This window comes from Astatotilapia calliptera, chromosome 22 (genome assembly GCF_900246225.1).
Source record: "Astatotilapia calliptera chromosome 22, fAstCal1.2, whole genome shotgun sequence".
Taxonomy (NCBI): domain Eukaryota; kingdom Metazoa; phylum Chordata; class Actinopteri; order Cichliformes; family Cichlidae; genus Astatotilapia; species Astatotilapia calliptera.
In genome coordinates this window covers 26,304,475-26,367,440 of record NC_039322.1, presented here as the reverse complement: position 1 = coordinate 26,367,440, position 62,966 = coordinate 26,304,475, and the positions used below count along the sequence as shown (strand labels likewise).

Genomic DNA, 62,966 nt, shown 5'->3' with positions numbered 1-62,966 from the left:
GGACCAGTCAGTGCACAATGACCAATTCATCAGCTGCATAACAGCAGCTGGAGCCTCACAGCTGGAGCGCACTGTACTGAGTGAAACATTTTCACATTTCGGCGGCTCCGCTCTTTGTGTTTGTCTTTTTTGCGCTAGATTCTGAAGCTGCAGGTTTGATCTATCTTCAAACAACATTGACTGAACCAGCAGCAAAAGAAGATCCAAACTAGCTTCATGTTTCGCTTCATATAAACATTAAATAAACACCTTAAATTCCCTCTTACTTTTGCTGTTTGAACTCCACCACGATAAAAACTTTTTGATCAAAATAAAACACATTTATAATTAAAATGAACTTAACTGTCGGCATAAATAGTATTTATGTTGGTCAAATATGATATTTTGGTTACAGTGTAGTCATTTTTGGTCCCACAGGAGATTCTATAAGGCCATTTACCTGTTTCCCAGCAGGCTAATTTGCTCCAAAATACAACCTTGATCATTTGGCTGTGTCTTATAACCATGACTACCGCGTAGGCAGGCTCATGCATGGTGGTGCCTGCCCACAAAGAAGTCAAGGTTCTAAGACCTTAGAAACTTGTCGATCACTTTTTTTCCCAAACGAACGTCAACCTTAACATGGGCTGTGTGTGCGCTTGTGTCATGACCTTCAGAAAAAAGAAATGGATGTTGTGTGTATTTGTTTGAATGCGGCAGATGTGATGCCAAATACCTGGACATCAGCTAAGGGACTCGTACCTGGTGCTCAGAAAGAATAGAAATTCAGACAGATGTATTCAAATGAGTTAGACCCATTTAATTACAATAACAAACATCACAATTCTTTAACGTGCGTGCGAAGTGCAAGATTTGTGGGCTTCAGTTTCCTAGAACACAAATTGCCCGCTGAAACTTAAGGAACTGTTTATTGAAATTGTAATACAACCTACTACTTGAATCCTCTTTTTTTTTACTTTAACATGTGACAGTGAATCAAAACAAAAGATGACAGGCTGCTATACATTAAATGCATTAATTTAAACATAAAATGAGCAAGCTTCTTTCATTCAACTTTGTCAGCACTCTTACAAAGTATTCTTGATTCTCTTCCATATTTGACTTTTCACCCTCAAGATTAAGGCCAGCTAAAGAGGGCATTACACAAACTTTAAAACACACCAATACCCTCAGAACACAGGTCATGGGAGAAATTAAACGCATTCCTTAAAAATGTGCAAATAACAGCATTTAAGACACGGCAAAACATTAACTCAGAAGACTTAAGAACAGCGCTTTAAAATTTAGTAAAAACACAATGAAGTAGTGCCAGAAATGCAAGAATAAGGTTTTTGTGAAACTCACTCACGAATGGTCTATCAAGTCTGCTCTAGAAAATACCAAACTTAAGATTCATTACTTTAGAGCTGGCTTTTTGTCCATCAAGCTCGGTATAGCTTTTGAAATACCTCAAAGGTAAATTTCAGCTGCTTGGGATAGGTAAGGTTCAGAGCGTAGATTACTCCCATCATCAAAGCACAGGATCTGGCAACATCAATCCTCTCCAGGATCGGATCCCTCAACGATGATGGTTGGAGGCCCATCACCAATGATAGCAATCTTCATGATTTGCATTGCAAGGTCTGCGTTGAGCTCCTCCTCATCCTTGTAGAAGAAATTAAATGTTAGGATGTATAAAATACATAGCTCAAGCACTTCAGGATGACGTGCATAAGGGAATGAACTACTACAGGTAGGAAAATAAGCCAAAACAGGTTGTCTTTTGTGTTTTTCAGTGATTTTACTTTGTCATTCTGTAATTTTTAAAAGCTAAATTAAACCATAATCCAACGTTTAAAATAAAAAATGTCTTGTTTTCACAGTTTTGTTTTTCCACTTTGAAAAGAAAATCTAATAAATCATTTTTAAGGGTTATTCCACTTCTAAGTGAAATTTTATCTATTGCCATATTGCCACAGTTAGAAAGTGAGAAACAAGCCTTTTGTAAACAGCACACTAATTCTCCTGATCCGGAAGCAATCCATTTGCTTTAGCAGAGCACAAACAATGTGTTACGTTTCGGTGTTGTCGGTGTGTTGTTTTTGGCGTGACTGTTATGTGTTTCCTGTTTACTTTGAAAGTCTGTGTTATCTTAGTGTTTTCAGTTTACGTTTCCCTGTCTCGTCAGTTCTAATTTGCCCCAGCTGTGTTTCCCTCCTGTTGTCCATTATCCTGATTGCTCCCTCTATGTATTTAAACCCTGTGTTTCAGTGTGTCATGGTCGCGATCTCCCCCGTGTTGTAAATAGTTTTGGTGTTTTGTTGTAAATAAATAGTTTGTTGTAAATAGATTTGTCGATACTTTCGTTTTGGGATTTTGGTGGTGAGCTTTAGTGGGGTTTTTTTGTGTGGTTTTTTTTTCTTTATTTTTACTTTTTTTTCGTGTTGCACTCCGGTTGCCTAGGCCGGGGTGTAACAAATGGAAGTGAATAGCAGGTGCTAGCATGTTGTGTGCAAAAGTGAAAAAATAAATAAAAAAATGACTAACAAAAATGAAAACAGTAATGAAAACAAATATTTCTTGGGAGCTCAGTAATCATGTTCACGGCAAATGAAAAGTGCAAAAGTAACACGGAAGATTTGCAGAAGCTGATTTAGACTTGAGACTACATTGCAGTTACGACAAACACCGCTGTAAACATCCACTGCATGGTGCATGGATATAACGCAACAGTTGGAAAAGCCTCCAGCTTCCATAAACAAACACACACAGCCACTACTATACAAGCATGGTAAGCTGCAGTAACAATGGATGGGTCTTTGATTTGTTGAAGAAATATTGCACAAATAGCATGTTGGTTTATAGACACTGGTCGGCAGTGGCTTCAACTGCTGTGTTATAACCATGTGGAGGCTTACAGCAGTGCTTTGTCGTAATGTAGTCCAAAGTCTAAATCGGCTCCTGAAAATCCTTCATGTCAATTCATACTTTTCATTTGCAGTCAGCATGATTGTTGAGCTCCCCAGGAATACTTGGTATCATTATTGAGTGATTTTAATCACTTTTGCACACAAAATGCTAGTACCTGCCATTCACATCCATTGTTTATGCTCTGCTAAAGCTGCTGCCAGATCAGGAAAATGACTGCGCTGGCTACAAAATTTTTTATCCTGTGTGTTTATGTTGCACCTTATCACGGAAACAGCTTTCTATTCAGCAAATTATGTTCAATGACAATGGCAATAAACATCTTCGGATTGTAATTCTGAAATGCTTTTTTCTCACTTATACATGGCAATAGACATATCTTCACTTAGGTTGGAATGTCCCTTAACTCATTCAGTGCCAGCCACTCTCAGATTTCATACCCCCCTCAGTTCCAGAGATATTTAGCTTTTCACTGATTTTGAAGGCTCACAGATATTTTGTTCTATGACTATGTGAATTCTGAAACCACCATGACAAAAATGAGTCTCTCTTCTTTCAGCAGCAAAAAAAAATGTTTCTACCTCTGTTATTTAGAAATCTGCAGTAGAAAAGAGAAAACTTTCATGACAAAAACACCTGTTTCTGGATCAAAAAGCGCTTTGTGTAAATAGGTTTTTCTAGCAGATCAGTGACTTTGATGTAAATATTTCGTGTTTCAATGATTCATGCAACATCTCAACTAAGTTTTACTACTATGAAGTAAAAAAAATCACCTGTAAAAATGTACTTTTGGCAGATTATTTTTTGTATAAAAATAGTTGTTTATAGACAATTTCAACATTTGAAAAAATATATAAGAAAAAGCGACTGATTTATGATTCAGAGAGTCTGTGTGTGTGTGTTACTCCCGCATGTGCACAAGTGAGTGCGCGACTTAGTCTGTTCGTCTATCAACCAATTTCTGTGCGTTTTATGCAGCAAATCGTTCATTATTCTGGTCCCTGCTGCCTTCAGAAGTTTCTAACAGGAGATACTGGTCAGATAAATCCGGTTCATGTTCACTGGAATCGCTAGAAAAACCATGACGTCAGGCTGCAGACACCTCAAAGCTCGAAATGACGAGCTGGATCAAAAATCGCGCCACAATACTCGTTCTCAGTAGAGCCGACTGTCACGCTGGTGGGATTTTATCCCATGTAATCAACTCCACCACCTTCTCAATTCAATAAAAAGCTCAAGAGGCGTCTATGGCACTGAGCGTTCGGATTCATTTTGACGTCTAAAGACGTCTATGGCACTGAATGACTTAAATACTCAACCCTGAACAGAAAATCCAATGAACAAACACAAAGACCCAACAGGGACATGCATTCAAAACTAAACAAAAATTTAAAACCAACTCAAGTACTTACGCTGTATTGTTTGAAAAGATCCTCCTCCTTCTCTCCAAGATAGACTATGAGCAGCGAACAGCAATTTCTCTGCGCTTTTCAACTGTGTTGTCCTGAATGATAGAAAAAAATAGAAGGTGTTCAAAATACTCTTTTCAGTGAAAAATGTGCCCACATTACAGAACTGGCAACAGAAACTGAGTATTTCAGAGGTTCTCATTGTTGAGTGAGTTGAGTGTTTCCTTGATATGTGTGATTTTAGGCTACCCCATGACTTAAATGAACAAAAACAATCTAGGTAAGGACATGGCAGAGGCTGTACACTGGGGATATGGCGTAACCTATAATGTTTCATCAGCTCTTCCTTAGTGGAGGTTGCAAATTTACAGATTTGCAAGGCCAATCCATACTTCATGATTCTGAATTACTCAATTCAAGCTTACTTGTTAAAGCTTACTTCAGAAGGTCCCTTGGTATTCGATACCAGGAGAAGATGATGGTTTGAGCCTTTGTCCTGGCAAGAAACACAGCAAAGTAACTGAATATTTCGGTGAGATTCCCACTTTCTTAGAAGGCTGACCACGTCTTAACTGGAACCCCTAGATCTGCAACGCCAGGACAGTGTATAACACCAGAAAGTTGTGCCTGCACAAAAATACAAAAGATGGTATTTTCAACTTCACCTGTGAGTCTTCAATACAGTGAATAAGTTTCACCTGTCAAAGCTGTGTGAGCTAGAACCAAACATTCAAAACTACATAGACCTGAATACACTGGGTGCTGGAAAGCCTAACGTGGCTTTCCATAGATCAAATATACATAGAGGTGACATGGACTGGGCCAGTCTGTTGGAGCATGTATCCCCACCGACCGCGATCTTGGAGGGGTCTCCACTCGCCCCCAGTGCATGTATTTCTACTGAGGAATGTGTTAACTCAAAAAAATAAATAAATAAATAAATATATATATATATATATATATGAGGTTTTTTTTTATCAACAAAAGCAACATAAGGTGTGGCATGACAGGACAGAATCATTTCTGACAGTAAATACGAAAAAAAAACCAAACTTTTTTATACACAAGCTACAATGTCAATAATCCCACTTGATCTGTTTTCATTTCATTCTCCAAAACCAAATTGGAATCAATGCTGAGTCAGCAGCTATGGTCATTATTGTGCACCCTAGTGTTTGCAAAAACTGGCATACTACTGAAACCATATGTGGGATTATTGACCTTTCTTGCCTTATCTGTTTGGAAAAATATTTAAACATTTTCCTTATTTACCATGGGTGAATACATTCCTCAGTAGAAAAAATGCACTGGTGGCGAATGGGGACCCAACCAAGATGGCGGCCCGCTATTGATTTTTTCTTACTTTCAACCTTTATTGAGGCATATCAATGTTACAGCCAATGCACGTCGCCTCTACGTCTCTACAAAACACGGAAAGTACCCAAAATTAGGGACAGCTAACTAGCCTACCATATGCGGCACAGTGCACTTAAGTCTGGTCTTTTACCTGTGAAAATAGGCCGAGCAGCCGGTGAAGAACCGCTCTTAGCGGTCAACAGACACACCGGACTAATGGCGACCACACTTCCTGCGCAGAAGCCAATGGGGTTGAAACTTCACCCCGTAACGTTACGAAAATTTAGAAGCGTTTCTTAACAATTACTAACATAAAATGCTTCCCTTCAAAAAATAAATTTCACATTTCAAAAATAAAATCACAGTGAACACAACTTAGCTTGGCTAGCTACGTTAGCATAGTAGTTTGCGCCGGGGCTAACAACGTTCGCTATCTTTAAAAATTATAAGACAATTACAGTGGTCTGCATTAGAGTAACGTCAGTGTTAAATTTTCCAAAAAGAGTCCAACAATTTATGCTATCGCGGAATTAGCTGCTGTGTGTATATTAAAACACACAAACGCGGGGGCAAGCTAAGATGTATGTTATGTATGTTACGTCGTTGTTTTAAAGTAAACTAACAAAATCCAGAGCGACTGCAGATATGTGTAATTTCGCATAAAATTACTCACCGTTCGCGACCAACACAGCTCTTGATAAACCTTGAACACGTGCTGTTGAATATGTCCGCTTGTGTAGAAGAAGGGAACTGTGAGCTGTTTACACGTCATCAAGTTGTATTTTACATCGACAGAACTTAAAATTATATTGTTTTTTTGATTAAAGAAGATTTTAAATTCAGACAAATCACGATTATATATTGAGTAAAGAGGCATAATTTATGTGTCACCCGAACTCAATAAAATAAAAATTTTAATTAGGAAGTCTAACAGTATTTATGAACTTGATTTTTCATTTTCACAACAACATATATATGTAAGTAATGATTAAAGATCCCATTAATTACTTTTTAGAGTGTAGTACTAACTGGGTTTTAAAACCTTTACTTTAAAATATACGCCGCTATATATATACCTGACATTAATCTTACAGAAAATGTGATACTTTTATGGATAATTAAAGTCAGTCATATATCCACAAACACAACAAGCTGAAAGTCAGTGAATGCTGCCAAATATCACGGCACAAGCAGGATCCACTGCACTGTTAATGTTAGCTATGTTATATTGCTGCCTCTGTTCGGTGGTGTCGAGCCAAACGGGCTTTAATATGTGTTTGAACGAGCTGACGGTTCACTCGTTAAGCTGAAAGAAAGATGCTTTAATCACAGGAGTCACACATGTGTCCACTGGGAACTCTCCTTGTTGAGCACTCGTAATAACACAAACACTAAATCTTCTTTCTCTTGTGCTGTTGTGTAGCAGTGTCTACACCTGAGACTGTCACCTGTCTGTCTGTCCTGCACTCTCTCTCTGATTGTGTAATAAAAGTATAACATGTATTTATAAGTTACACTTGTGTTTGAATCCTGCAGCTTATCACACATTTGATTTCCATGTGTGACAACTGCAAGTGACCAGAGTGAGGACAGACTGAGGGACCCACTGCTGCACATCACCTGTGAGGCTTTGCACCCCTGATGATCCACCAGGAAAAACTCAGCAGTGTGTGAGGAAGAGGAGGAGGAAGAGCCAGCAGCAGCTGACAGATGGAGAGGATAGACAGACTGTTCCCTGTTTGTGAAGGACTGCTAGGAAAGTTTAAAATAACTAATTGCCTGTCCTGACTCAGTCTCATTAGGTAATGTTCAAAATCTTTTATCATTCCAGTGTTTTCAGTGTGGGAGAAAGTACTCAGGGCCTTCAAGTTACACACTATGAAAGGCAGAAACAAGTTTAATATTCAGAAACCTAAAGTATAAACCGGATTGCAACAAAGTTGGGACACTAAACAAATTGTGAATAAAAACTGAATGCAACGACATGGAGATGGCAAATGTCAATATTTTATTCAGAATAGAACGTAAATCACAGAACAAAAGTTGAAACTGAGAAAATTTATCATTTTAAGGGGAAAATATGTTGATACAAAATGTCATGGTATCAACAAATCCCAAAAAAGTTGGGACAAGGCCATTTTCACCACTGTGTGGCATCTCCTTCTTCTTACAACACTCAACAGATGTCTGGGGACCGAGGAGACCAGTTTCTCAAGTTTAGAAATAGGAATGCTCTCCCATTCTTGTCCAATACAGGCCTCTAACTGTTCAATCATCTTGGGCCTTCTTTGTCGCACCTTCCTCTTTATGATGCGCCAAATGTTCTCTATAGGTGAAAGATCTGGACTGCAGACTGGCCATTTCAGTACCCGGATCCTTATCCTACACAGCCATGATGTTGTGATTGATGCAGAATGTGGTCTGGCATTATCTTGTTGAAAAATGCAGGGTCTTCCCTGAAAGAGATGACGTCTGGATGGGAGCATATGTTGTTCTAGAACCTGAATATATTTTCCTGCATTGATGGTGCCTTTCCAGACATGCAAGCTTCCCATGCCACACGCACTCATGCAACCCCATACCATCAGAGATGCAGGCTTCTGAACTGAGCGTTGATAACAACTTGGGTTGTCCTTGTCCTCTTTGGTCTGGATGACATGGCGTCCCACATTTCCAAAAAGAACTTTGAATCGTGACTCGTCTGACCGCAGAACAGTCTTCCATTTTGCCACACTCCATTTTAAATGATCCCTGGCCCAGTGAAAACGCCTGAGCTTGTGGATCTTGCTTAGAAATGGCTTCTTCTTTGCACTGTAGAGTTTCAGCTGGCAACGGCAGATGGCACGGTGGATTGTGTTCACTGACAATTGTTTCTGGAAGTATTCCTGAGCCAATTCTGTGATTTCCTTTACAGTAGCATTCCTGTTTGTGGTGCAGTGTCGTTTAAGGGCCCGGAGATCACGGTCATCCAGTATGGGTTTACGCCCTTGACCCTTACGCACAGAGATTGTTCCAGATTCTCTGAATCTTCGGATGACGTTATGCACAGTTGATGATGATAACTGCAAAGTCTTTGCAATTTTTCGCCGGGTAACGCCTTTCTGATATTGCTCCACTATCTTTCTGCGCAACATTGTGGGAATTGGTGATCCTCTACCCATCTTGGCTTCTGAGAGACACTGCCACTCTGAGAAGCTCTTTTTATACCCAATCATGTTCCCAATTAACCTAATCAGTGTTAATTGGTCTTCCAGCTCTTCGTTATGCTCAAATTTACTTTTTCCAGCCTCTTATTGCTACTTGTCCCAACTTTTTTGGGATTTGTTGACACCGTGTAATTTTGAATCAACATATTTTTCCTTTGAAATGATACATTTTCTCGGATTAAACTTTTGATCTGTCATCTACGTTCTATTCTGAATAAAATATTGACATTTGCCGTCTCCACACCATTGCATTCAGTTTTTATTCACAATTTGTTTAGTGTCCCAACTTTGTTGCAATCTGGTTTGTATGTATCAGCAGCAGAATGGACCTAAAAATAAATGTACTTCTGCCCAGTTTGACCCATTTAGCAGAAACCAGCCTGTTTAAGGCTCTGATATCTATTCTGTATGACTTAAAGCAGTTATGACAATAAAGGAATATTTAATATATCAGTCTACTCTTCATTTTATCAGAAACAGTTATCACAGCTTGTACATTTTCTTTTTATAAATGTATGTAAGCAATGAGCCAAATTTAGTAATGCCAACATACTGAAGGAACAGCATTTGTCTCCTATATATGATACACCTATAGATGCACTGTCAAAGACACTTGTCTTTGAGTGAAGATTTAAGGTGATAAGACATATAAATAACTGCAACTTGAATCTGTACTGAGGCTCAGTATTTGACACAGAGTTCATGTTCATTGCTGTAATAGCTAATAATGATTAATATAATAACTATAATGTTGGCCATATTATATTTACATTACCAAAGTGATATGACTTTTGTCTCATGAAAAACATTAGCTAATTGTTATTTACTAACTAATCTTAAATGACTGTTCAGTACAGAAATGAAGCCCAAAAATCATGTTTTACTGTCCTGTGGTCTCAGCCTCAGATACTTATCAAATCACACAAAGCTCTTGTAGAAACAAATGAACAAAATATGTTCTCCTTCATTTCTGTCAAACAAAATTGTATGACATGTTTCCAGCGGTTAGTATCATGGTTAGGGTTGCCAACTCCCTGAAAAATAAATAAGGGACACCTCGTGGCCAGGACCGGGCGACCCAGTTGTCTTCACCCTTCCCAGTGTGGTGAATTTTCTAGCTCTTTTTTTGTGTGTGAAATTATTTTTTTAACCATTTGACTTGAAGTTGATTTAAGTAGATGCATATTCTATTCTTTGTGATATCAACACATGTGAAACAAATGATCATTTAGCTATTTATTTTTAGCTCAAAATGACAACATTAACACAATAAAACAGGTCTCTTTCTTAAACAGAAGCCTGTCATGCTTAACTTTTGAGAATATAAGTAAATCTTTCTTTAAAAGAACTCTGTCCTGCTTAACTTAAAATAATAGAAAACAATAGAAAGAAAAATATTCTTGTAACAGTGCCAAGCTGGTCAAGAAGGCTCACCAGCGCCTCTTCTTCTTGAGGACTCTGAGGAAGAACCACCTGTCCTCAGACATCCTGGTGAACTTCTATCGCTGCACCATCGAGAGCATCCTGACCAACTGTATAACAGTCTGGTACGGGAACTGCTCTGCCTCGGACCGGAAGGCGTTGCAGAGGGTCGTGAAAACTGCCCAGTGCATCGCCGGAGCACCACTTCCTGCCATAAAAGACATCTACAGGAAGCGGTGTCTGAAAAGGGCTGGGAAAATCATCAAAGACCCCAGTCACCCATCACATGGACTCTTCACCCTCCTGCCCTCTGGGAGGCGCCACAGGAGCCTCCGGACTAAGACCACCAGGTACCGGAACAGCTTCTTCCCCACAGCTGTCAGACTCCTGAACTCTGCCTCCTGACATCTGACCCACGTTAAACTCATGGACTGAAGATACACACACACAATGGACAACTGTACCCTCAAACACACAATAATAACATGGAGTGAACCACCACTCACAACCACTAGCACTTTATATAGCCTCTGTAGAAACTATCTACACCCTCACTTATCTTAACTGCACTACTGTATAGCTCTGTGTAAATAATCATTCTGTACATTCGATAATCTTTAATCCTACAACTGTTTACAACTTGCATAGTTCCCATTTCTGTATAGCTGTATATCTCGGATTCTGTAAAGTTATTTATTTCATATTCTGTATAGTTTTTCATATTTATATCCTGTTCATAGCCTGTACATATAGTTATAGAATATTCACAACATACTTCATACCGTGTACATTATAACATACCATAATAGACCCATTTCTGTAATATACTCACATATCTATATTATTGCTAATATATATTGTAATATATCTATATCACTAAAGCACTTCTGGATGGATGCAAACTGCATTTCGTTGCCCTGTACCTGTGCATGTGCAATGACAATAAAGTTGAATTCTATTCTATTCTATTTAGTGCATTTAGTACAACTGGCTTCAGTTGAAATATTATTTCAGCTTTTCTAATGCTAATCAGCTGCTCCTGTTTGTAAACCCACTTGTTCCCATGATTACGCATCATAACTCATCATCATTATTCACCTATGTATTACTTTTATGTATTAGTCATCTATTTGTTGTAATCATCTATCCTTGCAGTTGTTTATTACACAAAATAAATTATATTATCACACTTCTGGCCACATAGCGCTGATATTCACTGCACATGCCCATATTAACTTTTTCCAGCCAGGTGTTTTCCTTTTCCCATTCTTCCCTTTCTCTGAGGGAAACAAACATTGCTGCTCTAATGCTGGGCTTACACTGTGCGGTTTTAGGCCCATTTTGAGCCGATTTTTGAGTGATCGGACCGATTTTGGCCTTCATCGTGCGTCATGTAGTATACGTTGGGTAACGAGAAGCGATTAACACCTTACGACCAGCTCCCGATCATCAATCGCTCGTGAGGGTGTCACCGCAGCTGCTCGCGCGCAAACACGTAAACGTCGGTGAAAAAGACGGAGCAGCACGGCTGTGCAGCGTGTGATCTGGACACAAGCGATGGAGGCACAACTTGTAGAACTTTGGAAAGCTCATCCGAGCCTTTTCGATGTGGCCTCACAAAATTATCACGACCACAACAACCGTGAAAATAGTTGGATTTACACTGCTGCTTAATCACAGCTGCCTGATCAATGTTTTTCATTAGCAATTTAGCAAAGTTGATGGTGGTGGTGTGTCTGTGTGAGTGAAAGACAGAGAGAGAGAGCGACAGATTTTCTGTTATAACCTTCATTTTATGGCGGGGGTAACTACTTTGGCACAACAGCGGCACAGTGTGATCACTCAGGTCGCATCAGAGCATCGGGCGGTACAGTGTGAGAGTACATCGTGACCTATGAACTTCTAACCCCTGTGAGTCAATCGTGCAGTTTGAGCAGGAGTTGAATAACGTGACTGAAAAAAATCACACAGTGTCTGCCCAGCTTTAGGTGTACTGTCGTCCGAGACTTGCACCGCAGTGTCGGCGTTTGTTTCCCTGTTGGCCATGCTTCTTGTTGTGGTCACCTGTTGTCTTCCGGTATTTTCTCCGAAAGCGACCTTTCCTCGACCAATGAGATGAGCGGTAATCTGAATTGTCATACTCGAATTGTCATAAGTGTGCTGTCAGCTCATTGGTCACAAAGCAGGAGAGGGGCTGGGAATTATGTTTTCAAACAAGGCGTTAATTTCATAAACATTTATAGACTACTTTTGGTTCTCACTGTATTACGGGACAAAGTGCGTCCCTTATTAGCTCAATACGGGACGTGTACTTTTGTTTCGAAATACGGGACGATTCCGTATTTTAAGGGACGGTTGGCAACCCTAATCATGGTTGCTAGGCAACCTGGGAAGCGCGACGGAGACTAGACTGTCCCATTTCACAAGCCTCTCACTTCCGCACGCACCATGCGTAGTGCGCGCACTTCAAGCGTGCCGACCCTGCCACAGCCTGAGAACCATCACAGACAACAGCGTCGGGGGCGGGGCTTAAGCTCGGACAGATCAAAGGCCTTTGCAACGTCACAACAAAGGCCTTTGCAACGTCACAACAAAGGTGCTTCGAAGGAGCCTCCAAATAGCATAAATAGAGCCTTGGCGACACTCTACACCAGTAAACTCCAAAGTCGGTCGGTCTAAAGTATCGCTGAGTCTAAAATACTGCTGAAAGTCAACCTTTATTAAATATGTCTCACGTTTATGCTAGAGCTAACGATCACGGTTCCCGTGCAAAGGTTCGCACAACTGAACAGCGTGCCCCCATTATTAAAATGCAACACAAGGATGTTGCACCTTGGGCACCACGCTTAGAGCGGTGGGACATAAATACAAATAAAAATTTACTCCCACCCCCCCCTCCTCTTCCGGTCAAACCACAGAAAAAACAGCGTGCCCCAATTATTAAAAAGCAACACAAGGATGTGGCACCTTGGGCACCACGCTTAGAGCGGTGGGACATAAATACAAATAAAAATTTACTCCCACCCCCCCCTCCTCTTCCGGTCAAACCACAGAAAACACAGCGTGCCCCCATTATTAAAATGCAACACAAGGATGTTGCACCTTGGGCACCACGCTTAGAGCGGTGGGACATAAATACAAATAAAAATTTACTTCCACCCCCCCCTCCTCTTACGGTCAAACCACAGAAAACACTGCGTGCCCCCATTATTAAAATGCAACACAAGGATGTTGCACCTTGGGCACCACGCTTAGAGCGGTGGGACATAAATGCGAATAAAAATTTACTCCCACACCCCCCTCCTCTTCCGGTTAAACCACAAAAACCACAGCGTGCCCCAATTATTAAAAAGCAACACAAGGATGTTGCACCTTGGGCACCACGCTTAGAGCGGTGGGACATAAATACAAATAAAAATTTACTCCCACCCCTCCCTCCTCTTCCGGTTAAACCACAGAAAACGCTGCGTGCCCCAATTATTAAAAAGCAACACAAGGATGTTGCACCTTGGGCACCACGCTTAGAGCGGTGGGACATAAATACAAATAAAAATTTACTCCCACACCCCCCTCCTCTTCCGGTTAAACCACAAAAACCACAGCGTGCCCCAATTATTAAAAAGCAACACAAGGATGTTGCACCTTGGGCACCACGCTTAGAGCGGTGGGACATAAATACAAATAAAAATTTACTCCCACACCCCCCTCCTCTTCCGGTTAACCCACAGAAAACACAGCGTGCCCCAATTATTAAAAAGCAACACAAGGATGTTGCACCTTGGGCACCACGCTTAGAGCGGTGGACATAAATACAAATAAAAATTTACTCCCACCCCTCCCTCCTCTTCCGGTTAAACCACAGAAAACGCTGCGTGCCCCCATTATTAAAAAACAACACAAGGATGTGGCACCTTGGGCACCACGCTTATTAGAGACATGGAAATATTAACAGCAGTAAAATACAGATAACACCCCCCCCCCCCAACCGGTAGCAGCAGATAGCCGCCCCTCCCTGAGCCTGGATCTGCTGGAGGTTTCTTCCTGTTCAAAGGGAGTTTTTCCTTCCCACTGTCGCCATGTGCTTGCTCATAGGGGATCATTTGATTGTTGGGGTTTTATATTCACAACTGTTGTTGTGAAAATATTCACAACAACAGTTATATTGCAAAGTCTTCACCATCCATCAGCCATTACAATACAAATAATAAAAATCTTGAAATACATAAAAATGTTGATGTTTGATTTTGTTTACTTTAGTTTTGTTTACTACTACGTGTCTGATAGTGATTGTCTGAGTAGATAAAACAGTGGTCCTGTACCACCAACATCATTATGGAGATGTGTGAGAATGACTGGGAGTCAGACTGGAGGACTACTGTGAAATCAGAAAAAGCAGAGTGGGGAGGTACTTCCTGTACATTGCTTCTCCAGCTGTGTAAATTACATTTTTCTCAGCAGCAACAGCTTTGGGGTTAGGAGAATACCAGGACCAGTCAGTGCACAATGACCAATTCATCAGCTGCATAACAGCAGCTGGAGCCTCACAGCTGGAGCGCACTGTACTGAGTGAAACATTTTCACACTTCACAAGAAATAAGGACAGAAAACTTTCACCTCATCATTCCCCAAACAAAAGGGTTTCATTTCCAGATGCCAGGAGGACTAAGATGCCACTAAAGGCAGAATAAAAGCAGCATGCATATGGCCCTTTTCCATTAGTACCTTCTAGGGGTGGGTTTTGATCATCAATTTTTCGATTAAAATCAATTCTAGCTTGCATAACATGATATTGATTCATTAAAACCCTGAATTGACTTTTAAATATAAATTCATTTTGCTCAAAATGCCAGAATATCAGGTTAAACCTTACAAAATTTCGACAACCACCCAACAGCTAAAACAGTAAATGAGAGCTGGTGCACGGATTCTGCACAAAGACGTTTCCTTGCTATCTGGGTAAACACTAGTGATGGGATTTCCGGCTCTTTTTAGAGAACCGGCTCTTTCAGTTCGGCTCACTAAAAAGAGAATCAGAATCAGAAAGGGTTTTATTGCCAAATGTTGAGCGGGTTTACAACATTAGGAAATTGCTGCGGTGCTTCAGTGCAAACATACTGTTATAAATTAAGCTTAAATAGACATGAAAATAAAAATGAGAATAAGAATTAAAAGTGCTAAGTAGATAGATATATACATGATATATACATGAGTGCAGGTGGTGATCAGTGCCAAACATGGAATGATGCAGTGAACACAGCGTAGGGTCATGTGTTAGGGGTGGGAACAGTCATACGGTTATTGTTCATGTGTTCAACAGCAGAGGGGAAGAAACTGTTCTTATGGCGAGAGGTTCTGGTGCGAATGGACCGGAGCCTCCTGCCTGAGGGGAGCAGCTCAAACAGACTGTGTCCAGGGTGAGAAGGGTCAGCTGTGATCCGAGCTGCACGCCCCAGTGTCCTGGAGGTGTACAGGTCCTGCAGAGATGGGAGTCTGCAGCCAATCACCTTCTCAGCAGAGCGCACAACACGCTGCAGTCTCTGTTTGTCCCTGATAGTGGCTCCAGCGTACCACACGGTGATGGAGGAGGTGAGGATGGACTCGATGATTGCAGTGTAGAATTGTATCATCATCCGTGTTGGCAGGGTGAATTTCTTCAGCTGCCTCAGGAAGTACATCCTCTGCTGGGCTTTCTTAATGACGGAGGTGATGGTGGGCTCCCACTTCAGGTCCTGGGTGATGGTGGTACCCAGGAAGCGGAATGAGTCCACAGAGGTGATGGGGGTGTCAGTCAGGATGATGGGGGGGAATGGAGCTGTGTGCTTCCTGAAGTCCACAATAATCTCCACTGTCTTCTGGGCATTCAGCACCAGGTTGTTGTGGCTGCACCAGGACACCAAACGTTCAACCTCCCTCCTGTAGGCAGACTCATCCCCGTCCGAGATGAGTCCAATAATGGTGGAGATGGCTCTTTCGGCTCCGAACCGGCTCTTCAGGTTGTTTTGTTGCTTTAATTAATTTATTATTAACAATAATATAAAATTATGCACAAAAGGAATTACTAAGGTAAAAAAAGTGTTTTTATTTATATATGTTTATATATAAATATATGCAGTGGCCCCTAGAGACAAAACACGTACAAACTCCAAAACACATTTCTAGCATGAACTGAACTTCCAAAACAGAGCTACCTAGATCACTTAAATTACACAATTGAAAGCATGAAAGCATATGTGTATTGTTTGTGTATTTATACACAAGCATTCATATATAGTCAAATAATGAAAAAATAAATAAATAAACACACCAAATCCGGTCGTTGGTACTTGCTGGCTTGTGTAGCCCCTAGCATCCTGGAGCATTTCTGTTGTGTTTTGTACGTGTTTTGAGTTTTTATGCGCTTCTGAGTTTGTACGTGCTTTGGAGTTTGTACGTGTTTTGGAGTTTGTACGTGCTTCAGGGTTCGTACACGATTTGTATGGCGTTATTTTTGTGCCACTATTCTGAGCGCACGTAAAAAACATTTGCAGGTGCAAGTGTTGCATTTTGAGGAGAAATTTATTTTGAGCGAAGAAAAGCTGAATTTGAGTGAACAAAATTCATTGCTGCATGCAAAAAATGTATATCCGTGTTTGCTATTATCCATATACACACGCACAATAGCAGCCCCTCTCGCTCAGTTTTTGCACTTGCGCTCGCTCGCAACGTGTCGCTCGCGCTCTCAACATTTCAGCCCGTGCGCGCTCAACTCGTTCTGTACACCGTTATATTTGTGCCACAAAACCAGCCAATCACAGACTTGGATGCAAAAAAAATCTGATTGGCTGTTTTCGTCTCCAACCAGCTCGAAATGACGAAATGCAATATCCCAGAATCCATTTCGTCCAAAACTCAAACGAGGCAGTGGCGGAGGAACACAGAGTGGCGGAGTTTGAAATATTACTCTTTGTGGGTCACAAAATAAACTTTTAAGATATTTTCATGCGAGAATGGTGCTGTGTAAACTTCTAATATCTGCTCGATTTATCAAGACATCACATATTTGCATAAGTGCTCTAACGTTTTTGGAGATGCCTGTTACCCACCAGCTGACCGAATACCTGGACTGGCCATTGGGCATTTACCCGGCATTTGCCCGGTGGGCCAATGGTGATTTTTCATTTTTATGTTAGTTTGTTTGTTTTTGTAATGGTATAAACAATGAAAGGTGGTGGATTAGCTAACTGGTAATAATCAACTCTGGGCTGGACCAATTACAATACATCCGTATTGAGGGGAAAAGACTTCAGCGAGAATAAAAAAGACACAAAGCTGGAGTTATTCTGTGTCTTAGCTGCCTCTTCTCTCCTCATTCTCCCTCCCTCTCCTGTTGCTACTTCAATCATGAAACTGATCAATGATCAGCTGATCGTCTCTCGTTTGTTTATCTCCCACTTTGCGCCAGAAACAGGAAACCAGCGGATGTTGCGCTAAACAACAACAGCAGCACGTTCAAAATTGATCAGCTGTTGTTAGAATTTATTTAAAATTAATTTCTAGTATCAGCTGATGTTTGCTGGAGCCACAGCTGTAAAGCTGGAAACATGAAGGTGATACAAATCATACATATATACCAACAAAACAGTGTACATCACTGTCACAACAGCGTTTGTTTTCGTTCAAAGGCTTTATGGTTTTTCCAATAATACCTGGTGGTGTAGTCGGTGATTTTTTTGTCAGTTCAGCCTTATATATTATGTTTAACCCGAGTTCCCACCCGGTCAGCTGGTGGGTAACAGGCATCTCCGAAAACGTTGGAGCACTTATGCAAATATGTGATGTCTTGATAAATCGAGCAGATATTTGAAGTTCACACAGCTACATTCTAACATGAAAATATCTTAAAAGTTTATTTTGTGTCCCAGAAAGAGTAATATTTCAAACTCCGCCACTCTGTGTTCTTCCGCCACTGCCTCGTTTGAGCTTTGGACGAAATGGATTCTGGGATATTGCATTTCGTCCTTTCGAGCTGATTGGAGACAAAAACAGCCAATCAGATTTTTTTGCATCCAAGTCTGTGATTGGCTGGTTTTGTGGCACAAATATAACGGTGTACAGAAAGAGTTGAGCGCGCACGGGCAGAAATGTTGAGAGCGTGAGCGACACATTGCGAGCGCAAATACAAAAACTGAGCGAGAGGGGCTGCTATTGTGCGTGTGTATATGGATAATAGCAAACACGGATATACATTTTTTGCATGCAGCAATGAATTTTGTTCACTCAAATTCAGCTTTTCTTCGCTCAAAATAAATTTCTCCTCAAAATGCAACACTTGCACCTGCAAACCTTTTTTACGTGCGCTCAGAATAGTGGCACAAAAATAACGCCATAGATTTGAAGTTTGTATGTGCTTTGTCTGTAGGGGCCACCATAAATATACTTTTATTTATTCACTCCACATAAAATGTAATAAATAAATCATATAATACTATATAACTATTTAAATTTTCAGCTTTTTCCTTTTACAAATTTAAAGTGAAACAACATAAAACACGGCAAACCACAACACAATTAAATATAAATTATAATATGAAAACAAAAAGAAGATGCATATTCTCTGTTATATGGACCTGCATGAATAAACTTTCTGAATCCTTTATCATCCGCAACTGAAAATAGTTGTGGATGGTTACTATTTTTTATTTTATTTTATTTTATTGATTAGCATTCAAATATCTCAATGAATACAGAACAAAGATCTACCACAAAGCAAGAAAGCATGAGACAAGGCTAATCAAAAGGTATTGGCTGAAGCATTTGCTTATTACGCCAACCCTTTTAACAAAACATCTTTTTGCATGCAGCTCCAACACGTTCTCACTCCCAACTCTTCAAACGTGTGACGCATGGTCAGGCCCCCTCTGCTGCACATATGGACGCGCAGGGTACCCCTCTCGCATCGGGAATGGACGTGAAGGGTCCTCCGATTGAAGAGATTGCCGCGGAAGTGGTTTTTGTCGGTATATTTAGACATTTTCCAAATCACATTGTAACGACCTATACTGAACACAATAAATTATATAATGCAGGCAACTATCTGAGAGAAAATTACTGCAGATAAAACTAATTACAGGCTGTTATTTGTGTATAGGTTCTTGCATTGACGGAGTGAGCGATGTATGCTGGGTAATGGCACAGCTAGCGATTGGGTGAATTTATTGCACCGGTTTTATAAACTGTTCTACAATCCTTTTGATATTTGGAAATCTGTCGATCATTCTGCTACAGCTGTAAGATATCTTCTCCAACTCCTCTGAATACATGCAGTCATTTTACCGTCTGCTTTGGCTAATCACGCTCTTACGTATTAAATTAAATTAAATGCCTAATAAAAAAGCTGTTCTTTTTTATTAGGCAAAAACATTTTCGGCAAAAAAACATTATGCAAAAACATTTTCGGTGCTGTTAAGGAATTCACAGCGACTCACTTGTTTATTTTTGAGAAAGTTTATTTTTTTTATCATATTAGATGAGCGGCAGTGACGTCAACGTACTCGATCGTACCACAGGTAAGTGCGAATCTGAATCTGTAGATTTTTTTAAAATTATTTTTCTTATTTAAAACCAAAAAGAAAAACCCGAAACAGTGAGCTCACAAAGCAGTTCCATGGGTTAAGATTAGCAATTTCGTGGAACAGCGAATGACTTAACATTTAATAGCATATATGTTACCACACCACATGTGCTGTAAGTTAGCTAAATTCATTTCTGTTAGCCTATCAAGTTAAGCTTATTGTAGAGGCTAAGCCTACGCTTGAAGCCACTGAGGTGGTCGTTAACGGGGATGACGCGATGTCACTGGTATGCATGAATTAAGTTCACAGTCCAATAAATCCAGCAGTATGTATCTTGTCCTTTTTGGTCTTTATTCCGTATCGACATAGCATAACAGCACAACGGTCACAAACTGTTTGCCTTCTCAATGACACACCTGACGCCGATTACGTGCGTCTACCTTAAATACCTTTACATTACATAATCAAAACAAAAAGGTGACCTCTAGTGACCACATAAGGTATTAACCCAAGAATGGCTCCTACACCCCGGCCCCTAATTGAAATGGCTATCAGACATGGCAATTCTAATCACAAAGAAAATAAGGAGCCACTAATACAGTCTACTTTAGACCTATACATTCACATAAATAAACATAAATAACACACTTTTAGATTACAGTCTCATGTAACAAGCAAAGTTTAGTTACAGGTCTTTCCAGAATATTAGTCTTTGTTTTTAAACGTGCAGATCGCACAAGTCCTTTTTTGTCACGAATGGCTTCCAGAACTCTTCCAAGTGGCCAGGAACCACGTGGTGCAGAAGAATCCATTATAATGACTATATCTCCAGGTTTTAGATTCTTCTTCTTTTGGTTCCATTTTTGTCTCTCCTGTAACAAAGGCAGGTATTCACGTATCCATCGTTTCCAAAAAAGATCTGAGATGTACTGAGCCTGTTTCCATCTTCTCTTCAGATACATATCCTGAGGGTCAAATAGTCCGGGTGGTAAAGATGGTTTTCCTTTCATCAGGAGGATGTGATTTGGTGTAAGTGGCTCTAGGTCTTTTGGATCATCAGAAAGCTTTGTGATGGGTCTGTCATTTAAAATTGCTTCAATTTCACATAGAACCGTATTTAATCCATCGTCGTCCAACTGTTGTTGCTGAAGAACGGATCTCAGAATCTTTCTGATCATACGAATTATCCGTTCCCAAATTCCACCATGATGTGATGCTCCAGGCGGATTAAAACTCCATCTTATTCCAATGTGTCGCAAAGCATCCGCTATTTGGGTATGTTTCAGCGATTCAAGAGCCTCCCTTAACTCTCTGTCTGCTCCGACAAAGTTGGTTCCATTGTCCGATTGGATGTGAGCGACTTGACCTCTTCGACTCACAAAACGGCGCAAAGCATTAATGCAGGCATCTTTGTTTAGAGAGCTAGCCACTTCCAAGTGCACTGCTCGGCTGGCTAAACAGGTGAAAATGACTCCATAGCGTTTAGCTGTACCTCGTCCTCTTTTTACTTCAATAGGTCCGAAGTAATCAACTCCGACATTGGTGAATGGTGGGTTATCTGGCAAAATTCTTTCCTTGGGTAAATCTGCCATCCTTTGCTCCAAGGCTTTTCCATGATATTTCCTGCAAAAATTACATTCTGCGATAACCTTCCTCACAGCTGAGTTGGCCTTTGTGATCCAGTATCTTCTCCTTAGTGTGGATAAGGTGTGGTTACGACCGCTATGACCAAGCTGTTGATGAATGTGCTTTAGGATGAGATTTGCTACATGTTGATCTTTTGCAAGAACAAGGGGATGCTTCGTTTCTTCTGGTAAGGAGCCCTTTGTCAGTCGTCCCCCAACTCTTAAGAGGCCTTCATCGTCAAGATAAGGATCTAATCTATAAATTGAGCTGTGCCTGCTCACAGAACTTTTCCCACTTGACAACGTAGCAATCTCCTCTCCAAATCGTTGTTGCTGGCAAAATCTAATAATGGCAAGCTCAGCTTTAAGAAGATCCTTTGAAGATAGTCTGTACAGCTGCGGTTTCTTTACTTTCTCCTTTGTAGTACTTTTACAAATTGGGTTATCTGAGTAAGGTTGCGGTCTTTTTTTCTTATCTCTCATTGAACGAAGGATTGCCTTCAGTCTAAGGAACCAAGCAACAGCAACCTTGAGCCTTCTCCAGTCTGAGAAGTACACCATCAATTGACATGTAGCATCAAGCAAGTCTTTTACCTGAGTAACATTTACTGTGGCCTCACCTTTGACTTCAGGGTCCTCTGGTTCTAAGGAGCATTCCATTAAATTGGTTGGCCAATCACTTTCTGGCTTCTGCAGAAAGCTTGGTCCTTCGATCCAGCGGCTGCTATGAACAACGTTCCCAGCCTTGAGCCCTCTTGTAGCATCATCTGCTGGATTTTCCTTTGAGCTTACATATCTCCATTGTGATTGTTTAGTTGCAGTTGTAATGAATGAGACTCTGTTTGCCACAAAGGTAAGGAATCGTTTATCCTCATTCATTATATATTTGAGTACGGATGTACTATCTGTCCAAAATATAGATTGCTCGAGTTTCATTCTCAACTGAGCCCTTAACATGAGATCCACTCGGACGGCAACTACAGCAGCTGTTAGTTCCAGACGTGGAATAGTGACAGGTTTTAGAGGTGTTACTCTTGCCTTGCCCATCAAGAATGCGACGTGGATGGATTTCCTATTATCTTGCATGCGCAGATATGACACGGTTCCATATCCAGATTCACCAGCATCTGAAAAATGGTGTAGCTGTGCATGTGAGAGAGGTCCAAACCCTCTTGGTTGTATACACCTTTTAACCTTGAAATGGGAAAGCCTTTGCAAATCACTGAGCCAACCTTTCCACCTTTGCAACATGGTTTGGGGTATTGGTTCATCCCATCCCAGTTTCCTTTTGCAAAGCTCCTGCTGCATTCCTTTGGCAGGCAGCAGGACTGGTGCAAGAAATCCCAATGGATCGTAAATGGAACTTGATATTGATAACATTCCACGCCTAGTACAGGATTTTTGAGGGATATCCATTTTGAAGTTGAATGTATCAGTTTCCACACACCACTGCAAGCCCAGAGCTCTTTCTACCGGAAGTTTGTCTCTGTCAAGATTTAATTCTTTCAAGTCTTTAGCCCTTTGCTCCTCAGAGATACTTTGCAACAGGGTGCGATTGTTACTGACCCACTTGGTCAGTGTAAATCCTCCCCTTTGACAGAGTGCTGAAAGATCTTTGACCAAATCAACAGCATCTGAGGTGGAGGCCACACTCTTTAAACAGTCGTCCACATAGAAGTTCTCTTTCAGCGTTACACATACCTTGTCTAGGAATTCAGTTTGATTGTCCTCAGCTGTTTTTCTCAAAGCGAAACTGGCGCAGCTTGGGGAAGATACTGCACCGAACAGATGAACAGTCATGCGAAACTCAATTATGTCCTTGCTCAGATCTCCATCTGGCCACCATAAAAAACGCAGAAAGTCTCTGTCCTCTTTGGCAACTTTAACTTGATAAAACATTGCCTTTATGTCACCCATAAATGCAACTGGATCCTGTCGAAATCTAAGCAAAACCCCAAGCAATGTGCTTGTGAGATTAGGACCTTGTAAGAGCTGCTTGTTTAATGATGTCCCCTGGAATGATGCCCCACAGTCAAATACAATTCTTATGGATCGTTTTCTGGGATGGTAAACTGCGTGATGAGGAATGTACCACTTCTTTCCATTTTCGCAAGACAGCTGCTGTGAAGGTATTTGCTCTGCATATCCATTACTTATCATCTCGTCCATAAAGGTTTTATATTCTTTATGCAACTGTTCATTGTTGAGAAGTTTTCGTTGTAGACTTTGCAATCTTTGTTTAACTATGGAAAAATTGTTTGGCATCTTTATGTTATCCTTTTTAAAAGGTAACTTCAAACAGTAGTGTCCATCTTCCATTGTTGCAGATTTTTCCATGATCTTCATGAACTTAAGGTCCTCCCTTGACAAACCCTTTTCCTCTGTAACCCTTTCATTAAAGTCATAGTTATATTGACTTTTCAACATCTCCTCCAGCTTACAAACAGATATCCTATTTACAACTGTTGGTGGGTGCTCGCTGTCCAAGTTGCTTTTACCATCTTCCATGGGCCCATTTATGACCCAGCCCAATGCTGTTCTTATAGCATATGGGCCATTCCCCTGGCTATGAATGACCTCCCATGGTTCCAATAACTTGGGAGCGTTGCATCCAATCAACAGGTCCACATTAGCCATTATGTGGGGAATTTGAACCTTTGACAGATATGGCCACCTGATCAGATCTTCTTCCTTTACGAAGTTATTCGTGGTGACAGGCATCCTTTCCTGTGTTAGAATTTCTGGAAGTTCATAGAAGGCATTGCTGCCTAAACCAGAAACTTCAAGACCAGTAAGTGAGTGGGCAGAGACGACCTTTTCTTGACCCATCGTTTGTAACAGGAATTGAGTTCTTTTGCCCACAAGATTTAGCTTTTGCATGAGGTGCTCTGAACAGAAGCTAGCTGAACTGCCAGGATCTAAAAAAGCATATGTCTGTATGACATTAGTACCTTTAACAGACTTTATTTGAACTGGCAGAATGGAAAGCAAACCGCTTTCTCTTCCGGCCCCTGTATGACCACAAGTTTTTACATTCTTTGAAGAGGAGGGCTCTCCATAGCATTCAGGGATTACACCATTGTTATCAATATGGAGGACAGTGGGATGACCTTTACCACACGTTCTACATATCAAACGCTTAGCACAGTCCTTGCTTATGTGCCCAGCACCTAAGCAACCAAAACACAGCCCTTTCTCCTTTAGAAAAAGCATTTTGTCTCTGTGCTTCTTCCGCTGAAACTGTTGACACTCCTCCAGTGTGTGTCGTTGAGTACAGCAGACACAAGATGGCTTTACTGTAAAGTCATGGCTTGTTGTAGTAATCAGCCTTTCCGTGCTGTAGGTTTTATTCATGTTCATGGGTGTGGCTGTAGCAGCAAAGCTGTTCCCTTTAATTTGTTTGATTGGTTGTGACTTCAGTCTGTTGTCAGCCTTTGAGACAGGGATTGTTGACGTTACATTCTGAATGTCCCCAAACAAAGGATCCGAAAGAATTTTCACCTGCCTTTCAATAAATGCAACCAAATCTTGAAACCGAGCTCTGTGTTTAGAGGTTTCCAATATATCATATGCAAACGCTCGCCATTTCTCTCTCATTTTATATGGCAACTTGCACAAAATGATTTTCATGTTCACTGGCATGTCCAGTTCCTGCATATGTTGCAATGTTTTCATGACATTACAACTCCCACATAAGAAAAGGGAATATGCTTGCAATGATTTCACATCTTCATTTTTAATTGCAGGCCAAGATAACGCCTTGTCAATGTAAGCAGTTGCAATCTTATATTCATTTCCGAAGTATTCTTTGAGCAGTTGCTTTGCTTGTATATAGCCTTGTCCTGCAGCCATATGTTGACAACTGCGTACCAGCTCTCTCGGCTGTCCTGTTGTAAACTGCTCCAAATAATACAAGCAGTCCCTCTTATTGGCCTTTTCTTCCACTCCTTGTTCAAACGCATTAATGAAAGAGATGTACTGAAGAGGATCACCATCGAATACAGGTATTTTCCTGGATGGTAATGACGATGCACGCTGATGCTGAACAAGGGTTGCAGTTATTTCGTTTTGTCTTTGTAAAATGGTACAAATGTCCTCCGACCGTCCTTCTGCCGCTGTAGGAATGGACCTGGGCGATGGAGGATCCACATTGTGAAATTGCGTTGTGATGACCGTTTGAGCTTGTGGCTCACTTTCAATTTCCGTTCCTGGCAGGATCATTGCAGATATGTTGCTTTCAGTCTGTACTATTTGCACTGCAGGTTTATCTTCATTGACTGGTGTACTAGGCTTGACTGTGGCTGAAACAGCTGTTTTCTTGGTTTCCCTTTCATAATATGAATTCATAGCATTGGACGATATGTTAGATATACTTTGAACTTCAGCAGCTTGGAGAACAGCTAACTTTGCAGAAGAGGCAGAAAGCAACGCTTCAAGCTCAAGCTGTTCACGTTTCCTCCTTAGCTTTAGCTCTTGCTCCTCCAAAGCATACTTCTCTTTTAGGACTGCCATACGAGCGAGTAATGCTGCCTTTTCTGCTTTTGCTTTGATTTTGGCAGAAGAAGTTGTGCTCACTTTACCACTAGATGAGCTTTTAGTGACTGAAGATTTACCAGCAACATTTGAAACACTGTCCTCTGGCTTAACACCATCATCGACACCATGATCACCCTTTAAATGTAAATGTTCGCAACCTGACAACCATTCTTTCACTTCATAAGTGAACTCATCATAATGCATTGTTTTTGCTTTAAACCATGTTTCATGCTTTTCTTTTTCATCATCTGGTAACAAACACATCAATGAACCATGAATTGTTTTTGCTTCATTACACAAACCAACAAAATCATTGAATGATGCTTGAACCATAGAAGTTTCATTTTTTTCCATTGAGACCCTTATACTCTCTTTTAAATTATTAGCTTTATTTAATTTAGCTTTTCTATCACGTTGCAGTCTGTCTAGTCTCTCTGCAAGTGCCTTAGCAGTCAATTTCACCACTCGTTTTTCCTTTTCTGGATGTGTCCCAGCCTTGCTGGCGTTGCTACTTTGCACAGCTGATTCTGCAGCAGGCTCCGGGGGCCTGTCAGCAGCTTTATTTGTGTCCATAGTTCAAATGTTCCAAAACTCAAATATTTATCAAGTATTGAGGGTTTATGCGCACATGCGAGTTTGTTTATAAATCAGTTTTATTTGGGTTGACCACCAATGCATTGGAATTACGTCTTCTTAAATAAGTGTGCACACTTTTATCAATGGCCATTTATTAGTAGCGCTACTCATACCTTTCGTTGGGCGCCGTACTGATTCCGATGAAGAATTCTGAGTCCTCTCCAACATCCACGGAACAATCGCCAAGCATTCCACGTCGTCAGCTGACAGACCGCTAGTCCAGCTGTCCGCTCCTCGTGAAACCTCCACGGTAACCTTTCCAAACGGCATTCAGCTCTCCGCGGCGATCGATCACTCAGACTTTAATTTTCCTGTTTGCGCCGAGTCTCCAAAACACCGCGGCGAAGTTGGCACAAACTTTCCCCAAAGAAAAAGAAGTTTGTGACTCTATTGTAGAGGCTAAGCCTACGCTTGAAGCCACTGAGGTGGTCGTTAACGGGGATGACGCGATGTCACTGGTATGCATGAATTAAGTTCACAGTCCAATAAATCCAGCAGTATGTATCTTGTCCTTTTTGGTCTTTATTCCGTATCGACATAGCATAACAGCACAACGGTCACAAACTGTTTGCCTTCTCAATGACACACCTGACGCCGATTACGTGCGTCTACCTTAAATACCTTTACATTACATAATCAAAACAAAAAGGTGACCTCTAGTGACCACATAAGGTATTAACCCAAGAATGGCTCCTACACTTATCATATATCATCATCCAGGGTACAGTGATAGAGAAGTGTGTGCTGACGTTTGCTGTTGTTGCCACTTTGTAAAGTTTGAGGGTTCTAATAAGGGTCAGTGTTGCCAGATTGGGTTGATGCTCAAATTGAAGATAGACGTTATCTATCAATCTAGCTCTCTCTTTATGGCTCTCTCTCTCATTCTGGCTCTCTCTCTCTCTCTCTCTCGATTTTAAACTTAATAACAGCATTACATAATCATTAAATAGCAGACCGATCATCTATGCTGCAAATGAAATACAAATGGACACTAAACAGGGTTTATCTAAATCGTTACAATAGGGTTTAATGTATATATTTATTTATAAGGTGCTTCTGAATTCTGAATATTTTTTTTTTCTAAACAGGTTCTTCATCAATCAGCCTATTATTGATTGATTCCTTCTTACATCTGCTTTTTGAAAAACTCCTAAAGGCACTTTTAAGAGCCACGTCAGTCTGTTTGTATCTGTTCTTACTGCTGTCCTTATTGGTCTGTCTCTCTGTTTCTATCCGCATTTCTGTCTCTTTAACTCTTCAGCTTTTTTCTTGTTGTCAGTGTGCTGGTTAACCTATAATTTGCCTTTTGTCTGTCTGCTGCCTTTTCTGTCTGTAATTATTCTTTGTTTCAACATGACACGCCCCAAATTCAGGCCCTGTACATTTTGCCAGACTCCCAATCAGGCAAGCAGAAGAACCTGCTATGTCTGCTTCAGAAGTCTGTCCAGCAAAAAGAAGCTAAAAGAAAAATTAGAATCATTGGATAGCCAGTGGGCACAAGTTGTCTTGAAAAACAGAAATGTTTGCCGGATAATTGATTCTGCCCGTATTGCAGTAAGTAAAAAAATTTTTGTTTCATATATTATCATTAAGTTGTTATAAGATGTTGCTGGCACATTAACACAGCTCATCATATGTGCTTTTGAGAACATGCAACAATATTTTATCTACATTTTGCTAAAGACAAACAATTACTTTAACTGTAATACATCAGTGGTGGCTGTATGTATTCATATCAGTATGAATGTGTAAATGGTCTGTATTTGTATAGCGTTTTACTTAGTCCCTAAGGAACCCAAAGCACTTTACACTACATTCAGTCATCCACTCATTCACACACTGGTGATGGCAGCTACATTGTAGCCACAGCCACCCTGGGGCGCACTGACAGAGGCGAGGCTGCCGGACACTGGCGCCACCAGTAGGCAAAGGGTGAAGTGTCTTGCCCAAGGACACAACGACCGAGACTGTCCAAGCCGGGGCTCGAACCGGCAACCTTCCGATTACAAAACGAACTGCCAACTCTTGAGCCACGATCGCTGTGTGTGAATGCTTAAATGGAAACTTCTAAGAAGCTGGTGTGAATATGGGTTAATATTGCATGTTGTATAAAGCACTTTTAGTGCTCCACGAGAGTAGGAAAACGCTATATAAGAGTCATTTCGTTTACCATTTAACAACAGGCTGTGTTTGACTAATTTGTGCCAACTATTTTTTTTATTAATTTCAGGTGCAGAAACTTGAGTCTATAGGCTACAAGCCCATTTTATTTATTGGCAAAAAAGACAAGGATTCACATAAGTGGGTAGCAGATGTTATTACCCATTTGGACCCCACTTCTACTACAAGAAATTTCCTGGAGAAGATGCAGAGGGCTTATGAATTTATACTGTCTAAGGGTAAGAGTGAAGTCTGTTGTATACTTTCAGTCCAGTTAATTAATGCTAATTTATATAGCAACTTTTCACAACAAGTCGTCTCAACTTGCTTTCACAATCAGAATACTTCATTAATCTTTAAGCAAATTGTGTAAGTATATTTTAAGGTCATTAAATAACCATTGAAGGATATGTTATCAAAGGCTTCGTTCACACTGCAGGTCTTAATGCTCAATTCAGATTTTTTTTGTCTGCTTGTTCACACTACAAATAAAATGTGACAGCAAACGCGCTCTAGTGTGAACGCCCAAAGCGCCTGCATGCGCAAAAGAAGACGTCACACACATTGCGCTCTGTTTAGACCCAGACCAAACAGTATTGTTTGACTGATGGCCCTTATTATAAAGACTTGTTTGAGACTTTATGTTTCCCAATTTTGCTTTAAGTTATTTTGTTATTTACATATGGCCTAATAATGATCCTTATTGCTGTTTTAGAGAGGAGCGGTGCTTCAAAGAGTAGTTCCAGATTTCTGTCAGAATCTGCAAATAAAATGTTCACGTTTCTCCAACATTGTCTTCCCAACAGTTTAGCTGGATGGCCAGGAAGCGTTCATGATGTCTTCTGTGGTGCTTCTCTGGCGCTGATAATTGGCGTCTGTCTTGTGTCAGTGACGTGGAAGATCGATTTAATGTGACAGGACCGTTCAAACAGCAGTCGCTTTCTAAAATATCAGCTATGTATCGGATTCAGTAACACATACGAACGTGACCCAAATTGGATTTGAAAATATCGGATTTGTGCCGTTCACACTGTCAGACCATGATCGGATATGGGTCGCAGAGGGTCAAAAAAATCGGATTTGCTGCGCTTTCGCCTGCAGTGTGAACGTAGCCAAAGTGTAGTTCCTGCTAAATATAAGGCCTTTTTTGAAAAATATTTTTATGAAAGTAAATATGTTTTATAGGAACCTCCACACCAGTGCACCCCAATACCCCCACAGAACAGCAGCTTGTGCAGTCCAAGAATGCCACCAAGGAGCATTGTGCTGACAAACAGACCCACATCAAAGAGCACGCAGAGATCCCCAGTGAAGAACAGGCAGAGACCCTGATCAACAAGCAAGCAGAGAGCCTCGCCAAGGAGCAGCCTGAGATGACCACCCAGGAACATCAATCTTCTAGGCTCCTCGAGGAGCACCCAAAGAGCCTGTCAGACGAGCAGACAGAGACTGGGAGACTGGGAGATCGCGTGGCTAGCAGGTGGATGAAGAGACTGCAGAGATGGCTGGTCTGCGGGTTTAAAAGGTGGTGGAGAGGTGGGAGAGGTTGTTTGTGAGGTGCTTCTGTCTCTCTTCTTTTTTTGGAAAGACTGGGAGCATGGAACAGAAGAAGGAGATAAAGGAACAAGATTGAGAACAAAAACAGTCTCCCAGTCCTTAAGTGAGGGTGGCCAACATGAAAATAAGAAGAGAAAGAGTAAGTATTGCTTTGCATGTTATGTCTTGAGATTTTTCAGTTTCTTACCCAAAAATGATACATATGTTGTCCTAGAGAACTAACAAACCATTGCAAAGTATTATTCACTAGTTATTTAGCTGCATTTTGGTGTACACTATAAAAAGACTATAATTAAATATGGTCAATCCCTTACTTTAGTTAAGAGGACTTTGTAATTCAACTTGATTGGATTGAGAAACCTAAAACGCACTTTGAGAGAACATTTTAGTTTCTCTCAACAAATAGTGTATGCATTTATATAAACAAGGTCTGGTGGCACTCAATTGCAAAATGAAGGGTGAATTTTTTTGTTAATTTGTTGGTCCTAAGTGAAACTAAGTTTTTACACAGAATTGATTCACAATTTATGGTATGTACTTTAAAAAAAAAACTCAACTGAGGTGGGTTCACTTTTGGACCCCAGAGGACAAATGGAGTATGGCAATCAGGAGGATATTACAGATTTTCACTTCTTGAGTGAAAACTCATATTTGATTTCTTGTGTATACAGAGTCTTATGTTTTTTTTAAATGTAATTTTTCATTTCTTAGGCTGTCGAAGATGTAGTAGGCAGAAGGTGTTCCAGTTTGAAGAAGTCACTGAGAGCAGGATAAATGAGGTAATACTTAAAATGTTTTCATTTGCTTTTCAGTAGACTTTTTACAGTGAGCCTATCTCAAGTTGTTTTCATCCATGCACTACAGCCATGAACTGTGCTACATGGGTAAATTCAAATGTACTTTTGAGATTAGTGAAGGGAAATGATTAATGGAATTACATTAAAAGATTGTATTGTATTTCATGTGTTTGTTCTTAAACAATTCTGCAAAATTAATCACAGACATTGAATACTGCTACATCTTGCTACAAAAACCTACATGGCTAACATAGAAATGACTGTATATGAGGAAGGATCATATTTTTTTCTGTGTAAGCCTATATCCTCAGTTGTTCTTGTTGAATCAGGATCATAGAAAGCACAATTTATAGATCCTGATATATGCTGACCAGCCCTGTCTCACTATAAATAGTAGATGATCATGTGTAGTTTGAAGTGTTTAAATGGACACAATTCAAACAATTCATAATGGGATGATATTGATTATGTCAGTGTATGATGTTACAAGTACGTCAAACTTTCCGAGGAAAAGAACATAGCCAGAGTCAAAAACAGATAGACGCAGTTAACTAAACCTGTGATCAAAATAATTTTTTGTGAATGCCACAATTGGATACATGCTTTTCAAAATCCTATTATTATTTTTTTTATAAACAGAAATGCCTTACATACACATACCTACACATCTATCAAAGTGTGTTTACATGGGTCTGTGTGTGTCTCAGGTGTGCACACTGGATTACACACAAGCTTTATGAAGACACCTATCCATTAACCATGTTATTTAACGATTGCCTCTCTGATTCCTTCTGTCTAGGGGAACACAGAAGTAAAAGTGCGTTGGTTGCCTTGCTCTGTTTGGTAAGAAGCTCTTGATATTTCATTCTCTGAGAATGTTCTGTTTCCATCTATTACCTTTTTGGAGCACAAACGAAAATGGAAAACCAGGTGTTTTGTCACGTCTTACTTCTCGCTTTTTTTCTTATCCTATCTCAATTATTTAATCAATTAAGGATTATTGCAAAGTTGTTTGCCATCTTTGTCGAATCATAAAATAACAAATTTAATAAGAAATATATTTGAAACTGTTCAGAAAACACACGTAGTGTCTCACTTAGATGCAAAAGTACTGGGAATAATTCCAGCTGGACTGTGCTGGGGCCATAAGAGCACTCACATTAATTGTAAGAAATATATAAAAGCTATCAGGATTTTGACAAAGTGGAGAGAATTTGTCCATGTCTTACACAGATTTATGTGTGCCAAAGGATAAATCGCCTAAGCAGTGGAGGGAGTATTCAGATTCTGAACTTTCCAAAGAAGTACTAATATCACACTGTGAAAGCTTTCAGTTGTTTTGCATACTGTATTTCTAGCATTACAATTGTGTGACAGCAATGAATCTCTACAAATTAAAGAGTAAACAACAGCCTTTATAATAATCCAAAAGAAACTAATTATCACATTTGAACAATTTTTATTTTCACTTCACAGAAAGGATATTATGAAATGTTCAACTGAAAAACAATAACTAAGTCTTTCATATGTGTCGAGTGTAACTGTACAGTAGTGTTTTGTTTGTAATCCATCTAAATTACAAATAGTGTAGCAGAAGTTGAAAATATCCATAAAAATGACAATTTGCATTTTAGTACAGTACTTAAGGAAATGTCTTTATCATGTTCCACCTCTGGTGTTAAACATAAAAAGCACGAAGTAATCCCCAACATGATATTAATGTTTTTGGTGTTGTTTCTTTCAATAATTATATTTTCCAGTGGGAAAATCTGGGATGACACGTGGGAGCCAGCCAGTGAATTTCAACACCACTTTGCCATGCCAGATGTGCCACCTCCTTCAGCCACTGAGGAAGTCTTCTTATGATGTTGTGATGTTTGTTTTTCCATGTTACAAACAAGTAAGATATAATGTCTGAAAACTGAAGTTGTGTACTGTCTACAAGGAACACTTTCAGAAATATGTGGAACCAAAGGTCCATACATCCAGATGTCACATTGATCTTCTCTGTTCACAGACTGGATATGTTCATTTTCAGCAGTTTGATTGTTTAGAAATGTTAGACAAATATTTATACTTGTTAAAATGCATTGTGTTACGTAAAAAAAGACTTTATCTTATGTTGTTAACTACAATAGTAGTTCTGTGTTCTTAACTTGAATGTTTTTGTACAGCATTTATATTTGCTACATTCTTTAAAAAGTGAGTGTAGGCTGTTATAATTGTTACGGTGAATATGACCCGCAGCTAGCAACTCAATCCATAAAACACATCAGTCTGTTTCCCTTTGTTTCTCATATGAAGTTGTTATTGTAAACAGGTGTTCTGTTTAGTTTAAAGTATGAAGGCTGGTGAAATTGTACTGAGTACTGTCAATGAAAAGTAAAATAAAAAATCAAAGGTCTATTGAGATGTGAGAACTTGTAGTACTGTTTGATGTTGAGACTGAAAGTTTCCATTACTAGTAGTATCAACTTTCATAATTTTCTTAGATGCTCAACATTGACTTGGCCTTGATCCACCTACACTGTTATATAACTTCATTCTCTATGCAAATATTATTTTTTCTGCTTTGCACATATAATGTATACATAGAACACAGAAAATGTCAAATTGCACTACCAGTAATCATTTCAAGTGTGATGTCCCCACAAATAATAAGCATGTTAGATTATGTACACATATTTTCAAATTAAAATCAACATTGAATGTGGCTTTGTCCCATTACCACTGACAACATTCTTTTGAGTATTTTAACTACATTGATTATTAGAGGGTTAAGTCAACCCTCTGAGCTCTAACAGCACCTAACCCTGTATATTGGGACTATGTCATTTTTGGCTTTAGAAGATTACTAACAAATATTGGCCGTCATAGGAGAAAGAGCATTAAGCTGTTTCTGTTGAGAGATACGACCTGAACTACTATTTAGGGTTAGGGGCCAGTACAATAGCAAAACTGCTTAAAGAGATTGGAGCCAGAGGACAGGTGCTGCTGCAGGTTATAAGAAAATTAGCTAACACTGCTGAGTGGGCCAATCACTGGCTGTGGTTAAAGAGGGCTGAGATCACTTGGGCAGTCAGCTATCCGCAACACACATGCCCAGAATTGATCAAACTGTGGTGGAGCTACCTAAGCAGGGGGCATCAAAAGGGTAGAAAACATAACACTATAATTTGTACTGTGATAGACCTGAAGCCTTGTTGACTGATACAGCTGTTTCAGGGCTCCTGGGGCTGTGCAGTTAACCTCATGGTAGTGAAACATAAGGCAGGAATGAAAAAAGGTTTTGCTTCTACCCTCAGCTCTTTTTCCTGTTTGTGGGAGGCAGTGGAGATGTAGAGGGTACAGCCCGATCTGGGCGCGGAGGTATGGGATGCCAGATCACATGCCCCAGTTCCGGCTCTCCTCTCCTCTCTTCTATGTTATCTCTTTTCTCTTTCACCTTTTCTATCTCTTTAAGAAGTGAGGCTCTTTAAGCACTAAAGACCTAAATAGTACTTATCGTTTTGCAGTGAAGTGATAGAAGAAAATAAATTGTAGAAAACTAAATAGGAAAAAGTAGAAGAGAAATAACAATTTCACATCAACCAGTGACACACCGCGGGGCCTGATCAACCCTGGCAGGGCCTCCATTTATGAGGGTGTCTACTGGTAAGGGCCAAAACACCCAATGAATCCAAGGCCCACTACTGATGATGTGTCACAATATTTTTATATTATAATCTGGATTTGGTCTTTAATCCCTAAACCTAACCAAGAACTTTAAAAGAAACTAAAAAATGGCAAATATCTTTTGATAAAAGACCAAAAGACACTGTGAAGTTGATGCACACAACGATTTGTCCTCCTGATGAAGTTTCAGGACTGCCTTTCTCCATAGTGGCCATCCATCTATTCCTTTTGTGGAATAAATTTATGTGCTGTATGTGTCACAAATACCTAAATTTGATCTGGTGTGGGCTATAGTATTGAAAGGGTTGCATAATAAGAAATTGTTTTTGTTTGTGAAATAGATTTCTACGTTCTTTTTCACAAGTTACTTACATGATTGGCAGTCATTTTCAGTTTTTACATATCAAGTCTAGTCATAACTATATTAAACAGAAATGTGTTTTATGTCTTTGTCATGGAAATATAAATGTCGCTAAATTTTAACTGTGGTGACAAAATGATCCATTGAAACTGCATGAAAACATCAAACTGACAGTTATTTTTCAACTTTATTTGATTGTGGTCATTGGTAATATAAAAACAAATAAACTACAGTGATGTTGGTCCACCCTAAGACACTGTAGGCTTAGTAACCACTGGATCAATTAATACTCTAAATTTTAAAAAAAATATGGTTGAGCACATCGCTGTACAACTGGAACTAAACAAAAAAAGTTATATATCCAAAAGTTAATTTGTGGATCAGGGTTGTTGTGACAGAATCAGCTGAACTGCCTACTGTACTGTAGTATGATTATTTTAAAAATAAGCACAAGTACTAGTAATGCACTCAAACATTATTGATACTGTTGATACGAATGATACATACCATGAAAATATACTTAACATGTACATCAAAATACTCAAGACTGAAAACTCTCACCTGTGACAAGCATACTTGAAATTTGCTTACAAAGTTCTATCAATCACATTTCAATATGTCTTGTAAATTCTGTGAGCCAAAAATATATTACAGTAACTTAACATGACAAAAATGTAAAAAGTACAAAATCTCCCTCTGATACATAACAGTGTACTATTATGTATTACCAAAATGCATGTTTAAAAACAGTGTAACAGGGTTGTTTTTAGCTCTACGAATGACATTAAATAAAAATGTGCCAGCTGTCTTTGTAAAAAACTATATGCATTGATGTGATGAAGTCTTGGGAATGCACTGTCAATGACTGGTCTATGGCCAACTTGAAAAAATTGGGGCCCCCAGCATTAAACCTGCAAGGTAGGAAGTTGATATAACTTTGAGGACAAACTGATATATTACAGATATTTATTACCGGCTTTAATTAGAAAATTCAGAGTCACTGTAAAAGTCATCGTCGGAAGTATGATCAAGGTTAATGTTCTTTGCTCCTGACAAAACTTGCATGTAACACTGTCTTGCATGCAGCTTGTTTTGTTTCACATTCTGTCGTTTTCTGAGGATGATGCTCTGTAGACCTCTCAAACCCTCCTCACTTAGGCCACAATGCGAACCTTAAAAATAGAACATATAATTTAGTCTGCTTTAATGCCTTAAGAAACAGTCAGTGTTTTGTATGCATTACTTAAATACATACTTTTAAATATCTCATTGGAAAACAGGCCGGACAGCTCTTTCAGGATATCATCATATTTTGAAAGAGATTTCCAGTGATGGTCCATCTCTGTAAGAAGAATCTTCTTTTCCTCCTCAAGTCTTCTTATTGCCATGATGATATCGAATGCCCCTCTCTTTGTTGTAAGGCTGACAGAGTCTGAAATGCATTTATAACAAAGTTATAAATCAATTCACAAAGAACGTCTGAAGTCGTAAATGATTTTAGGTCAACACCTGAAGCTTAGGGTTTCATTATATGTCAGATATGCTGAAAGTAGACAACATATATGTACAACTACCGCTGTGTGCCCGCTGCCACGGCCAGCTTGTGTCACCAGACAGAATTTCTTCCAAGCACAGAGTTTCTTTGTCTGGAAACATTCTGTTGTATTTTTCCACAGCAGAAGTCAAGATTCCTTTCTCTTCTCTGATCTTGCGACGAATCTTGGCACGGGCTTTATTTCCATCGGTGTCTTTGTACAGACGCTGGGATCGTCTCTTTATGCTCGCTACAAGCACTTCGATTCTGCTCACCAAGGGATCAATATCACTTGTGCTTGTTGTTGCTGCTTAGAAGAAATAACACAGCTACACTTACATAAAGTCATTGTACAATTGCATCACATTTTTGAATCAGTTTTTGCTCACCTTCTGCCCAATCCTTTACATCACTGACCCATTCATCCAGTTGACTGTCAGTCACTGCTAATTGGACTTTTAAGGACTCCAGGTTCTGAAGCTGGGTTAGAAGAGCTTTTGTGGCCTACATTGTCAATTTGAGATTAAAAAACAAACAAACAAACAAAAAACACTAAACACATGTTTACTCCAAATAATAAGAACACAGAGGAGTAATCATCTAAAAATAAAGTAACAATATCATTACCTTCTGATATCGATGGGTCAGAGAGGTGGCCAACTGGTCTAGCTTTTGTTGATTCCAGCGCATGGTCATAAGAGTTAGCATGTCACTCCGTCCTGCAAACACAGAAAACGTAGTGTTACCACTTTCATCATAATTACACACTTAAAATCTAACTAGTGCAGGATTTGCCTTCTCACCTGCTTTGGACATATGTTTTGTGGTAACTGCAATCCTTGACAAAAAGGCATTACATTGCTCTACCTCCTCCCCTAGAGTCAAACCAGCCCCATCTTGATATGCTCCACTCCATTTCACCTGGAAAACACACACACACACACACACACACACACACACACACACACACACACACACACACACACACACACACACACAGATAAAATACAAATTACACAAAATGTTGATGTGCAATTGTTCAGATAAAGTCATTAAAGTCAGAATTTCATACCTCACATTTGAAATCGTGGGTTTTAGCATGAAAGACTGAAAGAAATGGCTTCATGCTAAGAAGGTGCTGGAGCTCTGGACAGCTTTTTGTTACTCTTTCAAGATATGGCCAATACTTGCAGGTAACATCCATACAAAAAAAAAGTGATATGTCTATTGGCCAGCTTTTGTTGCAGGTACAAGGGATAAGCAAAAATTTCACCCCTGTACATATTTAGAGTACGGAGCAGCACTCCATGCCTACACACTGCAAGCTCCAGTCCCTCCTCATCCACCTTGCTGCTGGATCTTTGGGAGGTCTCTCTGGCTGCTGACCACTCCCCTCCACAAACACCTCGTCCGGAGACCTAAAATGCATTAAATAGCTGGTGACAATGTCTTTTCACAATCTCTTCAACAGAGTGTTAAAGGTTAACATAATTATGTCTATGTAATTAGAGCGTTCAATCTTACATGTCTGGATGTGCTGTGTATGTAGTCCACAAATCTTCCCACATCTTCATCCTTTGCTATGAAGGCGTCTTCAAAGATGCCCAGTTCCTCAGATCTGAACAAAATAGCAATACAGTATACTTTATGGTGTCATACAAAGTAAGTCCAAAGTTAATTGGTGCACCTTATAGTCACATTGTCTGAAACAAACGTTGGTATTACACATATTTTGCTGTACCTGGCTGCATTCTTGAAACGGTAATGCTTGCGGTTTCCATCCACTGAAATTGCAAGCATGTCTGGGGCACATGCATGACATGTGAAGGGATCCTCCTTTAAAATCTTGTCTAATTCATATCTCACGGCTTCCCACTCAAAGAAACTTTTCTGAAAGCCATCTGCAGAGATCTTTCCCGTCTGGTTTAAAATGAAAGACATAAAGAGAAAACAACTACGCTACAAGTGACTTTTAAATCCTGAATAACACAGAAGAACCATACTGTAAAGGATGCATAAACTAAAATGCTCACACGGCCAAAGTGGAGAGTTCGTTGATCAAGCATTTTTAAAAATGCTTTGCAGGAGAGTCCGGGTGATGCCATCTTCATTTCTTCAAATGTGAAGAAGACATCTGTTGCGTACAAAGTAGAAAAGTGAAGGGTAGCGGGCCAGTAATCACTTAGATTTAGGTCATCTACTCCAGCAGTCCAAGAAGCTTCACATGTCTCACACCTCAGCTCTGGCATGCTGAGATTGTAATGTCCTAGAAAAGTGAAAAACTCATGACTCCAGAGTAAAAGTTTATTATCTTTGGGTTAGGTCTTCTTTTTGTCTCAGACTATACTGCAACAATGCTTGTGAGGGTTTAGTTTTAGGTGAATTGTTTACAGATGGTTGTCAGTCAGGACAAAATGAAGTTCTTCTTACCATTCATTGTGACCACAGCAACAACCTTCCCTGGTCTGACCCTCAAACACTCTGGTGGACAGCCGCAGATTGTGACTGGGCTCTCCACAGGTACAAGTCGTGCTAAAGAAGTCAACATGTATGCGTAACATATGATTTAAATAAGTTTATTAACTATGAAGTAAAACGTTGAAATGTGACTAAGATATGGTAGGACCAACTGAGCCTTACTTGAAACAATAAAAAAAACAACTTAACAGCTCAAAGCTAACAGTGTAGTTGAGAGCTGAGGAAGCATCAACTTTTTTAAAAAATGAGATAGAGAGAGAGAGCGTAAGGGAAATGTATAAACAGTAAACATACTAAGTTTAGTCACAGAACTTACCATCATGGCAAAGGGTCTTATTTACAATGTAAGTTGTTGGAGGCAATGGCTGGAAGAATCCGGCAGTCATGGCACGTCTATTGTGAAGGACATATCTGGTGTGCATGATGACATCACATTTATCACAAAAAAGGGGGCGTGGTAGACAGTCACGACAACGAAGCACAGCTGGATTGCTCCCACATTGTTGGCATATATGTTCCGACACACTTTCTTGAGCTGCCATGGTATTCACCAGATGGGGTCTTTTGGCCCTCCAACTCTCTGAAAAAAGAGTTTTTCTTGTGCTCCAGTTCAAGGAAGCCAAAAGAGGAGCTTTTGGTGGTGGTGCTTCATGGTGATCGTCTGAAGAATCATTCAGTGAGCTCTGGAGTTCTTGTAGAAAGCGCTCTGTTGCCGAAAATGTTTTTGCCTAATAAAAAAGAACAGCTTTTTTATTAGGCATTTAATTTAATTTAATACGTAAGAGCGTGATTAGCCAAAGCAGACGGTAAAATGACTGCATGTATTCAGAGGAGTTGGAGAAGATATCTTACAGCTGTAGCAGAATGATCGACAGATTTTCAAATATCAAAAGGATTGTAGAACAGTTTATAAAACCGGTGCAATAAATTCACCCAATCGCTAGCTGTGCCATTACCCAGCATACATCGCTCACTCCGTCAATGCAAGAATCTATACACAAATAACAGCCTGTAATTAGTTTTATCTGCAATAATTTTCTCTCAGATAGTTGCCTGCATTATATAATTTATTGTGTTCAGTATAGGTCGTTACAATGTGATTTGGAAAATGTCTAAATATACCGACAAAAGCCACTTCCGCGGCAATCTCTTCAATCGGAGGACCCTTCACGTCAATTCCCGACGCGAGAGGGGTACCCTGCGCGTCCATATGTGCAGCAGAGGGGGCCTGACCATGCGTCACACGTTTGACGAGTTGGGAGTGAGAACGTGTTGGCAGCTCCTGTACACAGGGCTCGAAGCAAAGAAAAAGCAAAGCAAAAACAAATAAACAAACAAACAAACAAACAAAAAAAACTTTCCACCTTAGATAAGTAACTACATCAAAGCAAAACAGTCAAGAGTTTCTGTATCCGGTTGTTCAGTCTGACGTCACTAGCCGTGTCTGGGTCTAAACTCCGCTGCAGGTCCATATATCAAACAATCACTATGGCATTACTGAGAGTTGAAAAACTGTCTAAAGTCTTTCATCTTTAATAAAATGATCAGCGTTCTGCTCTACCAGGTGTAACAATTGAGTTTAACATCCAGGCATCCATGAAAACGGAATTTATGACATTTAACGGAGTTAGAAGTTAGCAGGGAGTTAGCTCGCTAGCTTCTATCTAAATACAATATAGCATGTCCTGACTCCGGGGTTTTGGAAACAAATTAAAACGTACAGCTCTGCTATCACTTCCAGCATAAATGAAGACAGAAAACTAAACAGCAGTGACGCTTGTAGGGTTACTGAAGTTTGGCTAGCTGGTATATAATGATGTGCTACGTGACCGCTAGCGACACAGCTATGTTAGCATAATATAAACAAGCTAACTTTTTTTCCACTCGATAAAAGTTAACGTGAGTGTTCTCGGTGGTCAGGAACAAATGTAATCGCATGGCAGGATGCTGTAAAAGGACCAAACTTCAGCCAGGAGAACAACTGAGATAATCCATCCACAATACGAGGTTAGTCATTCATATACTGCTGCATAGGCTGTAGTTACATCCTAAGGTTTTAAAAACTGAGCTTTAAATAAATGATTAGTGGTAATAAAAGCCGAGGGAGGTCAACAGGGATCACTGACTGTTTTAGGAGCTTTTTGAGATCAAATAGAAGAAAATACATAACATTAAACATGTTAACAACACAAAAGCCATATTAAACGCAGACTACTTTAGACCCGGAAGTAGGATTCGTCGTGTCATCACTGAACAACCGGATTATTATTTTTGCTCTTTTCATTCTTGATTTATATATTTTTCTAATACTCAATTTTTAAACATGTTTTTAAACAACTGAGTACTGGGGCAAAGCAAGTTATTTTGTGCTTTATACATTATCTGTGCCATTTTATATTCAACTAAATCATAGAAATTTCAGGGTATTCAAATTAATAAACAAAATGTTAGTTGGTTCTATATAGTTTGATTGATTTATAATTCTTATAGCTCTTTTTTGTAACTTGAAAATAGGAAGAGTATTTGTTTTATATGCATTACCCCATATCTCCAGACAGTAAGTCATATATGGAAGCAACAGAGTACAATAAAGTGTGTATAATGATTTTTTTATTCAGGACATGCTTTGTTTTATAGAGAATAGCAATGGTTTTTGACATTTTTGTTTTCATATGAGACTTCCAACTCAGCTTATCATCAATTATCACTCCAAGAAATTTATTTTCATTCACTCTTTCAATTTCAATTCCATAAACCCTGATTTTAGATACATTTTTCATTTGTCTAGTGCCAAAAATAATCAATTTTGTTTTCCTTATATTTAATGATAACTTATTTACATCAAACCAGTTTTTTTTAATATATTTAACTCCTTTTCAGAAGCTGTTCTAGGTTTTTACCTGAGCAATACAGAGTGGTGTCATCAGCAATCAATACACATTGTAACAGTTTGGAAACACTACATATGTCATTTACATATAATATGAATAATTTAGGGCCCAGCACAGAGCCCCGAGGAACACCACAAGTTACCTTCAGCTGGTTAGATTTTACATTATTGATTTCGACAAACCTATATTAAAATCACCACAAATTATTTGCACTTTTTTATCATTTAGGTTGCTAAATATAGCAGCAAGTTTTTCATTGAATGTCTCAAGGCATGAACCTGGTGTCCTATAGATGCAACTTATAATTATATTGCTAGCTTTTTCAACATGGATTTCAATAGTAACACATACCAATATGTCATCTGTGGTGCTTGACATACATTCAATCAGACTACATTTCAAAACTTTATCTATATACAGGGAGTCCAGAATTATTAGGCAAGTTGTATTTTTGAGGAATAATTTTATTATTGTTACGTTCGCTGAGGGGAGGGTCCAAGGGACCGCTCCAGCCTCCGTCGTCTGCTGGAGGGTCGGTGGGACCGCTCCAGCCTTCATCAGCTTCGTCTGCCTTCGCTGAGGGGAGGGTCCGTGGGACCGCTCCAGCCTTCATCCGCCTTCGCTGGAGGGTCCGTAGGACCGCTCCAGCCTTCATCCGCCTTCGCTGGAGGGTCCGAGGGACCGCTCCAGCCTTCGTCGTCTGCTGGAGGGTCAGTGGGACCGCTCCAGCCTTCATCAGCTTCGTCTGCCTTCGCTGAGGGGAGGGTCCGAGGGTCACTTGGTGTTAAATGTTTGATTTTTGGGTGGGGGGAACTGTTACGTTTTGGTGTTGTCGGTGTGTTGTTTTTGGCGTGACTGTTATGTGTTTCCTGTTTTACTTTGAAAGTCTGTGTTATCTTAGTGTTTTCAGTTTACGTTTCCCTGTCTCGTCAGTTCTAATTTGCCCCAGCTGTGTTTCCCTCCTGTTGTCCATTTTCCTGATTGCTCCCTCTATGTATTTAAACCCTGTGTTTCAGTGCGTCATGGTCGCGATCTCCCCCGTGTTGTAAATAGTTTGGTGTTTTGTCAAGTGTTCCTCTGACTGTGAGGTGTCCACACTTGAAAAAGACCAGACTTTGAATTTCACTCAACTTTATTTAGACCAACTAGTTTGATAGCTGGTAGGTAGCAGCAGGTAAAAAACCTTTCAACACAAAAATAAAGAACATTCCATTAACCGTTCAGATAAATTACATGCATTACACAGAAGACAGATGAAATAACAAAATACACTTCAGTAAAGCCATTTACCATGTGGTTAACTGTGTTAATTTAACTGTGGTTCTTAAATAAATATACACAATGTGTCTTCTTTGCATTTAACACTTTTTTATATACAATTGTATTTTAAAGTATACATTTTAGCGTTCACAAACATTTTAATAGACTTTAACTAAGGATTTTCTTTACAAAGAATTATTTTCTTTAAATCAAAACCAAACATTTATTCACTAGTTTTACGATCCACCCAAGGATTTGGGGTAACTATTTTTAATATTAATTAACATAAATATGTGGGAACACTAACTGCACAAACAATTTATTCAAACTTAAACATTCATTTTTGTCAATATAATTAAACTTAAATGCAGCAACTATTTCCCTAAGCGTAAAACATTTGCACAACTGAGCTTCCATAGTCCCAGATACATCTGCAAAAGCAAAATGTGAACTCAAGAGCTTACCGATAGCCTGTCTTGTTCAAAGTCTTCCTCACAGTGGAAAAGTGCTTTGTTTGCCGTCCTCTCAGTATGTTGCACCCGGGTCAAATGACTGCTGCATGCATTTAAAGGTTTACTTGGCACGCCCACCCTTGATTGCTCTAATGTGGCTCACCTGGCAGGGCGGCGCACACCAGGCCGTGCTTAGTTGTTGATTGCACCCAAGGTCTAATCAGCGGCCATGGGTAAGCAGCAGCACCGAACAGGTAGAGGGCAGGAGGAGGAAAAGAGGAATAACAGCCACACCTACTAGGTCAGCGCGACACCTCCCACTCGATCTTTGCTCAGCACTGTCTGGAAAGATCGCACTCAGGTGGGCTGGTCCCTTACTTGATCTTCCACCGGTAAAAGGACCACAAGACGCCGGATGTCCCGATGTAAGGTGGTGCCCAGCTCAGGACTTGTGGTAGCGGGTTTTGGACTCTTGATCGCAATGCTGGAACTTGGAGAGACCCTCACATGCACATCTCGAACGGTCCCTTTGGAATCAGGATTCACGCTAATGACTTTTGCGAGTCTGAACTGCCCTCTAAGGGCATTTTGGTCGCAGAGCCAAACTATGTCTCCAACAGCAATGTTTCTCTCTGCAGTATGCCATTTACTGCGGATGAACAGGTTTGGTCCAGCGAGTTGGCTCCAGGACCTCCAGAAGTTGTTGACTATGGTTTGTATTTCCTTCAGCCTTTTGAAAGGATAATTTGTGAAGTCGACAGTTTTGAAGTCCCCACTTTGTGTGGCTCGACCAAGCAACAGATTATTCGGCGTGATGTAGTCAATGCGATCTTCTCGGCTCTGAATTCTGTCATCAATGGGTCTCTCATTTGCAAGGTTGGCGGCTAGCTGGAGTGCTGTCAGAAACTCACTAAAGGTAAGAGCCTCTGTATTGCCGAGAGTATGGAGGGCTCTCTTGATAACTCTGACAGCAGCTTCGGCGGCCCCATTTCGGTGAGGTGAGTCAGCGGGAAGAATCTTCCATGCCCAGGTGGTCTCATTTTTGGCAGAGTATTCTTCAAGCGACTCCTTGTTTTGTTGTCCCAGGTAAGCATACATTTCTTCCAAGACAGGTTTGGCGCCGACAAAGTTTGTGCCAGGATCTGACCAAATTTTCCGGGGATGGCCTCGGACAGAAGTGAACCTCTGGTAGGCAAGCAGGAAGCTCTCTGTTGATAGTGTGCTCGCTAGTTCGACGTGAATGGCTCGGCTTGCCATACAGCAAAACACAACTCCCCAAACTTTCATGGTCACTCTTCTCTTGACATCATCCCTCACATGATAGGGTCCAAACAGGTCAACAGATGTAAATTCGAATGGTGCAGCAGGATTTGACCTCTCTTCAGGTAAGTCCCCCATTACTTGCTTGCAGGTTCTTGCCTTTGCCTTCTTGCAGATGATGCACTGGTCAACGACCTTTTGGGCAATAATTCTTCCTCTGACAACCCAAGCCTTCATTCTCATCCGCAGTAAGGTTTCTGCCACTCCGCCATGTCCCTCGCTGTGTGCTTCTCTGGCAAGGAGGGTGGATAACCAGGCTTGGAATGGTAGAAGGGGAACGGCTTTGCGGTCTTTTTTGAAAGTCTGGATTCTGCCACCACAAACTAGAAGTCCACTTGTTTGGTCTCTGTAAACAACTAGTCTGTCTGTTGTGGTGCTTGGGAAGTTGACGCCCTCTTGTGCTGCTAGGCAAAGGTCTCGAAAAGCATCTTGTCTCTCGCAGACTGTGAGGACACCGGAAGATGGTACTACCTCCCACTTTTCTTGGTCTCTGGTCTTTGATCTCATGAACTTTTTGGCAACCCTCCAGACCCACGCCACGGTCCCAATCAGCCTTCTCAGGTTGCTGAATCGCCTTTCGTCGATTAGCTGTTGGGTTGCTACTCCTTGTGGTCTTCTCGACTCTACGTGTGCTGAGTCCTGAGCTGCCTTGATGTGGACTCTGGTAAGGACCGCAACAAAAGTCTTTTTCTGTAGCTTTGTGACCGTTTCTCGAGCTTGGGCAGCGACTTCTCCGGCGGATTTCTTCAGCCACTCATCTTCAGGAAGTTGGAGAAACTTTGGACCCGACTGCCACTCGGAGTCCTCTGTTAGGGCATTCGGACTGGCCCCTCTGGTGAGGATGTCTGCAATGTTTGCTGACCCAGGAATCCACCACCAATCCTGGGCATCAGTGCTACTCTGGATTTCACCAACGCGGTTTGCGAAGAAGGTCTGGAAACCGTAGCTCTCACGCTGGATTGCACCCAAGACGGTCTGGCTGTCAACGAGGTGGTACCATTTTTTGACCTGGATTCTGCAGTGTCTCTGGAAGTAGGTCTTCAGACGGGCAGCAAAGACTGCGCCACACATCTCTGCTTTAACAGGATCGCCTTTGTGATTGAGAGGCGTCAGTTTGGCTTTGGACTCTACTAGTCTCACAATGACACTATGGCTGCAGCTCCAGCGAAGGTACATCACTGCACCATATGCATGTTCACTGCCATCAGAGAACGTGATGGCACTGGGCTCTGCACAAGGATCTGGTGGAGTCAGGGCTCTAGTGAAATGCAGTTTCTTCAGGTCAGCATACTCTTCCAGAAGCTTTATAGCGTCTTCTCGGAGACCTTCAGACAAGGCTGCGTCCCATGTGTCTTCGAGGCAGTGCTTTACTTTTGCTTCTTGGAAAGCTCTCCTTACCAGGATGGCACCCTTTTGTTTGACGGGAGTCACTAGACCGAGTGGGTCGTATAGGCCGGAGACTTGGCTTAGCAGTTCTCGCCTGGTGAGTGGATCAGGTGTTTGCTCTCTGACTTCTTCTCTGAGCAGGTCTTGACCAAGGCGCATTTTCCTCCTTTTCTTTGAGAAGTTCACTGCGACCATGACATGAAGCTTGTCATCATTGATGGTGTAGCCAAGGCCAAGGGCTTTGTTGTCATCTACCGTCAGCTGGTTTGGCAGGATCATAGTCTTTGGCTCTGATCGAGGCAACTCTTTCTTTGACTCCTCCCTCCCACTTTGACTGGAGTAGACCCAAGGCTTCATGTAGAATCCTCCAGCTCTCAGGATGTGCTCGATGTTGGCTGTTAGGCGTCTCAAATGGTCGAGGTCATTGTGTGATGTCAGAATGTCATCGACATAAGCATCTTCTTCCAGCACACGTTTCTCCTCTGTGAAGTGACTGAATGAAGGTAGGTTTGCAGTTTCTCTCATGGCGACTTGGGCTATGCAACCAGCAGGTTTGTCTCCAATGTTGACTCTTGTTATGGCATAGACTTCTACGTCTGCATCTTCTGTGTCACGCCACAAGAATCTGTGCAAGTGGACTTCTCGATCTTCCAGCCAGACGGAGTTGTACATCTTGCGGACGTCACCAAGGGCGGCGTAGACACCAGCTCGGAACCTCAGCAGGACAGCTCTTATCGGGTTCAGGACATCAGGACCTTTGATGAGGATGTCATTCAGGCTGAGGCCTCTGTACTTCTGGCTGCTGTTCCACACCAACCTCACTGGGGTAGAGACAGAGTGTGGATTTGGCGCGATGAGGTGGCTTATATACCATACTGGCCCAGTCCAACTCTGCAGGACTTCTTTGGACAGCTTCACTGCAGCTCTGCGGTTTACCATCTCATGAACTTGTGCAGCATAGGCCTTCTTCCATTCAGGTTCTTTAGATAGCTTCATCTCGGTTCTGATGAATGTTGCTTCTACTGCTTTCCTGTTATTTGGCAAGGTTGCTGGGTCTTCTACCCATGGGTATTTAGCATGCCAATGCGGTTCACTGTTGTGGGCATCTCCAGTTGAGTAAGTCAGGCCATTCCTCACGATCTCCATCTCCCTCTCTTCTGCAAGCGTCATTTCTTTACCCCCTGGCTGGCAGCTCCCACAACGACACCCTCCACATCTCGGCTGGCAAGCGGCTCCGATGCTTTCCCACCTCCACCACTTCAGAAAGTCTCTGCTGCTGGTAGCTGTGGTGGATAGAGTCTCAGGGTGATCAGGGTGCTGACAGGAAGCTAGGTCTTTAGTGAACTCTTGGTACTTGAATGCAGCAGCTCTCATTGATCTTGCGAAGTGAGTTTTGGAGGTGTGGGCCATCAAATTGACTTCCTCAAAGAGGTCTGGATGCGTGCCCCCGATTGTTTTGCCAAGTGGACCGTCCCAGAGAACCAGGTCACCGATGGAACGGATCTTTTGGGGCACCAGCTGGCCTTCTTTATGGCTGATTAGAAGCTGGATCTCTCTGGGTCTGATGAGGTCTTGGAGAGGGATGTCAGGGAAGATCTTTTGTAGCTTTTGAGGTGGAACATGTCTTGTCACTTCAGCAATCTTGTCAAGACCATAGCAGACTAACTGGTGAGGCTTTAAAGTTCCTTTTGAGGTGTTGACACGGATCTTGAGAAGGTAGCGCTTGGTTGCCACAGACACCTTCATACCTCCGATACCCTGGATGACAAGCATGACGTCTTCACTGCGAAGGTTGAGCTTACTTGCGGCTTTATGGGTTATGTAGTTTGTGTCAGATGCTAGATCAATTAGTGTCCCAACTCTCTGCCCATCATTGGCGATGACGTCAAGGAGCATCAGGATCACAGGGTACTCTTTTAGACCAGTCCCCTCCAGTAGACCTCTCTCTGCTGCCATGGAGTTGAAGGCTCGTGATGAGACGTTGCAGAAAGCTTTCCGACACTCCTGCGCTAGCTCTGGTGATAGTTTAGAGATGAACTCTTCTTGAACCTCTGTATACCTCCTCCCCTCAGCTCTCGCCGGACCAGACTTGGGCCTTTGTGATAAGGGTCGTGGCAAGGGACAAAGAAGGTAATGATGCTGGTCTTTGCACTCTGGTTTTCCACACAGGTAAGTAGTCTTTCTGCAGGGTTCATCGTGGATCTCGAGGCACCTCTTGCAGGCTCCAAGTTGCCGCACTGCATCTTCTTTCTCCTGTAACTTTGCGTTGGTTCTGAACCGTCTGCAGATGTAGAGCTTTCTCTTGTGTTTCGGGTCCCCACAGATGATGCAGCCTGCTGGATCAGTACTGGATTTAACTGACTTGGTACGGGCGTACTTTACTGGGAACTTTATTCTCTCCTTGGCAGGGTCGATGTCTCTCAGCTGGTCTAACTGCTCGTAGATGGACTCTTGAGATTGGAGGTATGCGAGCAGCTTGTCAAACCGGTTCTGATGAGTCACAGCATTCTTTGGATCAGCAGCGTGGGTAAGCCAGTCTTTCTTTAGGGACTCAGGCAGCTTGCTTTCAATAGACTTTATTACTAAGAGGTTCTTTATGGCATTTGCTTCATCCAGCTCACTCAAATCATAGAGGGCCTTTTCAACTGCGTGGATAAGCTCTATAATTCTTCTAGGCTGGTTGCTACGGACAGGAGGGATAGCTTGAAGCTCCTCAATGATTTCAATGGCGATGGTGGCTTGATTTCCATAGCGGTTCTCGAGGACTCTGAAGATCTCATCGGCTGAGGTGTATGTGGACAGGCGCAGATCTTTGGCCACTTTATCATCGAGGCTATCGAGAAGTTGGAATTTCTTTACTTCCACGGACCCGGTTGGTTCACCTTGCTTTTGCAGAGCCTCCCATTCCTTCCGCCATCTGTAGAACTCACGCTGGCTGCCGGTGAACTTTGGTAAAGCTGTGGCTTTCAATTTTATGGCTGCGACTGAGGCTGCGTTGCGGACTGTGACAACTGCTTGGTCGGCATCTCTTTTAATCCTCTCTGCTTTGATCAGGACTGCCTTCCCTGACACCAGCTTTGGAAGGCAGGTTTCGAGCTCCATCAGTCGACGATCACAATCTCGCCTCTCAGCAGGTGGAGCCCAGCGGTTCCATGTCTGGTGTGCCTGCTTAGCTTTCTTCACCAGTTCTTCTAGATGGCGGAGCATAAAATCATATGCCTCCAGGGGTGTATCAGGCTGAGTGGATGTGACGTTCTCACACGCCATTTCTGCTGAGTTCAGAGCAAGGGTCAGTTCTTTTTCACCATATGATGTCCACAGTGTCTCTCTGATCAGGTGCTTCACCTCCTTCAACTTCTGCTCACATTCTTTCTCCGTTTTTTCGACGTCTGCTCTCTGTTGGCCCATCAGCTCCGGTGTGCCCTCTGCTTCACACTGCGTGATGTAGGCGGCCTCAAGCTCCTCGTTCGCGTCAATCACTTTGGAGCCCTCTACTGTGAGTCTCTTGAAGGAATCCTGCAGCTCCTCTACAGACATATCCATGTGGGTCCTTATTATATGGTTGGTGAGTCTGGAAAATAGTCTCTTTGCAGTGGTTCGCTCTATTTTCAGCTCTTCGAGTGACTTGGACTCAGCCATGCTGTTTTCTCGGTTGTTGATTGGACAGGCAAACGGTGTGCAATTTCCTCCAGGCCCCCAGGTGGAGTCTTCTCCGTCTTTGTGGTGAGCTTTTGTGGAGTCTTCACTGGTCAAGGCCGGTTTCTCTACTGGCCAGGCCGGTTTTTTACTGTCAAGTGTTCCTCTGACTGTGAGGTGTCCACACTTGAAAAAGACCAGACTTTGAATTTCACTCAACTTTATTTAGACCAACTAGTTTGATAGCTGGTAGGTAGCAGCAGGTAAAAAACCTTTCAACACAAAAATAAAGAACATTCCATTAACCGTTCAGATAAATTACATGCATTACACAGAAGACAGATGAAATAACAAAATACACTTCAGTAAAGCCATTTACCATGTGGTTAACTGTGTTAATTTAACTGTGGTTCTTAAATAAATATACACAATGTGTCTTCTTTGCATTTAACACTTTTTTATATACAATTGTATTTTAAAGTATACATTTTAGCGTTCACAAACATTTTAATAGACTTTAACTAAGGATTTTCTTTACAAAGAATTATTTTCTTTAAATCAAAACCAAACATTTATTCACTAGTTTTACGATCCACCCAAGGATTTGGGGTAACTATTTTTAATATTAATTAACATAAATATGTGGGAACACTAACTGCACAAACAATTTATTCAAACTTAAACATTCATTTTTGTCAATATAATTAAACTTAAATGCAGCAACTATTTCCCTAAGCGTAAAACATTTGCACAACTGAGCTTCCATAGTCCCAGATACATCTGCAAAAGCAAAATGTGAACTCAAGAGCTTACCGATAGCCTGTCTTGTTCAAAGTCTTCCTCACAGTGGAAAAGTGCTTTGTTTGCCGTCCTCTCAGTATGTTGCACCCGGGTCAAATGACTGCTGCATGCATTTAAAGGTTTACTTGGCACGCCCACCCTTGATTGCTCTAATGTGGCTCACCTGGCAGGGCGGCGCACACCAGGCCGTGCTTAGTTGTTGATTGCACCCAAGGTCTAATCAGCGGCCATGGGTAAGCAGCAGCACCGAACAGGTAGAGGGCAGGAGGAGGAAAAGAGGAATAACAGCCACACCTACTAGGTCAGCGCGACAGTAAATAAATATTTTGTTGTAAATAGCTGTAAAATAGATTTGTCGATACTTTCGTTTTGGGATTTTGGTGGTGAGCTTTAGTGGGGGTTTTTTGTGTTTTTTTTTTCTTTATTTTTACTTTTTTTCGTGTTGCACTCCGGTTGCCTAGGCCGGGGTGTAACATATGGGGGCTCGTCCGGGATTGCCTTCGCTGGGGGGTCCGGGGACCGCCCCAGCCTTTGTCGTCTGCTGGAGGGTCTGTGGGACCGCTCCAGCCTTCATTCGCCTTCGCTGAAGGGTCCGAGGGACCACTCCAGCCTTCATCCGCCTTCGCTGGATGGTCCGTGGGACCGCTCCAGCCTTCGTCGTCTGCTGGAGGGTCGGTGGGGCCGCTCCAGCCGTCATCAGCTTCGTCTGCCTTCGCTTCAGCCGTCCGTCTCCGCTGGAGGGTCCGAGGGACCGCTCCAGCCTTCATCTGCCTTCGCTGGAGGGTCTGTGGGACCGCTCCAGCCTTCATCAGCTTCGTCTGCCTTCGCTGAGGGGAGGGTCCGTGGGACCGCCCCAGCCTTTGTCGTCGTTGGAGGGTCCGTGGGACCGCTCCAGCCTTCATCCGCCTTCGCTGGATGGTCCGTAAGACCGCTCCAGCCTTCGTCGTCTGCTGGAGGGTCAGTGGGACCGCTCCAGCCTTCATCGGCTTCGTCTGTCTGGATCAAACTTTTCACTTGGTGTTAAATGTTTGATTTTTGGGTGGGGGGAACTGTTACGTTTCGGTGTTGTCGGTGTGTTGTTTTTGGCGTGACTGTTATGTGTTTCCTGTTTTACTTTGAAAGTCTGTGTTATCTTAGTGTTTTCAGTTTACGTTTCCCTGTCTCGTCAGTTCTAATTTGCCCCAGCTGTGTTTCCCTCCTGTTGTCCATTTTCCTGATTGCTCCCTCTATGTATTTAAACCCTGTGTTTCAGTGTGTCATGGTCGCGATCTCCCCCGTGTTGTAAATAGTTTGGTGTTTTGTTGTAAATAAATAGTTTGTTGTAAATAGCTGTAAATAGATTTCTCGATACTTTCGTTTTGGGATTTTGGTGGTGAGCTTTAGTGGGGGTTTTTTGTGTGTTTTTTTTTTTTCTTTATTTTTACTTTTATTCGTGTTGCACTCCGGTTGCCTAGGCCGGGGTGTAACATTATTGAACAACAACCATGTTCTCAATGAACCCAAAAAACTCATTAATATCAAAGCTGAATGTTTTTGGAAGTAGTTTTTAGTTTGTTTTTAGTTTAAGCTATTTTAGGGGGATATCTGTGTGTGCAGGTGGCTATTACTGTGCATAATTATTAGGCAACTTGACAAAAAACAAATATATACCCATTTCAATTATTTATTTTTACCAGTGAAACCAATATAACATCTCCACATTCACAAATATACATTTCTGACATTCAAAAACAAAACAAAAACAAATCAGCGACCAATATAGCCACCTTTCTTTGCAAGGTCCGTCTAAAGTATCGCTGAGTCTAAAATACTGCTGAAAGTCAACCTTTATTAAATATGTCTCACGTTTATGCTAGAGCTAACGATCACGTTTCCCGTGCAAAGGTTCGCACAACTTAAGAGTTGCGGGCTGAAAAAGAAGCCACAAAAAAAGAGGTTTGCAACGCTCCCGTCACTTCACGGGAGTGGCTGGGAGCACACAATCCGACCAAAGACGGAGAGAGTGCAGGACGAACGAAGGGTAAGTCGGGAGTGGGGTGAGGCTGGCAGTACTGATCAGGTTGGTTTCTTCCGTTGTCAGCAACGGAGCAGCTCAGAACAAACTGTCATGGTTCTGGGTCCGTTGGACCCAGTATTTTGAGTTTATTATGTTTTGGTTCACTTTTGCATTATTCTTTGTTTCTCTGGTACTTTGTGTTTCAGTTATCTTGGTGTTTTGGATTGTTTCTCATTCTCTTGTTGTGATGTTTATTATTATTAATAGTATCATTATTAGAGTTTCATGTTTCTATTATCCATGTTTTAGGAATGGTGGTTTCATGTATAGTTCAGTTCCATGTTTCATTTTCTGTCTCTGAGTTGTGATTCATGTTTCCTGTTTTATTGTGAAAGTCTTTGTCTTATGTTAGTGTGTGCAGCTTTGTTCCCCATGTCTCGTTAGCCCTTATTTCTCCCAGCTGTGTCTCCCTTCTGTGGCCCATTTTCTCATTACTACCCTGTGTATTTAAGCCCTGTGTTTTCCCATGCCCAGTGTCGCGTCGTACCCACAGATTATGCCTGTGTGTCCTTGGTTGCAGTGTTCCATCCTCACTTCATGTTTGTTTTCCTGCCAGCAATAAAGCTGAGGTTTTTGAGTTACATTCCGTTTTCCGAGTCCTGCATTTGGATCCTCATCTCTGCCTGCCCGCACACAGAGCCCTGACACAAACAGCACCTAAAACGGAATGCCTGTTTGTTAATAAATCAAATAGGGTTGTGTCTGTAGCTAAAGACTCACCAGCTAAGAATTTACCTCCACCCCCCCCCTCCTCTTTCTGTTAAACCACAGAAAACACAGCGTGCCCCAATTATTGAAATGCAACACAAGGATGTTGCACCTTGGGCACCACGCTTAGAAAGGTGGGACATAAATACAAATGAAAATTTACTCCCCCCCTCTTCCTGTTAAACCACAAAAAACACAGCGTGCCCCCATTATTAAAAAGCAACACAAGGATGTTGCACCTTGGGCACCATGCTTAGAACGGTGGGACATAAATGCAAATAAAAATTTACTTCCTGTCATGGTCCTGGGTCTTTTGACCCAGCGTTTTAAGTTTGAGTTTATTTTGTTCATTAGGTTATCTAAGTTCATTTGGTTATTAGACTCCTTGTGTTTTCTTCCCCTGTATTTAAGCTTCCCCTCACCCTTCGTGTTTCATGCGTGTCTTATGTTATCAAGTTTGTATTATTATGCCTAAGTGTTTCTAGTTATTATTTTCCCCTCGTGTTTCCAACCATGTTAAATCTCCCCTGCTCTTCATGCGTTTCATGTCTGTGTCTTATGTTGTCAAGTTCGGGTTGTCATGTCTATGTCTCATTATGTTTCCTGTTTTATTGTGAAGAGGTCTGGTGTTCTGTGTTCATCATGTTCAGTTTTACTCTCCCACTGTGACGTCATTATGTTCATGTGTGCCAGCTGTTTCCTCATGTGTCTCCACTTCCCCTAATCACCTCCTGTGTATTTAAGTCCTCTGTTTTCAGTGTGTGATGGTCAGGTCGTCTGTTGTCCACGCCATGTTTCCTATGCCATGCTTCCAAGTTTCTTGTCTAGGTTTTTCTTATTGTTTGTTTAGATTTCCCAGTTTAGGTTTGTGTTAATTTTGCTTCAGTTTGCCTTGCCCTTTGTTTGTACCTTTTTTTCCAGCCATATTAAACGGCTCGCTTTTTGTTAACATTCAAGTTTTGTTCCCTGTTCCTTGGAGTCTGCATTTTGGGTCCTTTTTCAATTCATACAGTCTGCCCTCGCCAGACTGTGTCACTTCCACCCCCCCTCCTCTTCACATATTCACATATCTCATATTCACAACTACAGTTATATTGCAAAGTCTTCACCATCCATCAGCCGTTACAATACAAATAATAAAAATCTTGAAATACATAAAAATATTGATGTTTGATTTTGTTTACTTTAGTTTTGTTTACTACTACGTGTCTGATAGTGATTGTCTGAGTAGATAAAACAGTGGTCCTGTACCACCAACATCATTATGGAGATGTGTGAGAATGACTGGGAGTCAGACTGGAGGACTACTGTGAAATCAGAAAAAGCAGAGTGGGGAGGTACTTCCTGTACATTGCTTCTCCAGCTGTGTAAATTACATTTTTCTCAGCAGCAACAGCTTTGGGGTTAGGAGAATACCAGGACCAGTCAGTGCACAATGACCAATTCATCAGCTGCATAACAGCAGCTGGAGCCTCACAGCTGGAGCGCACTGTACTGAGTGAAACATTTTCACACTTCACAAGAAATAAGGACAGAAAACTTTCACCTCATCATTCCCCAAACAAAAGGGTTTCATTTCCAGGTGCCAGGAGGACTAAGATGCCACTAAAGGCAGAATAAAAGCAGCATGCATATGGCCCTTTTCCATTAGTACCTTCTAGGGGTGGGTTTTGATCATCAATTTTTCGATTAAAATCAATTCTAGCTTGCATAACATGATATTGATTCATTAAAACCCTGAATTGACTTTTAAATATAAATTCATTTTGCTCAAAACGCCAGAATATCAGGTTAAACCTTACAAAATTTCGACAACCACCCAACAGCTAAAACAGTAAATGAGAGCTGGTGCACGGATTCTGCACAAAGACGTTTCCTTGCTATCTGGGTAAACACTAGTGATGGGATTTCCGGCTCTTTTTAGAGAACCGGCTCTTTCGGTTCGGCTCACTAAAAAGAGCCGGCTCTTTCGACTCCGAACTGGCTCTTCGGGTTGTTTTGTTGCTGTAATTAATTTATTATTAACATTAATATAAAATTATGCACAAAAGGAATTAGTAATGTAAAAAAAAAAGTGGTTTTATTTATATATGTTTATATATAAATATATGCAGTGGCCCCTAGAGACAAAACACGTACAAACTCCAAAACACATTTCTAGCATGAACTGAACTTCCAAAACAGAGCTACCTAGATCACTTAAATTACACAATTGAAAGCAGGAAAGCATATGTGTATTGTTTGTGTATTTATACACAAGCTTTCATATATAGTCAAATAATGAAAAAATAAATAAATGTTCATTTACCTGTTATTACCACACACCAAATCTAGTCATTGGTACTTGCTGGCTTGTGTAGCCCCTAGCATCCTGGAGCATTTCTGTTGTGTTTTGTACATGTTTTGAGTTTTTATGTGCTTCTGAGTTTGTATGTGCTTTGGAGTTTGTACGTGTTTTTACGTGCTTTGGCGTTTGTACGTGATTTTACGTGTTTTTGAGCTTTTTTGTGTTTTGGAGTTTGTACGTGTTTTGGAGTTTGTACGTGCTTCAGGGTTCGTACACGATTTGAAGTTTGTATGTGCTTTGTCTGTAGGGGCCACCATAAATATACTTTTATTTATTCACTCCACATAAAATGTAATAAATAAATCATATAATACTATATAACTATTTAAATTTTCAGCTTTTTCCTTTTACAAACTTAAAGTGAAACAACATAAAACATGGCAATTACTGAAGATCCAAACTAGCTTCACGTTTAGCTTCACATAAACATCGTCATGAATTCCCTCTTACTTTTGCTGTTTTGTTTCCACCACGATAAAAATCATACTTCATGCAGAGCTCTCCGTCTCTCTCTCTCTCAGGAATAGATTCCCATAAAAAAATATTTTTAAAAATCTGTTTTCTGCTTTATTCGCTTGCTTATTACCCACCAGGCTACCATTCATATTATAATTTATATTTAATTGTGTTGTGGTTTGCAGTGTTTTGTGTTGTTTCACTTTTAAATTTGTAAAAGGAAAAAGCTGAAAATTAAAATAGTTAAAAGTTGAAATGTGAATAGTTGGTTTTTGTATTATATGATTTATTACATTTTATGTGGAGTGAATAAATAAAAGTATATTTACGGTGGCCCCTAGAGAAAAAGCACGTACAAACTTCAAATCACGTACAAACTCTGAAGCACGTACAAACTCCAAAACATGTAAAAACACGTACAAACTCCAAAGCACGTACAAACTCAAAACACGTACAAAAGACAATAGAAGTGCTCCAGGATGCTAGGGGCAGTGTTGAGCTTTCGTTACCTAGTGGCTACACAAGCCAGCAAGTACCAACGACCGGATTTGGTGTGTGGCAGTAACAAGTAAATGAACTTTTTTTTATTTTTTATTATTTGACTATATATGAATGCTTGTGTATAAATACACCAACAATACACATATGCTTTCATGCTTTCAATTGTGTAATTTAAGTGATCTAGGTAGCTCTGTTTTGGAAGTTCAGTTCATGCTAGAAATGTGTTTTGGAGTTTGTACGTATTTTGTCTCTAGGGGCCACCGCATATATTTATATATAAACATATATAAATAAAACACTTTTTTTACGTTAGTAATTCCTTTTGTGCATAATTTTATATTATTGTTAATAATAAATTAATTACAGCAACAAAACAACCTGAAGAGCTGGAAATCACATCACTAGAAACAATGCAGATGGAGTGAAAGAGAATACTTTAAACACAATCAAAAAACTTGCTAGTTAAAAAAAAAGCTAATTACAGTTAATTTGCACAACAACTGTTCATCATGTAGAAAAGTGATCTCTTCCCCTGCTGTCACCACTGCTGCTGCGTGCCATACAAACAGACTTTTACCTTGTTAGGAACAAAGTAAAACTACTGCTGTCTGTACAACAAGTATCACATCAAATGTGTAATACAGCGGTCCCCAATCCCCGGGCCTCGGACCAGTACCGGTCCGTGAGTCGTTTGGTACCGGGCCGCGAGAGTTGAGGCTCAGGTGTGAAATGTATAGTTTTCAGGGTTTTTAATCGGTTTTCTGCGTTATTTTGTTATCGTTTACTCGGTTTTCCTTGGTCTTTTCACGTGTGTTATGAATAAATTTTCTTTTTTTCGGTACCGGTACTAGTTTTATTTTGTTGTATTTATCCACGACACCTTAAAGGCCGGTCCATGAAAATATTGTCGGGCATAAACTGGTCCGTGGCGCAAAAAAGGTTGGAGACCGCTGGTGTAATAGACATGGCATTTCACCACTTGTAGAGGCAAAGCATGAAAAGCACGCGGTGGACAAGCGTGTCTATTACACAATTTGTCGTGATATCAAGTTGGGCCTTTAGAAAGAAAGAAAGGAGATTTAATACACAGACCCAACGATGTCTAACTTTTTTTTCAAAAAACTATTTCTATTTTTACTTTTTTTCCTATATGGTGCAAATTAGGGCTGGGCTATATCATACTATTCATGGTAATACTGGTGTAATTTTGGGCAACCATAGGAAAATGAAATATCGCGATAGAACATGGGTAAAACGTACATGCGCAGTGCCTATGTTTACATACCCACATGGCAGCGACGCAGAATGAGAAGAGCAAAAGTGGATCGTTAAATGAAACCGATGAATCAGAACTGGTTTGTAAAAATGATGCAACTTCAGTGGTGTGGAACTGGTTTAGCTTTCGTCCGTCAGATACACAACAAAGCACTATTTTTGGTAGAGCATGCTAGCGGGCCATCATTATTACCGTGTTGTTTGGAAAATACGTCACACTTAAAATCAATCCTTTGATTTTTCTGAAAATCGTTAGCGCCCCTTATAATCCTGTGTGCCTTATGTATGAATTCTGGTTGTGTTTACTGACCTCGAAACGATTTTATGTCGTACACGGCACTCGAAAATCTGTCAAATGTTTTAGTACGACTTTGCTAAGCTACGAACCCGCACCGCTTGATGGATTGTCGGAGCATTACGGCTATCGTAGGCAGGCGCCTCGCGGAGTGATACGTACTGCGCTTCCACATAATATTACCGCATTTTGTGTGTGTATAACCTCTTTTTAAGTTTTGTGGATATTATACATGGTTATGCTGGGAATATGTCGGCCAATTTCCACTGGAAATGCCTTTTGGTTAAACTGTCAGCAAGGAATTTGCACTACAAATTTTTATATAACTTTAATGCACATAAAAAACAGCTGCTTGTTTAAGTGAAAATACATTGATGGGGTTTTTTGCACTAATAAAGTTGTGGAGTTGTAAAGTATTTTGTCTAGTGTCAATTATATCGTCAGTTATATCGTTATCGCAAATTTTCAAATGCATATTGTGATAAATATTTTTGGTCATATCGCCCTGCTCTAGTGCAAATGAAATCAGCAATTAAGGAGTCCTAATTTATTTATGCATTTTCAGTGTTACACAGATAACCATTAATAAAGCTTTTGTCTGTCTTTCGTCAGCGGAAATACAAACAATTATTCAAGGGAAATATTCTGATTGCCAGCAACTAGGGATCTGGTTATTTTTGCTCTGACATTTTTCTTGAATGTTTGTGAATAAGATCTCTTTACTTTGGTCCACTTTCATTGTGTTGTTTATCTTGCGCAGAGGGACTGTAACAGTTTGCCGAGGCAAACTGCGTGGAGTGTGAAGAGTGGACCCAGGTGCAGACATTCTAAAACTCAAACTTAACTGATGATGAGCTGTTTATTAAGGCAGACAGAACGGTACAAAATAAAAGGGCAAAAACATTGCAAACTAAGCAATAACCTAAACTGGATAAACTAGAAAGGAAGCACAAACTATGAAAACCCTAGCAAACAGAAAAAGAAACAAAACTCTAAACATGGCAATGATGATGAGCATGTGTATGTGTGTGTGTATGTATATATATATATATATATATATATATATATATATGTGTGTGTGTGTATATATGTGTGTGTGTGTATATATGTGTGTGTGTGTATATATGTGTGTGTGTGTGTGTGTGTGTGTGTGTATATGAAAACCTGAACGCAGGACTTGACATGGGAACAACACAGACGATCCGACAAAGACTGAATGAGAATGCACAGACTAAATACACAGGAGGCTAATGAGAGAAGTGGGAACACATGGGGGACAGCTGACACACATGAACATAACAACGTCACAGTGGAAGAGTAAAACTAAACACGATGAACACAGGAACACCAGACCTCTTCAAAATAAAACAGGAAACATAAGACGTAGACATGACAACCTGAACTAGACAACGTAAGACACAGACATGAAACCCATGAAGGGCAAGGGAGACTTAACATGGGTGGAAGACACAAGGGGAATCTAATAACAAAGAACTAAAACAATCTAGGCATGACAAAAAAATGAACTTAGAAAACCTGAAGGGCTTAAACATAAACTAAAACTCAAAACGCTGGGTCAAAAGACCCAGGATCATGACAGAGACAGACTATATGCAATATGTGATCATCTAACTGTCACTAGTTTCTGCTGCTATGAGATGATCCGGTTTGTGATAGTTAATAGTGTGGTACAGCAGCTGATCATAATGTGTAAAAGACTGTCCTCTCACTGTTTTTTGGAGCACCTATGTGTACATGCATATCCTCTAATCTAAAACAGATGCCAAACCTGACTGCTTGTTTTCCAAGGATGTCTCAGTGGTTAATTGGTCTCCTTAGCAACCCTTTACACAATGTTCCTCCTGGCAGGGCATCAGCTGTTATTTACATACTGGTTGGAAATGCTTAGCAGTGAGATGCTGTACATATGTATTGATAATTAGTTCAGACAAGTAGCACAAATGAAATCTGTCTGCTAATTGTACCTTAGATAAACAACGCAGGCCTGTAACTGAGAGAGGACTGCGTACATGTAAGGGATTCAGTGCCAAACACTGAAGCATGTTGGTTCTTACTTCACCTAGAGGGGTGAAGAGACTTGGGTGTGAATGGGAATAATGAAGCTCCCAAACTAGCTGAATGGGAGGGTTTGGCATCGATATCTTGAGTCAGCTACAGCTGAAAGTGTCCTTCTCATAAGAGTCGTATCTGTCGTGATGAGCTTTCTTATTGGATCAAGAATGAGATGACTGACTGAGATTATCACTTTTCTGAGACGATGCTATAATATCCCTTCAAAGCTGATTGAGCTGCTTTAAACCTAAAGGCTTCTTTTTACCCACATTGGTCTAAAGCCAGCTTTAGGGCATGACTGGGTAGCTAATGCAAACTGTTTCTCCAGTGTGGGAACTGCAATTCACTCTAGAGCTGCAGGCATTGAATGTGCCGGCTTTTGAGCCAATGACAGAGTTAAGATGAAAAAATAAAAACTTTCTGTCTGACAAATGCTTTGGAGCAGCCAAGTAGCTGGTTAAACCCCTTGCAGTTTCTTTCAGTACTTAGTGGAAGGCAGGGAATTCAGGGTTCAGTCTGTGAAATCGAACACACCGTTCTCTCCCATTTTAATCAGTAATGGGGTAACTTGTGTTCAGTTCATGCTCAGATTTGTTTCCTGTTTGCAGCATCCTCAAGTTTGAAGTCCAAACTTCTTTTTAGAATAAGAAGTCTGCTCCTGTATACTATTGTTGGTTTGGCTGGTTGGTTTCTGAGTGTTATGTTATGACTAACAAAATACAATGTAACAGCTCTCTACTATTCACTTTACTTCTATTCAGTTTAAATTATATTGTCCCAGTTCACAACAAGGTAAAGGCTACAAAACCCCAACAATCACACAGTAGCCTTTGAGCACACACTTTGGGACTGCCTTTGTTCATGTTATGTTTGTTAAAATTAATGCAGTACTCAGGGGCATTACTCTTCTGACTTCTATGAATTCTTTTGCTAATAGACATATTTGTTTTACTTAAGGGGCGATTGTGGCTCAAGAGTTGGGAGTTCGCCTTGTAATCGGAAGGTTGCAGGTTCGAGCCCCGACTTGGACAGTCTCGGTCGTTGTGTCCTTGGGCAAGACACTTCACCCGTTGCCTACTGGTGGTGGTCAGAGGGCCCGGTGGCGCCAGTGTCCGGCAGCCTCGCCTCTGTCAGTGCGCCCCAGGATGGCTGTGGCTACAATATAGCTGCCATCACCAGTGTGTGAATGTGTGTGTGAATGGGTGAATGAATGGATATGTAAAGCACTTTGGGGTCCTTAGGGACTAGTAAAGCGCTAAATAAATACAGGCCATTTACCATTTAAGGTGCAGTGTTTTAATGTGCCTATATTACCGTGATCAGCGAACAAGAGAGGTTTTGTGTTGGGATTTTTAATTGGTTTGCAGCTGACAATGTTATACAAATTTTCCAAACTGTGAAAATGATAGATGTTACGACCCGGCTCAAAAGCCGCAACATAAAAACAGAGATGAATAACAGAGTGTTAGTGTGAAGAGGCTTGATCTTAAAATGGCATAGCAGGTTGGCTCAAATGGCTGGTACCACCAAGGCAAAGACTAGTGAGCTCTCTGGACGTTTGCCTCAGGTATGTTTTTATCCACACCTGACTAGGTGTGGCCAATTAGCACCAGCTGAACACACTGAGCAGATTAGAGGCTGCAGAGGGACGTAACAGATGTACATTTGTTCTTTCCTATTATTCTAACTGTTTGAAAATAGATCTTCTCTTGAGCTTCATGTGCTCCTGGTACTTCAGTTAGGTTTATGATGTCATCTTCAGTGATAAAATAATAAAATGATGGCAGAACCTGCGATTTGTTACTGGTCAAACCTTTAAAGTAAGTGATAAAACTGATGAAAACAGTTTGCATCAGTCAGCTACTGACAATCACTGCAACCATGTTCATCAGCCTGTAGCAGATCTGGCAGGCTCCCTGGTTGCTGACTGAAACTGCATCCTCCATTCCTGACACTGAGGTTTCCTTCTACTTCTGTTAAAATTTTTTTTTAAAAATCACTAAACTTAACTAAAAGTGAATAAAACTAATGGTCAGTGATGGTGGCTTTGATTTCTGTATCTCAATGGTTGTGCTGCCCCCTCAAATGTCAGTACCGGGATGTGAGTGTGGTATACTTGAGCTGCTCAGGTATAATCTTTCTAAATATCCTTGAAGGAATCACTGGGTTTGATGCACTTTTTTTCCTTTATTTTAGAAGTCTTTGTTGTTGTTGTCAAATTAATGTAATTTCATGTATATGGTTTGGAGTAGAACCTATGATGATTTAGACCTCATGGGGTGAACCCAACACTGTGATG

The 62,966-nt window shown here is 40.9% G+C and overlaps 4 protein-coding genes and 1 long non-coding RNA gene across 7 annotated transcripts; 2 read left to right on the top strand and 3 right to left on the bottom strand.

The window, feature by feature from the left end:
* The first annotated feature begins 12,750 nt into the window (after positions 1-12,750).
* Positions 12,751-14,286, top strand: LOC113015422 (snake venom metalloprotease inhibitor 02A10-like). The gene is made up of 2 exons (XM_026157460.1): positions 12,751-13,662; positions 13,798-14,286. The coding sequence occupies exons 1-2, from the start codon at positions 13,027-13,029 to the stop codon at positions 14,107-14,109; spliced, it is 948 nt and encodes a 315-aa protein (XP_026013245.1). The 5' UTR covers positions 12,751-13,026; the 3' UTR covers positions 14,110-14,286.
* Positions 14,287-19,233: 4,947 nt separating this feature from the next.
* Positions 19,234-27,692, bottom strand: LOC113015409 (uncharacterized). Its single transcript, XM_026157446.1, has one exon. The coding sequence runs from the start codon at positions 26,583-26,585 to the stop codon at positions 20,502-20,504; it is 6,084 nt and encodes a 2,027-aa protein (XP_026013231.1). The 5' UTR covers positions 26,586-27,692; the 3' UTR covers positions 19,234-20,501.
* A 66-nt stretch (positions 27,693-27,758) lies between these two features.
* LOC113015424 (uncharacterized) lies at positions 27,759-33,579 on the top strand. The gene is made up of 6 exons (XR_003271105.1): positions 27,759-28,202; positions 28,879-29,047; positions 29,994-30,504; positions 31,077-31,144; positions 31,962-32,005; positions 32,923-33,579. It is a non-coding gene; the product is annotated as an uncharacterized LOC113015424 (long non-coding RNA).
* Positions 33,580-33,654: 75 nt separating this feature from the next.
* On the bottom strand, positions 33,655-39,477 carry LOC113015420 (uncharacterized). Of its 2 annotated transcripts, none has more exons than XM_026157457.1 (10): positions 38,766-39,477; positions 38,474-38,652; positions 38,257-38,350; positions 37,805-38,150; positions 37,536-37,653; positions 37,360-37,451; positions 37,122-37,236; positions 36,773-37,042; positions 36,454-36,630; positions 33,655-36,370 (listed from the first exon to the last, which is right to left on the bottom strand). In XM_026157457.1, exons 4-10 carry the CDS (start codon positions 37,934-37,936, stop codon positions 36,177-36,179), a joined length of 1,098 nt encoding a protein of 365 aa, XP_026013242.1. In that variant the 5' UTR covers positions 37,937-38,150; positions 38,257-38,350; positions 38,474-38,652; positions 38,766-39,477; the 3' UTR covers positions 33,655-36,176. The 2 variants fall into 2 exon arrangements, with proteins under 2 accessions (XP_026013242.1, XP_026013243.1); XM_026157458.1 differs by having other exon boundaries at positions 36,773-37,039.
* A 3,662-nt stretch (positions 39,478-43,139) lies between these two features.
* On the bottom strand, positions 43,140-51,262 carry LOC113015410 (uncharacterized). 2 transcript variants are annotated; one of them, XR_003271104.1, is made up of 2 exons: positions 43,826-50,537; positions 43,140-43,284 (listed from the first exon to the last, which is right to left on the bottom strand). XR_003271104.1 is itself a non-coding variant. In XM_026157447.1 (2 exons), the coding sequence occupies exon 2, from the start codon at positions 50,156-50,158 to the stop codon at positions 44,171-44,173; it is 5,988 nt and encodes a 1,995-aa protein (XP_026013232.1). In that variant the 5' UTR covers positions 50,159-50,427; positions 50,969-51,262; the 3' UTR covers positions 43,545-44,170. The 2 variants fall into 2 exon arrangements, 1 of the variants encoding a protein (XP_026013232.1); XM_026157447.1 differs by lacking the exon at positions 43,140-43,284 and adding an exon at positions 50,969-51,262 and having other exon boundaries at positions 43,545-50,427.
* Between the last annotated feature and the right edge of the window lie 11,704 nt (positions 51,263-62,966).

Bases quoted from the DNA above. Each gene is read 5' to 3' on its own strand.
- LOC113015422 (XM_026157460.1), top strand. From the start codon at position 13,027: ATGTCTCACGTTTATGCTAGAGCTAACGATCACGGTTCCCGTGCAAAG. The intron at 13,663-13,797 runs GATGTTGCACCT...AAGCAACACAAG, and splicing joins TTATTAAAAAGCAACACAAG to GATGTTGCACCTTGGGCACC.
- LOC113015409 (XM_026157446.1), bottom strand. From the start codon at position 26,585: ATGGACACAAATAAAGCTGCTGACAGGCCCCCGGAGCCTGCTGCAGAA.
- LOC113015420 (XM_026157457.1), bottom strand. From the start codon at position 37,936: ATGGATGTTACCTGCAAGTATTGGCCATATCTTGAAAGAGTAACAAAA. The intron at 36,631-36,772 runs GTAGTTGTACAT...AATGCATTTCAG, and splicing joins GTGGCAGCGGGCACACAGCG to ACTCTGTCAGCCTTACAACA. The intron at 36,371-36,453 runs GTATGTATTTAA...TCTATTTTTAAG, and splicing joins TTCCAATGAGATATTTAAAA to GTTCGCATTGTGGCCTAAGT.
- LOC113015410 (XM_026157447.1), bottom strand. From the start codon at position 50,158: ATGGCTGAGTCCAAGTCACTCGAAGAGCTGAAAATAGAGCGAACCACT.